Source organism: Melampsora larici-populina, assembly GCF_000204055.1.
Source record: "Melampsora larici-populina 98AG31 unplaced genomic scaffold MELLAscaffold_22, whole genome shotgun sequence".
NCBI classification, from domain to species: domain Eukaryota; kingdom Fungi; phylum Basidiomycota; class Pucciniomycetes; order Pucciniales; family Melampsoraceae; genus Melampsora; species Melampsora laricis-populina.
This window is the reverse complement of record NW_006768786.1, coordinates 148,805-219,990: the sequence shown is the minus strand read 5'-3', so window position 1 is coordinate 219,990 and position 71,186 is coordinate 148,805. Positions and strand designations below refer to the sequence as shown.

Below are 71,186 nucleotides of genomic sequence, written 5' to 3'. Positions count from 1 at the left end.
ACAAAAAGTTAAATAAGATCGTACGTATGTTTCCAAAAGAACTTTGATAAGGTCTTGCTTCAACCAAGAAATAACATACTCTCTCTCTATTTTTTTCGAACTGCCAGAACAAAAAGGAAGCATCAAACCGCCAAGAATCGTTCTACTTCCAGATGTCGACACCCGAATCATCCGACTCGGTCGAAAGCTTGCTAAAATCTCTCATGAGAGACTCTCCTCCATCTATGAGAGAGCGGATCCAGCTGCTACAATCGCTCTGGGATCTATCAACGCTAACAGTCCCAGAAGCCTTACTGTTGTTGGAGTTGCTGACAAATCAAAAGCTGCAGTCACTTCAAGCACTTTATCACAATCCATTACTGTTCAGGTGGCTATGCGATACAGAGCGTGATCCGCTTAATGTGGTGGTTGTACATGATTCTCAGCAAGATCAAATCACTCCGAACGGAGAAGACGCTCATTTCATTTGTGAATCGTCAAATCAACGCGGAAATCGATACGAGTCCGACGTTGAATCTTTACAATCCGGAGGCCCTACTACCCTATCTACTTTCCCCGCGCCTAAACGTCCGGCATCATCAGACTCGGAGGAGGTACAATTGGAAAGCCAACCAAGTAAGCAATATGATCAATATCATCAAATCGGTATAGACTCAGAAGAGGACGACCAATCTTTTCGTACATGTTCAAAGTCAGCCCAGTCTAGAAATCGACGTATCATCAAACCTCTACCAATGAGACATCGACCTGCCTTGTCTACATCATCTATGTCTAAAAATCAGTCATATGAACAATCCGGCTCAGATGAGGTCTCTGACATTCAATCAAGTTTTTCAGGGGATTCCGATCAACATTATCACCTTGCCATGGAGTTAGAGGAAGACGGCCAATCTGTCGGTACATCGTCAATAGAAACCCGAGATCATCTTGACATCAAACCTTTACCCATCAGATATCAACCTTCTTTAGGTACATCGTCATCCATATCTGAATCTTCAACATCACTAGACTCAGATGAACAATGTCTTTTAGAAATAAATCAACTTCAAGAAAGAATTGCACAACTTTCTATTAGACTCGAAAAAGCGAAGCGAATGAATGCCCAATTATCATCTAAACCTTTATCAAAAATCGATTTATCAACCAAAAAAGAAGTTATAAATTCAAGTAAAGTCATGGTCAAATTCGAAAATGAAATCCAAGAAATCCAGATACAACTTTATAAAATTATATTAAATCTAGAAAAATCTCATCCTGATTTTAACTTTGATGATTTTAAGGATATATGTGATATTGAAGATACTGAAATTGGTTCATCTTCATTGGGAGCTTCAAGTTCTTCATCTCAATCTATCAGCAATGAAATGTCACCAACACCCAAATATGTGAGACGGCACAAAGGTGTAAGTCAAGCTCAACAAAAGAGGATAAAAATGTTCGTATAGGTTCTTTGGTTATGGATCAAACATAATATGTTTTCGGATCGCTTTATATTTCCCTGAAGGTGTGTCGAAGTTGCCCCAATAAGTACTTCTACCATTTGTTATTGACTGGTTATAGCTGTGCAGGACACAGCTATGAATCTTGTACATATCTTTAGTTTCACTATCTATGTATCCTTTTTAACCCTTTATACTTGTTCATAGTAATAGATTTGTTGAGAATGGATGTCTATAATAACAAAGTGAGTTGTACGTTATTTTTTGAAGGGAGAGAGGAGCTAAATGTTGGATCTGAACCTAAAGGCAGCTGCTTCACCCCTGCACGTTTTTGGTCTACGAGGTTTGGTAGGAATAGAAGACTTCGACTAAAGAGTTCTCAGATCTCTTGAGTCTTGACCCTTGGATTATGGAGATGACGTTTTGAGAAGTGACCTGTCATCAATTTGTGACATGTGTCGACTCGAAAGGTTCTGAGTCCTGACTGCACACTGCACAGCATGTGAAGCAATCCACTTCGTTCGTACGTCTGCTTGACTACGTATGATGACCGAATAGATATATCCCTTCCTAGTCCCTGTTTATTTTACTTTCACGTTCTACCGAGTCAGAAAAGAGCCGCATAAAACCAATCATGCTCAGCAACATCTTTCCTCTTTCGCCACTCATTTTCAAATCTTAATCCAAATTTCAATCTCGAACACTTTAATACCAAGATGTCTTCACCACTAGCAAATCTTGAAGAAACTTCATCAAGTTTGAACCGAACTGAAATTGCGAGCTCAACTTCAATTCCATCAACTCAGGAAATGCAACGAACCTCAGTTAACAAAACCCAAATCCAACACAAAAAATCAGAATCAGAATCAGAACTGAACGCATGGCTAGCAGTAAACCCATCAAAACCATTTCCAATCCTAAACTTACCCATCACCATCATACTCCAAATCTTCACAAGTTTAGATATTCCAGATTTAGATTCACTTAAATCAACAGGTCATCAACTTTTAATGACTTTAGCAAATGATTCAGTTTTACATCAACACAGATTAAGATCAGTTGGAACCACATGTTTAGAACCTTATCTACTGAACCGACCTAACCGATTAGACTTAGCAAAAACCAAGAAACTCAAAGGATTGAATCTAGAATCTAAAATCAATTCTGGATCTTATTTACATTCACCTACATCCATCAAAACATATGAAACATCCGAAAAGATCAATCGATTGATCATCAAAAACAAATTAACTAAAGCCCTAGAAACTAGACCGATCTTTTATCAATTAAGTTCGTTTAATCTGATTGATGAAGAGTTGAAAAAAGATCATGTTTCGGCTAGTTTGGCTCCCATGATCAGGTTACTCAAACGAGAGAGAGTCAAAGATCAGTTGGCTCGACAAATGAGGTATAATAAACTTTTGAATGGGATTCCAATCCATCATTCAAATTCAAAATCTTGGGAAGGATCGAATTGATTTATTGTGTATGATGGATTGAAAGGTATAGGTAGACCATCGTCTTGGTGAGTTTCCAATCTAGATTACCAGATGCCTTTGAAAGATGAACTGATATTAGATCTCTTAGCTCACCTCTTAGGTCGATTGATGTACTCCCGAACCACACAAACCGGGCAACTACCTGAAAACTTGTATCAATTATTCATGTAAGACCTTGAAACACAATCTTTAAGCATATCTGTACACCTCAAAAGACATTATTTAGTCTACAAGACTTCAACTTGGTAAATATATACATTGACAAAAAAACCTGTACTACTCAGTACCTCTTTCTGTTTTTATTCTCAATTTTTTTGTTGTTTTCTAATGGTTGAGGTCATTTTGTGTTCAATCAACTTTGTACATCTTCTTGAAATTCTTATACTTCAAACTGAGTTGAATTAATCTTTATCCTTTCAAATGATTGTTATATCACTTGATTGAAAGTTAATTCTTTACAATCAGTTTAGAAGACCATTTAACCACCAACTCAAGAGCACCAAGATTTCCTAGCTGGTGATCCAGATTTCAAGAATCTGTGTGAATTCCCATCTCCATTCTACATGTAAGTACTAGGTCACAAGCTAAGAAGTATTGCCTCTGAAATCTCAGCCTTATGTTACCCTCTACTAGGTTAAAGTAAGTTGACCTTACTGTGGGGGGTGCCTTGAGCCTGGAGGTGTATTGAGCTATCACTTCAATATCTCTAGAGCCCTGAGTGCTTTGACTCCCCAGAACTCTCTGGGCTCTGAGTTTTGTAAAGTGCCTGAAACCACCCCAGAGGACATGGTCCTAGCCCACCCCACCTTGAGGTGATGAGGAGCCTCAAGCTTACTTGGACCCTTCCTCTCTGGAGGCACAAGGCTTAGGCGCTCTGTGGCTATGTACTTGCCCATGATCCCCCCCTTCTCTGTTCTTCTCACAGATTTGAATTACTGGTGACTTGGGCAGCATGCTGGTAATTCAACTTTCAAGCTTGATTTTGTAGTTCACATTCATTTTGACACCTCATGGTCCGCTCACACATGGGCAAGATGTGCTAGACTCACGTGGTTTGGGGTACCAGATCCTGTTCATTTCATGTTTGCAAACCCATTCTATATCTAACTTCTTTAGCCATCCTCTATTCAATTCAACTTCCCAAACATCAAATTTCCTCAAGTGGTACTCCCAATGCTAGACAAATCACACTAGAAAAACATTAGCACCACTGTGATTTCAGTTTTCATCCTGGCCATCATATTAGCATGACTGAGCTACGCACTTAGCCAAAGCTGTGATTGTCCAGTAACACTATTCCCTTCACTGAGTCCATCTTATGTGCAAATGCTATCTCTTACATACATCTGCTCTACCATTATTCTATCTAGTCATGCTGAGAGTCAAGCTGGTTAGTGGAGCCCTGGCTCAGGACATTGATTTCTCTTCATGGTATAGGTCCATTCATAATAGCACTGATCCAACCCCAGCTAGGTGGCAGTCAGTAGGAAGGGGATTTCAATTGAGTTTGCTTGTACATATGACTTGAGAGGTGACAGGGAATTTAAAAGGCTTGAAAACTTGGTGAGCTGTGTAAATAGTTTGAAACTGTCTTTGGGACTGAGGTTTTCAAACCTACAGTTGTTTTCAAATCCAGTTTTCCTATGTGACACAAAAGGTGAAGCTTGGTCATGGAGGAGATTAGCCCTAAGCCATGCCTTTTGCTAACACATGCAACAAACTCACAGCTGGAGGGTTGAAATATGTCTGTTAACTTATCACATGTCAACATGCACACACAAAGAGATTTGAAATAAATTTGGTAGAGTTTTGTTTGACTTCAGACTGGTGGATCACATTTGATGACTCAAGTGGGTACCTTAGGTTACTCATGAACTTCTGGTGTTATCTCAAACAGTACAGGGGTTTAGTATCCACTTTATCATTCTACGTAAAGATCAGGCCTTGTTGAAAAACATTTGATAAATCATCCTCAGCCAATCAGTGGAGAAATCAGCAAAGACTGTCAGCACAAAAATAAAACCTTTTCCCCTAAGATTGTCTTTTATAAAATCTTCTTACAGTCCAAAACCCAAGATTTGTCTATCACTTGAAGTTGTTTCTCCTCTGACATGCATAATACCAAGAAAAAAAATGTGTGAACAAATCTTTTCTCTGGTTTTGGCTTGATGCTGTACCAATGACTTTTTTCAAAAGAAGTTACCAAATTCTTCTTGAACCTACTGTGAAAGGTGCTTGATGATTTTTTCAAAGTTTTTTGACTGTCACAATTGAAGTTGGTTACCACCATGCAAGGTCACTTGCAAAGCAGTGGCTCAGAAGGGGGCACTGATGGCTGCAACCAGAGGTGTTTGTGTTGAGGGTAGCACTACATTAGCACTACGTCATCACTACGTCATCACTACATTACACCACGGGGATTAATGGGTTCAAAACCCAATTGAAGAAAGTTGCGGTGACCGGGTCCGCAACTTTCTTCAATCACCAATTACATTTGCAATACATTTGCAATACGTTTGCTGGATACCCTCAAGATACCGTTTCAACACATCAAAACTATCACATGCAACAACACCACAAGCCCTTTGATTCTTGATCCATGTTTGTCTGATGATGATTTGAAGATAACTCGACAAGAGCTTGAGAATCAGATTGCTCAAAAACAACATCAGCAAAACTTAGTGGTATGTGATTCTGTACCAACGTTGCCACTGAAGCCAAACTCAATCCATCCTTTGAGCTCTGTTGGACATCATACTCTTGGACGATACCTATTTTCTGATCATCATTCCAATTTGAATCCACCAGTTCTATTTTGGAGTGAGTGATTGGATTACAAAAATTCATCTGTGATAATTAGGAATTAAAACCAAAACCAACTTGGTTCTTGTGTTCAATCTCTGTACAATCACCTTTTTGTTTGGCTTTTGCTCTTTGATTCAATTTGTATATTGAAAGCAAAACACACCAAGTCAAGCCTCTTACAGGTTCTTTGCATCTCAACATGCTGAAGTTTCTTATCAAGAAACGACTCACAAGAAGTGTGATGTACCTTGGTATATCAAACAAAACTAACCTGAATCAGACGTTCCATTGACTACATTTTTTCAATTCTTTTATTTTGAGAATACATGTTACTTTGAAAAGTTCTTCTTTGGACCGTCACACAATACATTCATCAAACTTATGATTAGTCCTGAGTAGCTTTGTTCCCTGGCGCATAGGTGTGAGTAGTTAACTGGGCTGATGTTCAGTTCTCTATTGGCAGAGGAAAATTTTGCCTTGCTTGAGCCATGGTTGTACCTCTCATTTAATCTTGTTCCTGGACATGTGCCAAATTGTGATAAGATAAGCAAGGATAAAATGGCCTGTGGTGTTGTTGTTGCATATGACAGTTTTGATGTGTTGAAACGGTATCTCAAGGGTATCCAGCAAATGTATTGCAAACGTATTGCAAACGTAATTGGTGATTGAAGAAAGTTGTGGACCGGTCACCACAACTTTCTTCAATCGGGTTTTGAACCCATTAATTCCCGTGGTGTTAGCACTACATTATCACTACATGATCACTACATGATCACTACATTCACAGGGGCCAAAATTGATGCTCACATACATGTGAGCATTGTAGACTTTTTTGAATTCTCCAAAAAAGATTCATTTTCTTTCAGATTCATTCAATTTGCAATTTTGGTTGTGTTCAGGTGATCAGCCTGTGTTGCTTATATTTTGCTTGACATTTCTTGAGAAGGCCCATTTTCATCTTGGATGAGCAATAACTGAGTCCAGATGAGTACTTGGGATCAGCTCATGAGTCACTGCATACTCAGCAATTTGTTCAAAATGAAAATGAGCACATGAGCTATACCTTCCTCAGGCTTCATTTCTTAGTGAAGAAGCCTGAACACGGGTGTCCCTTTTGTGCTGCTCAGCAAATACTCAGTAGCATCCCTTGGCTGAATCGCTGATGGCCCAGACTTCCCTCAGACTTCTTTGCTAAAGAATGAAGCCTGATAAAAGAGCCATCCCATTTGCTCAACTAATCCTCAGTGATTTTCCCTGGATAAAGCTGTTCACACTGAGGGGCTGAGATCAACTGAGCAGCCCCTCAGCCAATACTCAGTGACATCCTTTGGATCCCTCTGATCCCAGGAATTCCCCTCAGGACTAGCTGAGCAGCCCCTCAGCCAATGAGCAGTGGAATCCTCTGGATCCTTCTGATCTCAGGAATGCCACTGAGGAATAGCTGAGCAGCTCAGTTGAACTGAGCAGATGGGCCTCAGGCTTCATTCCGGAGCCATGAAGCTTGAGGCAAGCCTGGCCCTCTGTGATCCGTCCAAGAGATGCTGCAGAGACTTAGCTAAGGGAATACTCAGTTCAGCTCAGCCCTTAATCTAATCATCAGTGGTGTCCCTTGGAACCTACTGAACCAGGGAATGCCGCTCAGGATCAGCTGAGCAGATGGATCAGCCCTTCCTCAGACTTCTTTGCTCAGGAATAACGCCTGAGGAAGGCTTAGTTTGTCTGCTCAGTTCCTGTTGATCACAAAATCAGTTGACAAGCAGAAAGAAATAGGAAAGAAATGGGAAAGAAATGGGAAGTAAAATTGAACAAACATTGAAGAAAACACAAAAATTTCAATGCTCACACCTATGTGAGCATCTGTTTTTGCCCCTGTGATTAGCAATATCCGGAGCGTAACTGGCTTGGTCGCCAGCGTTGTTATAAGAGTTGATGTTGTAAACCAAACATTCCCTTAGGCAACGCAGCAGCCGGTACTGTACCAGTATTGGTATAGTAAAGTAAAGTACCTAAAAGTACAAGTACAGTACCTGGCAGTACAGTACCTTGGCTGCCACTACTGTACTACAGGGCGTACAAACTTTTTTTTTCAGTGTAGGTACTGTACTTAGTATAGTACCGGTCACCAAGGTACCAGTACAGTACCGGCTCTGTCAGTATCGTGATACTAGGTACAGTACCGGGTATCTGGCCCGGTACTTTATGTACTTTACCGGTAAAGTACCTGCGAAGTACCTGGCAAGTACCGGGCAAGTACCTGTACTGTACCAGCCCTTCCTCCTCGCTCAGAATACATCCGATCCCGATTTTCTCCCAATACATCACCTCAAACAACCTCAAACGACAAAGGCCACCAAAGATTGTGCCATGATCTTGCCTAATTGGTAAGCCCAATGGATCAATCTACCCTTTTTGATCTAGATCCCCCTCCTTACCTTCTCTAACTGACCAATGTGGTGTTAATTTATCTTTAGCAGCGATTTAGACAAGCGACAATGGAAACACCAAGCCTTTCCATTAGGTTCCATCGGCGGGGGCTTCTTTGTCGCCAAAAGGTATGCCCATTTGTTTCTTATTTTTCTTTCACTTCCACCATTTAAATTTTTATATCTTCACTCATATTTGTTGACTCTACTCTACATCTTCTCAATACTATAGTTCTATCCATTTCTTCCGCATTGTCATCATGTCATCCCCATCTTCTTCTGCCGTAGGCAATTCCTCCAATTGACGTCGCAGTTCCCAACCATCCCCAGCTAGGAAGCAATCCCGAATGATTGAAGTTCCTGCTGACTCGCGCCGTTCCGCCCATTGCCAAGATCATGGCTCTGAATCCAACGGTTCAGTCTATCAGCCAACTAGTACCAAACGCAAGCGCGATGATCCTTCAACGGATGACGGAACCTCGGACCACTCACAATCTCGTCAGCCTCGCTTCAAGCCCAAGCCCAACAAACCAAGACAATCATCATCAAAGACACATTCAAAGCGTTGTCGAAAAACTCAATCTGATCTATCTCAGCAAGCGCCGCAAGCAAGTGACAACAATGCAAGTAGTCAGCCTGTCAGTCTCCAGATCAATTTGGTGCAAGACTCCAACAAGGAGAATGCAAAGGTTGCAAAGAAACCTAAGACCAAACACCGTTTTGATAACATTCGCGATTACTTTGACGAGATGACTACAATCATCAATGTAAGTTATCATTGAATTTCCCTTTATGTATCCTCTTCTTCAAAATTTAATTTCCCCTTTTTAATTATTTAAACTCTACTTTTCACCTCCTCGCCAATTTGTTATAGGCGAAAAAGAAGTCAGTCACGGTGTTTCCTTGCAAGTACTGTGGCTTCAAGGTAGCCTGTGCTCCGTCTTTGGCAACAAATCTGTTGGCCCATCGAGATGGTTCCACGCAGGATGGTAAGTCTGGCAAACCAGGTTGCCAGAAGAGATCTACTGCAATCGCTGCTGGCTGTAAACTGCCACTCACCGTCGCAGAACAGCGATCTGAAGACGACAACTCGACCCAAGGCCAAACCTCAATGACTTCATTTGCTCAGGTGGTACCAAAATTCGATCATCAGATTCTCAACCAACTTTTGGGTATGTGGGTTATTAGGACAGCTCAGCCATGGCAACGCATGGAAGATCCCTATTTGTTGGAGGAGTAGAAAGCCTGAGTCAGTGTAGGATCAATCTCGAGTCGGTCAATGTTTCAAAACCATAAAGGCTGAAGACTCTTAAGGAAGTACTTGACGAATCCGGATGGAATGTAGGAATGATTTTAAATGAAGCCGTAGGATTAAATTAAAGAGAAGGATAATAACGGAAGAAGTTCTTCCTCTTTGGGAAATAATTAGGGGTAGTTGTGTTTCGTGCTGAAGTTGTGCAAAATTTTGCTGTAGCTGTTTTTCTCTTATAACTCCCCCCTCTCTTACCTTTTGAATCTTTTTCCCCCATCGAGGAATCAGATTTAAAAGGTGAGTCAATATTTTTAATCACTACCGCTCAAGTTATATTTTCACTACTATTGAACTTTACTAAAGTGTTTAATCTTTACTCTCAATCTTTTTCTCTCTTATACTTTCTATACTCTGTAGTGTTTCTTTTTATCTTCCTCGTTCCAACCTCCAGGTTCGTCATCACGAGTTTAGAACTCAAAAGTTTTCTTTTATCTTGTTAGCCATGTCTCGTCAACACAAAGGCTAAACAAAAGTTGTTACCTTTTTAAAAGGTTAGTTTGTCATGTGTGTGTGTGTGTTACCATCGAGGAATCAGATTTAAAAGTGTTTCTTTTTATCTTCCTCGTTCCAACCTCCAGGTTTGTCATCACGAGTTTAGAACTCGAAAGTTTTCTTTTATCTTGTTAGCCGTGTCTTGTCAACACAAAGGCTAAACAAAAGTTGTTACCTTTTTAAAAGGTTCGTCATCACAAGTTTAGAACTCAAAAGTTTTCTTTTATCTTGTTAGCCGTGTCTCGTCAACACAAAGGCTAAACAAAAGTTGTTACCTTTTTAAAAGGTTTGTCATCACGAGTTTAGAACTCGAAAGTTTTCTTTTATCTTGTTAGCCATGTCTCGTCAACACAAAGGCTAAACAAAAGTTGTTACCTTTTTAAAAGGTTCTGTCACAGATCTTCTGTGTCGTGCTCAAGATCTCCATTTTCTTACATGGTAGCGAGAGGTCGATCGACACCTCAAAATTTCATCGTTCTCTGATATATGTCATCAAGTTCCATCGAAAACAATCCTGAAGATTCAGATCTAACTGATACCGAATCAAATACATTCAATCAAACTGCTCGACAAGAACTTAGTCTTGAAAGCATCTCGGTTGAAAATCTACGATCAACAATTCCTGAGAAGATGTCCTCAGAAGAACCTGCATCAGTGTTTGGTAACGCTCTTCAGCGGTATGGTCAACAATTGAACAATGCACTAAGCAAATTCAAAGTGACTGATGATCTTGAGGATGGCAATTACGCCAACTGGAATCGGTCCATCTTTGACAATCTGGAAACCCTAGAACTACATCATTATATCAAGATCAAAGATTATTCAGATGATGAATTGTCTAAAGATAAAGTGATTAAGACAAAGAAAGTTATTGTCAACTACATCTTAAACCGTCTTGACAAGTCAAATCATAGTCAAGCCATCAATTGTCTCACGGATCCTGATGATCCAAATTCCATTCTTCATGATCCTTTTCTTCTATGGTCGTTTCTAAAAGAAAGACATTACTTGATCAACGCTCAACGCCTAGCTTCTATCTCAAAAACTCTCAGCACGGTCACGATATCAAGAGGCGATACCTTATCAGCGTATCTTGATAAGTTCGAGAATCTGTTCATCGAATTCACTCGATACGGCGGGAAGATGGATGATACTCAGTCCGCATTAAGACTTATCAACTCTATCGATCGTCTCCCGGAGTCTAATGTGGAGTTTATTCATTCAACCGTCTCCCCACTTACTCGTCGAGATGTCGTGAAATATTTGCGTGATTATGACACTCATCATAATTTTTCTACCGAAGCTACTCGTGAAGCCAAATCCGCTGAGATGTCAGCTAACTCCGTGTCTAGAGGCCGTAAATTCAAGTGCACCGAATCAGTGTGTAAAGGACCTCATCCCGAAGACAAGTGTTGGTCTAAACCTCAAAACTTCAAGGAACGAGACGGCTTTCTTGCTTGTCGACGACTAACTAGAAACGGGCAAAACCAAAGATCGAACTTCAATCAAAGTACGAAATCAAACAACCCTCAAGTTCGAGGCATGAAGCAAGTTACTCCCTCAGCTAACGCTGTCACTCAATCTCTTGAGATGATGTCTCTTCATACAAGTTTTGAAGTTATTTCCATTGACGAAACTCCGTCAGCTCATGTTACCACTACAGACTCTTCTGGCACCATCTGGGGACTTCATGACACTGGAGCGACCCACCATATGTTCAACTCCAAGGCACTCTTCGTACTAGACAGTCTCAAGCCTGTAGATGACCCTAACAAACGGATCAAGTTAGCCGGAGGTGAAGCTACTCTAGCTGTAGAGGGTATTGGACGAGTTCATCTCAAGGCCGGAGATGGCACGGTATTTGAACTCACCAAGTGTTTACTTGTTCCCGAACTCAGCAAGAATTTAATTTCCGGGGGTGTTCTTAAGAAAAAGGGGGTCAGGGAAACCTTTGATCAAACTGATCCCACTTGCTTCGCTTTGGTTCTCAACGGTCTTGCTCTCTTCAACGGAGTGATCCTCGACAACGGACTCATGAACGTGGTAATTGACCCCGTAAGCCCTTCGGCTTCTCCTGTCGCACCAACATCAGATCAATCCGCTCATCTTTGTTCATCAATCATTCACCGACGTCTAGGCCACATAAGCAATACCTACCTTGACAGTATGATTAAGCATGGAAGCTTGGATGGTGTTTTAACTAAATCAGAGGATCTAGGAGCTTGTGATGTTTGTTCAATTTCCAAAAATACTAAACTACCTTTCAACCACACTTGTCCCCGTGCCTTAAAGTTTCTTGAAAATGTACACGTAGACATAAGTGGTATCAATCGTGTGAAAGGATTAGGCAATGAATCATATTATATTCTGTTCTGTGATGACTATTCAAGCTATAGACATATCTTTGGACTCACAGATAGATCAAAGTCAGAAGTCTTTTGTGTGTTTAAGAATTATATCGCCATGTCCGAACGCCAAACAGGGTGTAAAGTTAAACAATTCACTTTAGATAGAGGGGGTGAATTCCTCAACTCCCTTCTTGGTCCGGAACTTGAGTCACTCGGCATCAATCTTCATCTCACCGCTGGTCATACTCCTGAGCAGAACGGAGTGTCTGAGCGAGGAAACCGCACTATCATCACTAAAGCTAGCTGTATGATGCTCGAATGTGGCGCTCCACAATCTTTTTGGTATTTGGCCTGTAGTGCTGCAGTCTTTCTGACAAATCAATGCATCACTAAAGCTGTTCCTAACTTCAGAACACCATTTGAAGTATGGTATTTTCGAAAACCAAGTATAGATCATTTAAAGATCTTTGGATGTCAAGCCTTCAGACTTATCAGGAAGGAACTCAGACAAACAAAATACACTCCAGTCGCAAATCCAGGAATCGTCGTAGGTTTTGATTCCGACAATTTCAACTATCACATTTATGACGTTAAAGATAGAAAAGTTTATATCACCCCACACGTGACATTCAACGAAAACGTATTTCCATTTGTGTCAAAGGATACAAACCCCAGCCCTAGTGAAGATCGTGTTAGGTCCTTCTATTTCGATGATGATGAATTACTTCTTGAACCTGCGATTGAAACAAATCGTAATGATGGTCAAGTTAGCTCTGATGATTTAGAAGAATCGAACATTGGTCAAACTTCGACTAAAACTATTGATCCAATACCAAATGAAATTATTGAAACTCCTTCAAGTACAACACCACCAAATCAATCCAAGTGTTTAGAAACTCCAATTCCTGCACAACGCTCAACAAGAAATCAAACAAGTGTAAATTATAAAGGAATGTGTAACCTCGCTATTTTAGAATCATGTGAATTTGAATCTTACTTCTCATGTCTTCCTCAAGAGTGTTACGCCGTATCTAATGCAACACCTGACCCGAAATCCTTCAAGAGAGCCATGCTGACGGGTGACTCCCAGAGCTGGCATAAAGCTTGTGATAAAGAGATGGAATCTTTGTTGAAGAAAGGTGTATGGACCCTTGTTGATCGACCCACTAATAAATGTATTATTAGAGGAATGTGGATTTTTCGCCGGAAACTCAAAGGTGACGGATCTGTAAAATTTAAAGCTAGGTTTGTTGCTTTAGGAAATCATCAAGTAGAAGGTCTCGACTACGGTGAAACATTTGCACCTACCGGAAAGCCTACGTCATTTTGTCTTCTTGTAGCCTTCGCGTCCATCAATGGGTGGGAAATTCACCAAATGGACGCTGTGACTGCTTTTCTGAATGGAATCCTTGAAGAGGAAATTTATATCGAACAACCCGAAGGATATGTCATTGTAGGATATGAAGACAAGGTACTGAAACTGAATAAATCACTGTACGGACTCAAACAATCACCCAAAATTTGGCAGGACGATGTTCAAGATTATTTAGTTAGCATCGGGTTCATTCAGTGTAAAATCGATCATTGCATTTATATCCGCTCAGATGAAGTACTTCAAAAATTTACGGCAGTCTATGTTCATGTAGACGATATGGCTATCACCGGTAATGATGCTCTTCAATTCAAGAAAGAAATATCTTCAAAGTGGGAAATGGAGGATTTAGGATTGGCACAAGTGGTAGTTGGTATTGAAATCAATAGAATCAACTCTCATTCTTATTCACTTTCCCAAAAGAGATTTGCTGAAACAGTTTTAGAAAGGTTCAATATGACGAATGTTAAATCAGCATCCACTCCTCTTACTCCCAATTTAAAACTCTACCGCGCTACTGATGAGGAGGTTAACAGCTTTGCACTTCTCAAATTGAATTATCGCAGTGCAGTTGGCTCTTTGATGTATCTGTCTCAGTGTACAAGACCTGATTTAGCTCACGCCGTTGGAGTTCTCTCTCAACATCTTGATAGACCGCCCATCACTCACTGGAACGCCGCCCTCCAAGTTTTTAGATACTTAAAAGGAATCGTAAGCTTAGGAATCACGTACAATGGGAGGATTTCAAGTCGAGTCTCAGGTCAAAAGAGTTTCAATCTTCCAACTTCCCACTGTGATGCTGATTGGGCCGGTGACAAGTCAACTCGGAGATCAACAACGGGGTATATATTTACATTAGCTGGTGGAGCGTTGTCGTGGAAAAGCAGGCTGCAACCAACAGTTGCTCTTTCTTCTACCGAGGCCGAGTATCGAGCTGTGACTGAAGCTGGACAGGAGCTTCTCTGGCTTCGTCGTATGATGGAGGCATTTGGATGTTACGATTCCGACCCAACGATCCTTCAAAGTGACAACCTTGGCGCGATTCATCTAACTTCAAAATCAACATTTCACGGTAGAACTAAGCACATTGAAATTCATCATCATTGGATACGTGAGGTAGTCAAGAATGGCAACATCAAACTCCAGCACTGTTCAACTGGAGAAATGGTTGCTGATCTTTTGACAAAAGCGCTTGGAAAACAACAGTTCATCAAGTTAAGAAGTAAGTTAGGTTTAGTGTGATTGCGCCTTAATGGTCTTGAGGGGGTGTGTTGGAGGAGTAGAAAGCTTGAGTCAGTGTAGGATCAATCTCGAGTTGGTCAATGTTTCAAAACCATAAAGTCTGAAGACTCTTAAGGAAGTACTTGACAAATCCGGATGGAATGTAGGAATGATTTTAAATGAAGCCGTAGGATTAAATTAAAGAGAAGGATAATAACGGAAGAAGTTCTTCCTCTTTGGGAAATAATTAGGGGTAGTTGTGTTTCGTGCTGTAGCTGTTTTTCTCTTATAACTCCCCCCTCTCTTACCTTTTGAATCTTTTTCCCCCATCGAGGAATCAGATTTAAAAGGTGAGTCAATATTTTTAATCACTACCGCTCAAGTTATATTTTCACTACTATTGAACTTTACTAAAGTGTTTAATCTTTACTCTCAATCTTTTTCTCTCTTATACTTTCTATACTCTGTAGTGTTTCTTTTTATCTTCCTCGTTCCAACCTCCAGGTTCGTCATCACGAGTTTAGAACTCGAAAGTTTTCTTTTATCTTGTTAGCCGTGTCTCGTCAACACAAAGGCTAAACAAAAGTTGTTACCTTTTTAAAAGGTTAGTTTGTCATGTGTGTGTGTGTGTTACCATCGAGGAATCAGATTTAAAAGTGTTTCTTTTTATCTTCCTTGTTCCAACCTCCAGGTTCGTCATCACGAGTTTAGAACTCAAAAGTTTTCTTTTATCTTGTTAGCCGTGTCTCGTCAACACAAAGGCTAAACAAAAGTTGTTACCTTTTTAAAAGGTTCTGTCACAGATCTTCTGCGTCGTGCTCAAGATCTCCATTTTCTTACACTATTTACGCGCCGCCTTTTGATATGCCAATCCAAACGCCCATCTTTTTGGAAGGACCTGGGTAGCCAAGTTCGCACATGAGGCCTATCTCGACATGCGATCTTCTGTGATTGATGAACTCCAGGTGAGTGCCTCTTTCGCTTTCCTTTTTTCACTATTGTCATTATCTTTTCCTTAATTCTCCTCTTTTTCTGATGATCGATGATCGATGATCTGTATTAGTCTCTTAAAAGCTCATTTGGGCTCATACATGACGCTTGGACCACCCCTGGTAATCGATATGGATTCTTAGGTGCAAGTGTCACCTTTGTCACGAAGGATTGGACCTATGTCACGAGGCACTTTGCCTTGAAGCTCATCGCATGGCATCATAAGGGAGATTGGCTGGCTGAGCCATTGAACAATCTCCTGATCAAGCACAGGCTACATACAAAGATAGGTTTTTCGTTTTATGACTTTGTCTCACTGTTTTACTTCTAATCTAACTAATCATCATAGTTTCTTTTATTTTATCTACATGATCTCCCAGACTCACGACTCAGGAAGCAATCACAATACACTAGCTGAGGCCATGAACATACAACTCCAGAAACACGCCGAGGACAACAACGAAGTTTTTAAGTGGAACCACAAAACACACCAAGTACAATGCGTGTGTCATAAGTTGGCACTGATTGTCAGTGGAGGTCTTCAATTGCTCGGTATCCAGGCCCCTCCACCTCCTCTTGTGAAATCGACCATGCTTGGGGAATTTCTGATTGCAAACACGACTCTACAAGCTGTCCCTGAAGAAGACAAGACGGCCGAAGGTGCTTTAGGATGTGAAGGAGAGGAAAATGATGCTCGCGAGGTTGACGACTCCGATCTGCAGCCTGCTGTGGAGAGTCCTGATTGGTATGGTGTTATCGATGGGCCTCACGAAGAACTTACCCCTCCAATCGATCCATTGCCAAGCAATCGCAATGCTGCAAATGCAGTCGCCTTGCTGATGACAAAAGTAAGATACCTTCCTCACTTTTTTCACTTTTTTTATATATAGCGTATGTGTTTGCTAACTTTGTGTTACATTAATTAAGCTGGATGTTGTAGGACGTAAGATTGGTGGTTCGGCAGTGATGTGCTCCCTCTTTGATGCCGTCAGCCAAACAATGCTCTCGGAAAAACTCCCCAGGCCAATTCCTGGATACGGCATACGTTGGAACATCAAGCTCCAATGCTGGAAACGATTGTACAACGCCCAAGAAGTAAGTTCACAATATCAATCCCTTTAGATTATTGATGACTTACATTTGTTTTTGTAACTCAAGGTGATCGATCATATCTTGAAGGAAGACCAAATGGACGTTCCACGCAGGGCTGGACCAAGCCGAGTTGTCGAAACTCCATTAGCTCCAGACCTTCACCGACCTCGAGGAATCTTCAATAAGATTATGATATCGCCAAATGAATGGCGACAGGTGCGAGGACTGATCAAGATTCTCCAGGTAAGCCATTGTGTTTCCTTTGTTGTCTTAGTGGTTGAAAAAGTTTTGTACAATATTAATATGTGGTTACTTGTACTAGGAGTTCGAGAACTTGACCAAGTTCTTTGAGCAAAGCGGTCCCACTGGCTCATTAGTAATACGTGAATACGTGAAGCTCAAGAAAGCTGTTCAAAAGCACATCGATTCGACTCAATCACGGGCCGAGCCGCTCTTTCCAATGTACCACTCTATGCACGTGCGAGTCAAGGCCTATCTTAAAGAGGCACTTGAATTGCACGCTCTTATCCTTGCAACTATATTACATCCAAGTTTACGAATCGATTATTTCGACTTTGCCTTTGGAGAAGGCTCCGATGAAATCCTGCTTGCTAAGGAGCTCATTGAAACAGCCTATGCAAACAAAAAACTCGAAATGGAAACTGATGGGCCTTATGAACCCATAACATCTAACTCTAACCGTGCTGCTACAAATGGAAAAAGCTTAGGAGCTGTGGAAGAAGACGAGGAATTCCGCAAACACAAAGCCAAGAACCGACGCAACACGGCTAATGAACTCAGATCCTACCTGGAGATGGCAGAGGATCCCTCAGAAGAGGTTGGTGAGAACCCTCATCTGGCTTTGGAATGGTGGAAGGTAACTTTGTCTTTATTTCACTCTTTGTCATGGTCAAATTCATTACTAAGTTTGATAACATTCTTCAGTTGAACAAAGGAAAGTATCCGATATTGAGCTGCCTTGCTCGTGATTACCTGGCCATCAGCGGCACATCATGCGCTTGTGAGAGGGGTTTCTCCTGTGCTGCCGATATCTGCACCCAAGACCGGAGCTTGCTCAAGCCTCGACCAATCGAGAGACTTGTATGTGGCCGTATGTGGTCAGTGGAAGGTGTGCAAATGAAAGGCCAGTTTGTCAAAGCGGGGGAAATTATGAATCAATGCATTGCCAATGATGCATCTATCCGTGCAAGAAGGTCTTGAGGGAATGTGTTCCCTCCAATAATTTCTATTTTCCTAATTGTCTTTTCCTCTCTATTTTACTTCAACATTGAAATTTTTAATAATATTTAGCTTTAATCTTTATGTCTCTTTAATAAGATTTGTTTTACATTCTATGGTGCTCAATTTGAATACATGCTTCTCCCTAATGTGCCAGGTACTTACATAGGTACTGTACTATACCGTATCGTACCTGTACAAGGTACGATACGGTATAGTACCTAAGTATCGCCCCATGATACCAGTACAGTACAGTATTGAGGGGTGGCCAAAAATACTGTACTGCCTGAGGTTTTTTACAGTACCTAATTTCTAGGTACTGTACTCCGTACAGTATCTCCCCGTAGGTACTGTACTGAGTACCTTGATTTTGAGTATTTTTGTTATAGGTACTGTACCAGTATCTTCGATACTGTACTGGTACAGTACCTGTGGCTGCGTTGCCTTAGGGCTGTGACCCGGACCCTTTCACAGAGCTGATGGTACGCGCCCCGGGGCATCCAGATCCTGCTCGATGACAGCTGAATATGGCCCCTTGGGCGCCGGACCAGGCCGGGGTGCTGACCCTTTTTTTGCCAAAAAAACGCCTTCACACCAGTCTCTTACCGGCCCTGAGCAGTTTCCAGAGGTCATCGGGCTCAGTCAGGGCTGAATTTGGCCCTGGGTCCGGCCCTGAACTCTCAGGGTTGGGTCACAGCCCTACATTCCCTCAGAACTTGAAAGATCAGAAACAGATGTTGTAGCTAACCTAACTAAGTCCCTCTCAGACAAACGAGTAGTTGAGAGAGGGACTTATAGGCTATAGCTTATCCACGAAATTTGGCGTGTGAGCCTGTGGACCTTTGGCTGGGGCAATTTTATCATCCTACATACACCTGTGCTGGTATCAGCATGCCAAACCAAATGGATATCAATCTATTCAAGCTCAATGTTTTGGATAAATTCCATCCTCTGTGATTTGTTGCAGAGGATTCAGAGAGTCATTTACTCCTGTCTTTGAGAAACTCTCAACCACACTCAAAGTTTACAGGAAAGAGAAGTTTTTCAATCAATGTTTTGATGACCTTCCTGGGGGTAAGTCTCTATCTATAAAGACCTGTGTATGTAGAATGATTTGCAGAATAATTCATTTCTTGGCTCCAGGGGATTTTTGTAAGCAAGATAATGCAGTGCGTTAGTTTGAAAAATGCTCCAGCCAAAGGTCCACAGGCTCACACGCCAAATTTCGTGGATAAGCTATAAGTCCCTCTCTCAACTACTCGTTTGTCCAAGAGGGACTTAGTTAGGTTACATAGATGTTGTAGTCACGTGGATCTGTACACAACTGCGGCACAGACATCACGTGATGTAGTTATCAAAACTCAGCTCCGCCGCTTTCCGAGATTCCACATCAATGTGGAATCTATGTCTTTTGTTTGCTTATGGGTTATTTGTCTTTCCTGCCGTTCACTATACATACATAACAGATTGTAGATATTCCCTGTTTCCAAAAAAAATGAATTTTATATTACTTTTGCTAAAAAGGAAGCCCGGGTTGAAATAAAATAGAAACAAATGTAGCCCAGAATTTCGCCGCAGTCACTGCGGTGGGTGTGGAAGCTGAGCATCCGCAGTCCAGATGATCCTCTTGGGTGGGTTACTACTGTCCACATATTCACGAATCCATCCTACCTAATCTTTTTCAGCACTCTTGAAATATGAAATCAAAGCACCAGCACGTCAACCCAATCTTTCTTGATTATTCTTCCCCATCCAATCCATTGGTCAATGAAGGTGTCAATGTTGATTCCCCGGAATCTGATACTGCTCAGGTGATGTTTTCAAGCTATTCACCTATTGTGTATATTATCCAATATACTCACCTTTGTCTATTCCACATCTTACAGAGCCCTCAACCAAGTATCAACAATGAACAAGACAATCAAGACGACACCGAATATACCTTCAACTTTGACTGTGAATTTTGGGTTCCTTGCAAGACGGTCAAGTCAGGGTTTTCACAGATCTCTTGCTCTGACTGTGTGGTTCCTTGGAGGGCGGATCAATTTGATTTGGAGAAACTCAAAGCAAAGTGTGCTGAATTTGCCAAGGACGATAAGCAGTCACTTGAAAGATTGATCAAGCTTTCATCAAACAGCAAGAAGAATCCTGGTGTGTGGACTTGGTATATCAAATCACATCCTGATTTCCCAAAGACTTTGAAGGCTCGAAAGCAGTTAAGCGAAGCCAAGGTCCAACAATGGGTTGAAGAAGGCAATGCTGTGTTTCCCGGTCGGGAGTCTAGGATCACCTATGTTGCACCTCATCCAAACAAGGTCAAAGCTCAAGCTGAAAAAGTGAGTCCGTCCCATCTGATCAAGCCAGGTGATCACCACATGTCTCATTTGTTTTTGAATTTCTTCAGGCTGCTCGCACCGAGAAAATTGCTGCTTCAGCTGAGCGCATGCACAAGCTTCAGGTGAAAAAAGGAATTGATAGGGATTTGTTTGACACCAAAGAGGTGAGATTGTCTGTCTTCTAACCCTTGTCATCAAACTGGACTGATGTCTTTTTATATGATCTCCAACCCAAGTCCGAACGTGGATCAGACGACACACAACAAACCGCTGGCGATCGGGAGGACCAGTTTGCAAGTGACCTTCTTGACCACCACAAGATGGATGGCCGCTACCACAAAAGGTGTCCGATTGTGACAGATCCAACCGATTCGACTCGTTACTTTGTTTTGACGCTTGAAAAAGCAGAAGACTGGGCTAAGCTACGAGTGAGCCCAACACCATTGTTTATTATCTATGTAAGCTGACGTTTAGGTGTTTCATTGGCCAGCACAAAGATGAGGTTGACATAGATACTCCTCCCGCCCATTTCAAATACGACCTCAGCAAGAAAGCCAAAAACGAAACTCTCACTTCATCAAGTGAAACTCCTGATGTTAACAGCTTCACCCCTGCCGCTATAACTCAACTCGTGGTCGGACTCGCAGGGGCCATTGGGGAAGCGGTACGATCACCTCAAAAGCAACCAGCTGGCGATGTCGAACCACCAATTACCCCATGCACTCCTCGTAAACGAAAGAATACACCTGAAGATTCTACTCATGTGTCGTCATCACCTCCTTTTGCATATGATCCCTTTGCTGAAAATGGAACAGAAGGATTCCTCAAGTTCTGCACATTACCAGATGACAGAAAGCAGCACCTTCGCAAGATCTTAAAAGATGCAGAAATTACCGACCATAGAATGATCACAGAGACACACTTATCTCGAGAAGATCTAGCTCAACAGGGATTGTCTAAGGCTTCAATAACTATGCTGTATGGAGATGCTCATAAGCATATAAGTAATATGAAGCCTGAAAGAAGGGCTGCTCCAAAATCAAGGCGAACTTCAATTTTTTAACTGCTTGCTCTATTCCGCTCGGAAATCCAGGCAAAAACATTTGTTAACTGATCGCTCTATGCTGCCTTATGCGGATTTTAACCCCCCATCATTGTTATCAGTGGGTATATCAAATTTAAACTTTGAAAAGAAATACAATCATGATGTTTATTAAGAATTATGGTACTGTGCCCCTTCCATACAAAGTAAGGTCAGTTTGCATGATCGAGCTTCAAACTAAGCTCGAGATTTTTGAAGACACAGATCGCCCCCCTGGCGTAGAAATGGAGTGTCTTTTGTCTAGAGTAAGATCAAGCTAACACTTTAGCTCGATCCTGGTCGATCTGATCCCCTCCCAAAGCCCAGTAGCCTCAGATGATCGAGCGTCAGATTAAGCCGGATCTCGATGAATTGGAGACATGGAGATTCGCTCTGGGTTTGACACAATGTGTCTTTTGTTTGTCCCAGGATCGAGGGAACTTTTTAGCTCAATCTTATCTTTCTTACATCACACTCAACAAAACAAGGAAGTGTGTTTTTAGACCATTTGAATCTCCTAGGATCGATCGATTTAAGAGTGACATGGTGCTCGTGGCCCATTTGATCATCTCAAGATCCACCTAATCTTGTCTCTTATGTATATTCGGGCTCAGCCGAAACAGAGAACAGTTCATCTTAGATTTCAATCGATTGTCTCCTCCAGAAGACCATCATCCTTCTATTACAAGAATTATAAATAAAACTAAATCTACCCATTGGATCTATCTAATTCCGTTCAATAGTTTCTTGAATTAAATGATGATTGATAATGAAAAACTGATTTGATCTAGATCTATCAAATGAATCAATCTGATTTGGTTTGATATGTAGTTTCTTGTTTTGAATGATGATTTGATAATGAAGGATTGATTATTCATCCATTGAATCAATCTGATTTGGTTCTATAGTTTCTTGTATTGAATGATGATTTGAAACTGAATATCCGATTTGATTTGATTTGATAAGTTGAGGATTTGAAGACTTTGGGTGGACTCGATTTGATTGGGAGATGTAGAAGAGATGTAATCTTCAACTTGTTGGTCTGATGCTGATCGATTTGAAGTTTAGTTGCACCGAAGACGCTTGAGAACGAATCGCTCGAAGAAAAGATTGATAAGATTGATTTTGATGATTTGAAAGAAATTGAATAGATGAGCCAAGAAACTCGAAAACTACAGATAGGATAATGCAAATACCTCATTGGCCGAAATCAGTCATATGTGACCCATTCTACGATCGAGGACTTCATCGAATGTGCGATAATCACAATGGTGGTACAACTTAGGTAATAATTTGGGGCCAAATGTCTTATGAGCAGCCCTTCGTATTGGTCCAATCGGATTAGTCCTGGTAGCCAGTACTTGTGATCGTCGAAGGTCAAATTTGAAGGCGTTGAATCCAAGTTCAATCGGATTCAACTCAGGACAGTATGGTGGTAAGTAACGAAGAAGAATACCTAAAGTTGAAATTGTCCCGCTCGAATTAGCGATTTGGAAACACGACAGAGGAAAGATGATGAGATCAGACACACCTTTCTTACGACAGAGCTCAGCAATTGATCCACCACGATGAATTGAGGCATTGTCCAGTACTAAGACACTATTGTCTGCTGGAAATCGATTCATGCGAGGAAGCTGTACATTGAAATGATCTCAGTGTGGAGTAATGGGTATTGAAGTAGAGGTACAATGACAAACTAAGCTATACTTCAAAAATTTCTCGAATCGCTTCCGGTTCACCGGCCCCTCAAGAACTGAAAGAGCCAGCAAGCCATCATAAGTGATGGCTGGAAGGAGTGAATATTGACCTTGATGCATCTTAGGAACCTTGCGAGTAGTGCGGACTCCAATCTTGCTTCGCTGATGTTTTTGTAGCAGATCCCTCCCACAGACTGCGCTCTCGTCTGCAACCAGTGAGACAACAGAGGATTTCAATACAAGATTGCGAGAAAATATGAGATGAAAAGTGATATTGGACTGACCTGTAAACACCAAGAAATTGGACGGATAGCCCATCATATCGCGCATCCATTTCAACTTTGGCATCAAGGATTTCCGAGTGTTACTGACACAGGCCTTCTTCAAGCTTATCATAAGGCGGCTCTGAAGTTCGAGGTGAACAGTACTTATGGAAGGCATCTTCCCATGCGCATTGTAAAGCTTTTCTTGAATCTTGTCGAGGAAAAGGGATGGCTGGTCAAGAATCAATTCTTCCATGAATCTACGATCCGTGGCATTCAAGTGCTGGCGCCGACCACGGCGTTCGTAGGTGTCGGGATCGCGTATGACTGCACGGGTTAGGTGGTAGAGTTCAATCCATCGGCCAAAGGATCTGCGAGAAATTTGCTTGTTGAGTTGCTGTCGGATTAAAGATCTTGGAAGTCCTCGAAGACTCCAGCGAACCGCGAGCACTTTGATATCAGCTGAATATTTACAGAACCCCATCAAGAAGACAAGTATGAAAATTGATTGGTTGGTGGTAGGCTCTCTTGAAGTAGCTGAATCAAATTGGTTGAGATTGCAGGCGGGGCTGCACCTGCAAAATCTCTGACTGTGTCTGCTGCTGTACATACACTCACTGCAGTGACTGCGGCGAAATTCTGGGCTACGTTTTATTTTATTTTATTTCAACCCGGGCTTCCTTTTTAGCAAAAGTAATACTTACAATTCAACACGGAATAACACGGGATCAAAATGATCAATTGGAACTGATGAAATGTTTTGGAAAGAAAAAAGTGAAACTAGTCTACATTGAGATTTTTTTTCTCAGGTTCAGTTTGTAGAGTGTCAAAGTGTACTGATGTTTGAATGAAAGAGATATATGTGTGTGTACGAGAAACTTAAAACGAAGTTTGAATTGAATTGAATTGAATTGAATACTGAATTGACTGTAAATTGAAATTCATCGATTGAACAAGTGAGATGGTCTTAAATTTAACTACGCAGCGATGACGATAAACGAAACGGAAAAGGGTTTGTAAGAAGAGTTGAGTGATTTGAGTTTTGAGTTCAAACTTATCGATCATTTTGAATCAAAAGTTTGTAAAAGTAAAAACTTTAACTTGAAAATTTTTCGATTCAGAGACTCTTTGATTTTACAACATTTTATTTTACAATTTTAACTTTTGAATCAAGATCTTTTTTTGGGATTTGGAAATTGTGTGTAATAATTTTTGGGGTTTTTTTTTGAAAGACTTTTTCTTTTGAAAGGTTCTACTAGTAAAGTCAAATCAGAATATCAAGAGAAATAAAGTAAATTGAAATTGAGTAGGTTAAATATTTTTATCAAAGTAAACTGATTGACTAATTGTATGCACTTTGACCTTATTCTAAACTTCTTAAAGTCATCTCTGCAATCCAATTCAATCTTAGTATCTCATCTTATCTCATCTCATCTCATCAGTTCAAAGAAATTACTTAACCAATTGGAAAACAGATAGATTATAGCTTACCAAAAAATCAAAACAAATCAAAACAAATCCAAGCTATCATTGATCTCATCATTCAATCTAAAGTGGATATTTGATTGATAACTTCATTCGGCTGGTGTTTTTTTTTTTTGCTTTAGTTTTGATGCAAATCTTTGATGGTAATTGATCAATCTCTTTCCAAACTTAATCCAACTTATATCCATCTTCCTATAAATTGCTGACTTGATTTCAATTAGATCTTTAAGTTTTAGTCATCTACCATCATCATCATCATCACCATTAAAAGCACGAGATAACAAACAAAACAAAAGAAAATTGAACAAAGTTTTCAATCTGATTCTATTGCTTTTTTCTTCTTTTTTTTATGAACTTTTTAGATTCTTTAAGAATCTCAAATATTGAAATCTTGAATAACAAACATTTTGTTGACTTGATTCTGATTGAATAGAAGAAGTGGTGACCAACAAGATACAATTGACATCAATCATCTAATTTTTTATTTTAATCAATCTAAACTCTTTTGATCGATCAACTATATAGAACTATCATATCATATCAGAACTACAACCAATCAAATCAAATCAAGTTTACTTTATTGAAAGTTTGAAATCAAATACATACAACTTACTTCATACCCTACAAGTCGATTCATGAGAAAGTAGATCATCCAATCGCATTCATCCACTTGGCTGCAAAAAACCAAACAAATCCAATCTCATTCATTCAATTATCATCATCAACTTTATACTGGTTTTTCTTTTTTCCCTTTTACAACTTTCTTTTTTTTCTCTCTACTTACCTACCCAAAAAGACCGACGAATTTTATCTTCTTCTTCTTTCTTTCTCTTTCTTGTAAAACAAGAAAACCAATCCAAAACCCATCTCTATCCAATTTTTTTATTCTCACTGTTTACCAAAAAAGGAAGTATCAATACCATGCATCAGAATAATTTAATTCAACATACCTTGAACAATTCTCAATCGAATTTAAATCATCATCATCAAAATCATCAAAATCATTCTAATTCTCATTCTCATCAACCTATCATTAATCAATCACCTAATTCGTCAATCAAACGTATCAAAACAGATGAAGATGATTTAGAATTACTTGCAAAGAAGAAGAAAAATGCAGATGCTCAAGCTGCTTTTCGTTTACGTCGTCAAACTTACATAAAAGTTAGTACTTGCTTTGATTGATTCTTGACTGATTTCTATTTTTATATTTCTTCATTCATAGTTTTACTTTGTGATTTCGTTTGATTACGTGATGAGTTTCTTGATCATTGATTTACTTAAATGATTGGATTGGATTCTCTTTTTTTTTTCTTTTTACGAATTCGATTTCTTATGTAATAGAGTTTAGAAGACACTGTGACTGAACTACAAAATGCGGTAAAGGAAATGGTGAGTGTTAATTTCCTGATTCTCGTTCATCAAATAGTACTCATCAACACTAATCTCAAATCATGCACACGTTAATGATCTGAATGTTAATGAATTCTTTAGGAAGTCTTGGTAAAAACGGCTAACCTTGAAGTGAGTATGATTTGAATAGGATATGATTGATGATCGAGGATAAATCTTGAATTCTGAAATGATGATTCTTTTGAAAAGGTTAAGATCAAATGTGAACAAGTTTCATATTTAGAAAATAAAATTAAACAAAACCAAAATGGAATCTCATCAAGCAACAATCCATCAAGTTCACATTGTACTTGTTGTAGATTCTCAACCACTTACACTTCATCCACCACCACCACCCCAAAGTTTCTAAACCAACAAAACAGTTCATCAAACAACCCAACAAGCAACAACAACAACACATCTAATACTAACTCGGCTAATAATAATCCTAGTTCATCAATAGCAAATCATTCGATCTTAAACTCGGCTCCTCATACTCCAAACACTTTGGAAGCTCAATCAAATGAATGGTCAACAGCTTCAACTTCTCATAGACCTTATCCTTCGATCATCACATCTTCTTCGCATCATCAACCATCTTCATCTCCATCTCATTTACTTCAAGATTCAAGACATTCGAGTAAACTAGAACCTAATCGTCTCTATGATCAAGGAACATCAAGTTGAGTGATTGAATACTGACAATACTTTGTTCTATTTAACTAACATGAATACGACTTTTCCATTTCCCCCCCAAAAACAAACCAGATGATCACGAATCAAACCAAGGAAATCATTCCACAAATACTTATAATCCAAGATGTGATATCTCATTCTTTGATCCCTTCAACATAAACCAATCCACTCCACCATTCTATTCATCCCTAGAACCGGTACTAAACCCAAACCATCAGCCGACCAACTCACTAGACATGAACCCATCCTACAGCCGATCGAATCCGAGTACACCAAACCAATTACTCTCATCCCAATACCCTTCTTCATCTACTGGATCATTATCTCATCCTTCCAAACCTTATCCTTTAAACTATTCTTCGGTTCTTGATGATCCTCATCATCATGCTTTTGGGTATGATGAAGATCATCCTCATCCTCAAGCAGGTATTAAGAAAAGAAGAGAAGAAGAATCTAATCTAACTCAAGCTCATAAACTTAATGGGTTACCTGCCAAGGTGGCTAGGTGTGAACAAACTGTGATGGAAGTTTCGAAAGTCGTCTTACAAGCTAAAGAACAGTTGAGTTGGTTTCCATTTCGTTTTTTGATTTACAAAATTTGGATTTTTTTTTTCTTTTCATTTCACAAAGCAGTCGGGTCTGATTATCGTTTTTTCTTCTTTGGTTTGCTTTGGTAGAGCTCAATTAGTGGCTTCTGAACAACAAAAACGAATCATGAAATTAAACTCTTCTCAAGCTTTTTAAACTATCCATCCATCCAAACATATATCCCAAGTCCAGGTTTTTTCTTCAAACACGCTTTACATATTTTTTTGAAGTATTTTTTTTATATATATCAAATCACTTTTAAATTTCATGGATTTACTTTTTTTCATTTCTTGATGATCTTTTCTTTTCTTTTATGATCTTTTCTTTTCTTTTATGATTTTTTTGGTTTTATGATTTTTTTTGGTTTTTTTGGTTTTTTTGGTTTCTTTGTTGGGGTTTTTGGTTTCTTTGTAGAGGTTTTTGGTTCGGATTAAGGGTTATGTTTTTTTTATCTATCTCTATCTGTGTGTTTTTCTTTATCTTATCTTGTCTGTTTGAGTTTGTTTGTTTGATTTTTTTTTGTTTGATCTTTTTCTGGAATTAATCGTATATCATAACCTTGAATAAGTTTTTATTTAAAAAAACCCTTGATTAGGAGAGAGTGAGTAAATGAAAAGTGATAAAAACTTTAAACAGGTCAAAAGTTTTTTGATTTATTTTTTTAGATTTTCTAAGATTTGATTTTGAGATGTTCATCTTCTTGTTTAAAAGAAGAACTTTCAATCAAAATGATGTCTTGAGAATTTACCACTCATTTGATCTTCATAAATCTCTAAGGCCCTCCCCAAAGTAAGCTTGAAGTTATGAGCTTTGATATGTACTGCAGCAGAGATTCAGTGCTGGTCAAGCTTCAGAGGTGCTGGCCTTTAGGAGAGCCAGTGAGAGTTGCTAACTGAGACCTGCCACTAACAGTGTCAGCCTTTCATACACCATGGCTTGATCTCACCTGTCTTGTTGGTGTCCAACCAACCTACCCACAATACCTCTGGTGAAATTTGTCAAAGGTTATATTCCATCACTTACACAATGAATGAAGTTGTTAAGCCTTATAAAACTTCACATCCACTGGTCTCATCCACTCAACAAGCCATTGCCTCTGTCAGAATATCAATGCTACTCTTTAAATTTCCACCCTCCCTCTCTGAAGACTTTCCTGACCTATACTTGGCTTTCTCCCTTTGAGACCTATTCAGATTTGTGGCTGTGGCTACTAAAGCTTCCGATTTCACAAACACCCAAAAGGCAGCTGAATCAATTGTATCCTTTCTCTGTGCATCCTTCAATCTCATCCTCCCAATTACCCACTTGTGCACCAACCTGGCAAATGTTTTTTGCCTTTGATGGCCCAATTTGCACAGGTGATTTGCAAGAACAGCTATCTCCCCTGCCTTCTGGTTCAAATCCTGGAATACACCCTCATAGCTCCAGGCACCCCCTGTCTCCTCTCAGCATGTAAATATCCTTGTAGCATGTCAATATGCACACACAGGTCTTTCCTTAGACCCGGTATAGACCCATCAAAGAGGTGACATATGAACAGGCACATCTTGCCCTGATCAACTGCAAGATTGACAGTCAGTTGATCCCAGCTGAAGACAAAGGATTTAACAAATACTTTAAATAAATCACTCTTCACAAAGGGTGCTCAACAACAATGTCAGTCTAAATCTTACTAAAAGAGTTTTGGATTTGTTTAAAAACTCTCTGTGTGTGCTTGTTGATGTGCTACCACGTCAAGGACATTGACATGATGTCTGTATGACTGCCTCCACCAACATGCAGCACTGTTCTGGTCTTGGATGGTTACCTTTACAACTTTGATGGTGTACACACTGTTGCTGTAATCACTCTCAATTGCCCTGTATCACCTTCAACCTTGTCCCCCAAAATTCTAATACATTTGTTTCTGACTAAACTTTCTTTTTTCATCAGGATGTGCTGCATATTACTGTCCAAGCTACTAGTCAAACAACACCATTCAAACATACAAATCTGATCTGAATGAACAAACCCACAAAGCTTTCCAGTTCAGCTGCCACTGTTTCATGACACACTGTCTGGCCAAGGTTTTCACAAATGGTCAGATACTTTGACAGTAAGTCAATCTTGCCAAAACACAGCCACCAAAGAAAACAATTGCACTAATACTTGTTTCCCACCCTGTTTTCCCACAGTTGTTCCAGCTTTTACCTTGTGTATTTATTCAATGTGTCTTGTGGGGATGAGGATGATGTACCTGCACCAACCCTTCTTGCAAAATTACCAGCAGAGACAGATTAGCAATTCACTGTTTAATGGCTAAAGCCAACTCAGCTTGTAGTTGTGTAATTGTTGTATGACACCTTGTTTGCGCACAATAAACAATACAACACAATTGAATCTTTAATCAGATGGATTGCCTTGCAAAAAAGCAAGCATCATAATCAGGCTTGCTCAGTGTGCATACAACCGGTCCTGCTACAAGGCAAAGAGGATTCTGAACAGCTAGGATGGAGGTCAAAAACACACCCAAGAATCCATGCCCTGTCAAAAAGCTAATCATCAGATTGTTTGATCCATTTCAGACATCCAAGCTGTGTTGACCAATGGAATCACCATTGGTCACTGAAAATGCACTGTCACTTTGGAACAAATGTGCATACTTGCACTGGCATGAATTGAGTGTAGCATAGCAACATCTCATTATTAACATAACACGTGTGTGGTAATATGTGCATTGTAGATGATATATTTCTCTTTCTAACATCATGACATCATTTGTTAGGGCCCGTTCAGACACCGCGAGCAGATATGATGTGGCCAAATTTCACACCAAAAAAGTGACATACAGCCACATTGTATCTGGGTCCAATCTCGACCAGATATTCGAAATCAGATCAGCGTTTGGTTCGAATATTTGAGGTCAATATCTGATTGTCAATATCGAGATATTGGTCCACATCGAGATACAGCCTTTTGGCCATATCTGAAGGCTCTATCTTGATGTGCCCCTCCTCCATCTATCTTCTTCGTTCATCTCCTTCTCAACTTCTCATCACCCACACACACCCTTATGTTCTTCGATCCTCACTGCTTTGCTCATCCACCCTCACTCCATAATAGTTTTTACTATTTTGATCATTTTATAATCTCATCTCTGCCTTGTTTAGATATTCTTCTAAAGGATATTGTTCAAGGATCTTATTTGAATAGTTATACTAAACTTTGAAAAATGCTATCAATGATACTTTGATTCAAAAGGTTTGATCAATCTTACCTTTGAGCAGTAGTAGAACTAGAATCAACCGACAATTTGATAACGTAGATTTAGATGATGAAATTATTAAAAGATCAATTTAAAATGTATTTATCAAAGTATATAGATGAAGAAATTGACCAATTAGATTATTAAAGAGATAAGATCGAGTTCAAAAGAAGAATGGATACATCAAATGGAAAGATTACAGTAGGATGAGAACAATGAAGGTCAACAATGATTGTTTCAAAAGTTTGAGTTGAACAAAAAGATACATACAATCTCATGTGGTTGTTACCTAACAGAAATATGATCACCGCAAGGTCAACAGACGTCTTTTGACCTCTTTTGGATCACTGTTTGGCAATCTCAATATCTGAAAGACCAGTATCTCGATGTGCCCCTTGAGATAGGGGCAAATCAAAATTTGGTTTTCAGGTCAGATAATATCTGAAAACAACCCAAACGGGCCCTTAATGTTTGATGATTACATTTACATATAAGACCAACCTATTCTTTGGTACCGCAAACAAAGGCACAACTTGGAGGTGAGTTCCATGATGGTGGTACTAGTTGAGATGGCTAAAAGCATATGCTTCTAACCGGCGCCGCGGGAGGAAAAAACTTTCCACCTTTCCAACAGGTGAAGTTCAGAATTTCCTATTCCCACACCAACAGACTCGACTATCCTGGAACCCAGCACATCCAAATCTTGGTACACAATCCTCAGTTTGGTTCTCTTTTAGATTCAAAAATACCACCCACCCACCCAGCAAGTCAATGGAACGGCTCTTGGTTTTTGCACAGGAGGAAAAGTTTTACCAACCATGCAAAACCAGACCGGCCTGCGGCCCGCCATCCCGTAAGCTTGACTATCTAAATGTCAGAAGATTCGGGCGGGTGGTATATGTGGATCTAGCACATATAACCACTTTTCAGTTTTACTTATGGTTAAAGCCCAAAGAAAACAGTCCCACTCCAAATGGAATTTGTTGTTCTTTTTCTTCATCAAACTTAACAATTGTTTTTCTCAATCTTTCTTTTAGATTGTGATTCATTCGATCATACATCACTCTTAAGTCAAGACTGATATCTGATCCTCATTCTATCCAGATACCTGAATTTCTCTGCATATGGGCTGCCTCCTCCAAATTAAGGGCCCTGAACGGCTCCTCTTGCCCTCAACCATGACTGGGTATGTCCCACCCACAAAATACAACTTGGTTGGTGCTGCCTTGCACAAACATGTATAAGTGACACTTCAAACTTTGGAATTCACATCATATCTCTCCAACCTGACTGTTCACAGCCAACAGAGATGCCTCAGATTTTAAAATCCGAGGTATCCTCGGATGGCAATAGACTCGGACTGTGTGTCTGAGTAATTGATCTGAGGCAATCTCCGGGGCCATAGAAAGCCTCGGATTAATTCCTTGGAAACACAGTCCAAGGAAATGTAGGTCTGAGGATACCTTGGATTGCAAAATCTGAGGTATCTTTGCTGGTAGTGGTTCTAACCAGAGAAATTTGATCTGGAAACTCATTTCTTTCTCATGTACTTGCTTGATTGACGGTGATAAATCTGTCAAGATTTTTTGTTATAAAAGTACTCATTATGATGATATCATAAAATCAAATCAGCTGGCATTTGGTCATAACCAACGGAAAACTTATGTCCTTTATCAGGACACAAAGATGAGCACACAAAATCCAAGAGCGGGTTTGTGACTTGTTTGATTTCCAAAATCTCAGCCTGAAGCCAAGAACTTATGCAAAATTCCATATGTTTCACAAGGACCTCGTAGATGAGAATAAACGGGGGAAGTTGGGTCAATAACCTAGTAAACTCGTCCTCTCTGCGTGGTGGCAGTGCATAGAGCTGTAATGACGGTCTGCGCTCGGGGCTGTAGGCATCACACTTGCGGTGCGGAGTCTCACCAGGGCGGGTTTAGGGTGGTAAGATCCAAGTCTGATCGAAGGGGGATTCTCATAAATTGAAGGCATTGTTTGTGACGATTTTCTTTTCGAAAACTTGAATCCCTGAGCTTGAAGACTCGTCTCAACATCTTAAAAGTCCGTCTGCAATATTTGATTAAAACTCACTCGAACCGAACCTTTCGAGTTTTGGTTATCAAACACTTGATTACCCATCGAAATCAGTATGAAGAAAACAATTTTATTGTGGGGATGGTACTTGATAATTTCATCTAGTAGTTTTTGCAGCCTCATCCCGTCGGGCAGGCAGGTCGACGAAGGGGTCTACATACAAGCGCGACTCAATAAAATAGAATCCATCCGGCCATTTAATGAAGCGGTCCAAAATATCGAATCTAAGGCTAATTCAAGGACTTTGATGCCAAACCCATCTGACAGAACCACTAGAAATCTTGCTGCTTACAAGAGAATGCAAAAGATTCGTGATCTTTATTCCAGCATCATCATGGATCCATTATGCACCATTCCTGAAGAGTTGGAGCGCATGGTTGAGAAAGTTGAAGTCAACTCTCGCATCTTCACCGATGATCTTTACCTTCAACAGAGTATAATCACCGCATTGGATTATTTACAAGAGAGTTATATGAAATTATATGAAAGAGTGTGGACTTTGAGTGTCCTCGATACACTTCAATCTTTGTTGCCGAGAGGGAACCTCAACCCTATCAGAGAAGACCCAAACACAGGTAGCGTTAGTCGAGGCGGATTGGAGCTTTTTTTATTGAAAGGCTTAGGTATGTTAACCTTCAAATACTGTCCTAGATAGGAAAAGCAAGTATTCATTTTATGTTCAGGAATTGACTTTACACCTAGGGTCAATGGTGTCTTGAACGCGAGAACAGAAATGTTTCCAGTAGACGAAGGTGAGTATTTCACTATTCATGAATCGTGTGAATCCCTTCGAAATGTGAAAAGCTGATACGATTGAGACGATTCTAGCTGTGACTGAAGTTCTAGAGCGAGTTGAAGTGATTGAAGACCTCGGGTTCTTCCTTCGATGGACTGGAATAGACTCACCTATACTCATAAGCATACACGACCAACTGCTTCAAAATATGTCTTTGGCTAAACCGGGAATTGCGGATTCATTGATATCCCATTTATTGCGTTTCAAGATTGTTGAAGAAACTACACCTGGAGAAATCAAACGTATATACCAGATAATGCAACATCTACACTCCTTTTATCCAGTTACGAGGCAGCTTGCTATCACAGAAGCTCTGGAGCGAGTCAAGCTGATAATGGACATTAGATTCGGCCTTATCAACTATGCACTATATCCAGAAATGGAAATGAAGATTGAAGAGGTGTACAAAAAATTCATTAAAGTAGAATCTTTGGACGATGCAAATATTTTAAAGTTATTGACATTGCAATGTTTGGAACACATCAGTTTGAAAGCTATTGCCAACGTATGTATCGAACAACTGTGTCATATATTAAAATACTTGGAGAAATCGTACCCGGACTCTCAAGAGCTGGCAATCACTAAGGGTCTCAAGCGAGTCGAGTGGATTTTGAAGATCAGAACGTATCTTAAAGATGCTGAACTACACGAACAAAAAACTCAAATCACAGAATTCTACAAAAAATCACTTCCAACAAGCTCTTTAGACAAGACCAGTAATGTGGAATTAACATTGGAATGTATCCAGCACATTGCCCTCAATATTCCTGGTGACCAAGCCGTCAGATATGTCTATTCAATATTAGGATATCTGGAGGAGTTTTATGAATCTTCCAGACAGCTCATTGAATCTTCGTTATCAACCAATAAACCATTCAGAGCAATTGACCTGTGGGTCAAGTCCCAATCAGAATTACAGCCTCATCTTCAAGCATACTTCAAGAAGGAAGATAAGGACCCTTACATCATGCACCTTTTATTGCCTTTTGAAAGCCTGCACATGGTGGATGTTTCGTATGTCAAGCAATGTTTACTTAAATTGAATGTCCGAGATTCAGTACTCACTTCAGGTAAAGGAGAATTATATGGCCTAGATTTTAAAAATGTGGAGAAATATCATGAAGATCAAGACTTTTTCATTGGAATGATGTATAAATTAAGTCCTTACATTGAAGGACTTGAAGAATACCTGAAAATGCATGTGTGGAAAAATGGTAAGCACTTCTTTCCCTTTCAATAATAATAAAATCTTGGTGATCCATGATAGAAGTCATTCCATCTTGGTACCATGGCAGCTCCATGCACCAGAGCATGTATGTGCATGCTTGCAATTTGTTCAGCCACAAATAAGGTGGAGCTGACATAAATGCAAAAGGCCACTGAGATCCAGAATATATAGTTTTTTTTCATTCTGACTGGATTTCTGATCAAAGTCACCTTGATACTTTTGTAGCAGACAGTGGTCATTATGGATTTTTATCAAGTCTATTACTCTCAGATGAAGATGAAGACTTCAAAGGAAACCTCATTGGTGATAAAAATTATGAACAATGTGCCATTTGTAAAGCTGGATTCTTGAAGTGGCAATCCCTTGTAAAGTTAGAATGTGGGAAGGTACCCCACATGTTTCATGAAGATTGTTTAAATGTAAGTTGATTATCCCCTGACCTACACAATCAATAACACAAACATCATAACACTTTGCTGATATGGTCTGTTTCTCTAATGGTTTCAATTTTTCTGGGTGTGAATTTGAAATACTAACACAGAGTTGGATTGTGACATCTGGTGGCAAGAAGTTCAATTGTCCCACATGTATGAAGCGGACCAAAGCACAGCTTACCCAAGATCAGCACCTGTTCTGGAGGCCACTCAAAGCTCATCATAACATTTCATAAGCTGTGCTGTGTGTTATTTGCTCATGAATAAGCAAACACAGACTCTTATTGAGGTAGAAAAGGAAGTTGTGCACACTTGTTGACACACAAGTGCTACATACTATAGACACAGGGACTTGACTGCTTAGCTTTCATCCAACTATTTTGTTTTGACTCTCCTTGTGATTACAGATTTTCAGACCTTGATAAGCTATGATGTGCTGAAATATTACACATCACAAATACATCCACTGATAATGTTGATCCATTCTCATTCTCTTTTGATTTGTGATTTTTTGATTTCTTCTGAGATGGTTTTATTGTCATTGTCTGGAATGTTCTCGAGTCTTATCTTCAGTTGTCCTCAGTGTAGCTGCTGAAATCATGTTTTTCATTCTAGATCCTTCCATTGAGCCTTCACTCCCTGAAATCAGGTTCAAAGGGACTTAGTCCCATTCCCTCAGTCACTATTGTCCTCTTCTTGTGAGAAGAAAAGCATCCAGAGATCTCCAAAAAAATATCTTCCTGGTGCATCCCCTCAAGAGGGAAATGCAATAGTTTTGCCTTTTTCTTGCACACCTCACTGTCAGACAATATCCAACATCAAGTCTTACAATTTGGCATGCCTAGCTTTCAACCACAAACATTTTGCATCAAGATTTTTAGTAGATAAAAAGGGATCACAATTCAGATAAATCCCATTGTAGATTAAGAAAGACAAATATATTGATCAGCCCAACCAGTATCCAAGGGTATTTGGGGGTGGACCCACCTATTCTCTGGTGTTAGTTAGTTGACCATTTTCAACATGTCAGATCACTCTATTTACCATGTTAATACCATCCCTCCACTTGACTCAATAGAAAATTTGGTAAGAGTCCTTCTGTTCCAGATGGTTCAGAAGTGGTAAAAATAGTTGTTTATATGGACTGAGGATGAGGTAATAGTTGATAGAAATTAACCGTTGAAAAGATTGAATATATTCTTCAAGGTACAAATTTGCTAATAGCCAATTCTAGAAATCAACCTAGAATTGGCATCTGACAAGCATTCTGTGAATTCTATAAATTGAATGCTCTAGAATTTGCAGAATGCTTGTAATGAAGAAAAAAACACTTTACAGAATGCAATTTCTACACTGTCCAGATTTCTGATACTTTACCAAACACGCTCTCAAGTTGAGGAATTGCTTTCTGCTGTCAATGTGTCCACACCAATATGTGCTCACTACTTCACAATCTTATCAAGTTTAGTCAAAGGTTATTTGCCAGAAAGCTGATCAAGGACATGGTACTAGTAGCTTAGAAGGTGAGGTGTCATGAAAGTTCAACAATGAGTTTGTTTGAGAAAGATGAAGAATATGTAGAAGTTCAAAAAAAGGACTTGATGGATTTACCACTGCCAGGTTGAAGGTCTTTTAAACAAAGACAAGATTCAGATTTGGGAAGCCTTACATACTCCTTTGAGGATAGGCTTAGGTTTCAATTCATGATTTATTTCATTCAGTTTACCATTTTACCATTGATCTTTCATCTGATCAATCCAGCTTACCACCCAAAACCACCATGCACACAGCACACCACTGATTATTAACCATCAAACAAACTGTTAAAGGTAAATTTTGCAAATTTGTTCATTTCTGAAGGACGAGTTTCCTGATTTCATTTTTGAATACGGTGAAGATACATAAGATTTATTCTGAGTATGATGATGTTAAACAAATCAGTCAATGATATAACATCTGTGACAAAGTAAGTTTCAAATTGATTGTTTGACAGATTTGATGAAGACAGAGAAGTGTTAATTGATCAATTTATTTTTAGGATTTCAAATCACAAGAAATCATACATAATATTGGTAACAAATTAAATGGATCAAATGTGAATGGTTTCAGGAAGTCAGAAATTGAACCAGAAAGAGGATTTAACTTACTTGACTGGGTGCTTTGCCTGGTACATAAAGATTTCTTTTTTGAACCTGCAGCTGCCTTTAATAAAAGGATATCCTAATAAAATATTTACTTTCCACATATTTTCCTAACCCAATGGATCATGTATGAGCTAAGCTTGAAAGCCACGAGCAATGGTGGCGGGTTCTTCAGCAATTTATTTTTGATCATGATATTTCCGAAATATGCTCACAGCTTGTAGATGTTATCAGGTTGAGCCAAAGTTTCCTTGCCAGCAAGTTGATCAAGGACATGGCAGGTGGGAAGGTGAATATATTTTGCAGATCTTGGTTGTCAAGAGAGGTGTCAACAGGCTTAAGGGTATGAAAACTATACTCAGAATAAAGTTAAACTGTACTACAATTCCAAATCTAAAACCGTTGGTGCCTCTCAGCATATTCGAAATTAAGAACCATCAAAACAGTCATCATCATCAACCAAGACCAACTCACAAGATAATATCAATTCTTTCCACATCGTAAGATTCATTTCGTTCTTGTGATTCATCCTTTGTCATGCAAGTTTATAATCATACTCTAACTCACATTCACCTTTCTATCCTTCAGTAGTCTTACGGTTTACCTTGACGGCCAATTACCCAGATCTCTTTTCTCAATTCACTAGCGAGGACTCTCCTAACGACTCATACCTTTTACATTGTATCAGATTGGCTGCTGGATTGTCAAGAAAGAAAGAATCGCGATAAATTTCCTGCCACGTCACGATCGGACTGGCATATTATCATACGATGAGATTTCGCCGGTCAACCTTCTCGATTCAATTTCTAATCAGTTTATTGTACTTCACTACCTTTGTCAAGTCTTATCAGGTTTTGATCTCAGATACCGTTAGTAGGCTTAATTTTACCATTGATTTGTTCAGTCATTTAACCGTTATTTCAGAAATCTAATTTATGATGTCTTTTTACGTTTGGACATTTTGATAGGATGATGTCAGACAGGGTAGGTAACATTTGTCTTGTGATCGAATCATCAATCGTATCTCGAGAAGCGAAGTTCACCCGATCGCTGATGTTTTCTTATCGCTTCTTTCATCATTGTAACGGATGGTACCTTTCTCACGCTATATCCTGGATAATCACCAACAGTCTGTTCTGGAATGTGGCAGAAATTTGCCGGGTCTCGGGAACCTTATATTGAGAGTGAGTCTTCGGAACCTCGCTCAAAAGCTACTCAATTGGAACACCTTTGAAATTTGTACAGATTTTGAATTTTAGAAGTATAGTGATCCTAACCCAACTTTCACTTAGTTTTATTTGGTCCTGCATCTAAAGGTCAATTAGCATTAGTCATTTATGAATGGGCAGATGCAAAATATTTGGGAATGGATGAGTCCGATCCGAAAACACCCAATACCTGGAGCAGCAATGTCAGTTTTTTCTAGCATATAACATTTTACTTCACATCTGACATGCATTTGTCATCGATAGCGAACATATGTCTGCACACTTGATGCTGTCAGTCGTCGATTATGTACCTCCGAACACCTGGGTGAATTTATTGTTGCACCTCTACCAGCTGGGGTTACTAAAGAGTCAACTAGTATATGGACTAAAAGTGTTAAGCTTACACCTCAAAGTGCTTCTGATATGGCTTCAACAAAGAAGGAGAGTATGGCCATTGGACCCTGGCGATATAATGTGACTAAAACTGGATATTGTGAGTAATTTTGTTAACAAGAAGCGAAGGTTTACTATCAGTCCCAAAGAATTCGGCCTATAAAGTTTGATTTGGTGGTGATAGCTCCAAACTCTGTGATGGAGTAATAACGGAAAATCATTGTCGAATCGAATCCACTGACCTAGCAATTTTTGTTTGAATTTCCGTCAGATTGTGTGGGAGCTGTTCCATTGACTGCCGGTGCAACTCCAAATGACACTACTACGACCTACACGTCTTACACTGGTGTGGTAGACTTTCAAAACGTGTTCAAAGGCAACTTGCCCGCTGGCGAATATCCCAAAGTGGCTGTCAGTGTTTCAAAACCTTTTCATTGATATGGTGACATGATCTAGCTAAAGTTTTCCAGAGGTTGCCTTTTGTTATTCATCATAGTTCTATGCAGCGCTCACATTGATTTACGTTCTTGTTGGTATGCTATGGACATACAATTGTTACAGACATCGTACAGAGATTTTGCCCGTTCAGGTTCGCTCTCATTATAAATGGAAAAAAGGTCCATGAAAGAGTCTGACTTTGTTGTATTTCCAACATCATCTTCAGCATTACATCTCGGCTAGTATTGGATTTCTAGTAGTAGAGTTAGCAAGTGTTTCGGGTTACTATAAATATGTCAATGATGTTGGCGCCCCCACGGTTACACACGCTCTGTTAGTCCTCGGTACGCTATCCCCAATATTCATTATACAGACTGATGAGATTATACATCATTGCTTATTCCGCTTTTTGCTTTGTCAGTCTCAATCCTCAGCGCAGCAAGGAATGCCATGTCATTCTTTATGCTCCTCATCGTATCCTTAGGCTATAGTATTGTAAAAGACTCTCTCGGATCGATGATGATACGGATACGTCTTTTGGCGGCTGCTCATTTTGTATTTGGTGTGGTGTTAGTACTATTCTTGGTTCACAGCTTAGGAAAGGTCAACACATTGGTCTTACATTCGCTCTCTTTACTTTTCTTCTCTTAGCTACGCTATTGGAATGGCAACGTTTCCCTTTGAATCAGCTGGACTTTGGATCTTTTTCATGGTCTTCCCTTTGGCATTTACATTGACTGGATTTATGATGTGGATCATGGCAGCATTATCTCAAAGTTCGGATCCTTTCATCTACTTATTGTCTAATCACACCTTTCCTCCTTTTTGATCTGATCATGAATAACCTCTTCAAACACGCAGCTATTCAGGATCTCGAGAGCCGCAAGCAAACCTACAAGAAGCAGAGTACGCCATTAATTATCCTTTTCAGTCTTGATCCGTGGCAATCTAAGAGGTTTACTAACGTATATCGCTCCAACCCAGTGTTTGTGAGATTACATCGAATCCTTATCGCCGCCGCTGTGGTTATTATCCTCTTCTTTTTGGTTTCCTCGATCTCCTTCTCCAATCGACTTCAAGAAGATTACGCACCCGAAACATGGCGAACACGATGGTTCATCTTAGATGGATGGCTTGCACTCCTTTATATTGTCTGTTTTATTTCCGTTGCATTCTTATGGAGACCAACGGCTCGTAACAGGTATTTAGCAATGAGTGATGAATTAGCACAAGATGAACAAGGTGCAGATGATTATGATGATCGTAGAAGAAGTGGAATGGGTGGAGATGATGATGAGAATGGTAAAGAATGGGTTTCACATGAAGATGGTGGTGATGCTGTTCCTTTGCAATTAAGAAGAGTTGGAAATGAAACTGTTGTGGTTTGTCATACTTTTTTATCTTTTCATATTAAGCATCATCTAGACGTAGTTCCCAAACTAATCAACATCGGAATATTTGTGTGAATCCTTTGACAGTTTGATATCGGAGATGATGAAGATGAAGCAGATCAACGTACAAAAAGAAGATCAAGTGATGGAAGTGAAGAAGCTCAACCATTACGTAGGACAGCTTCAACTGAAAGACCACCTGATTATAGATAAACCATCACTTCTTATCCTCCTATATAATTCGGTTTGATCACTCTAATCTAAACTAATTGAAATTTGGGAGAATCCAAAAGATTACAGAAGGGATTTATGGAATGGATAAGATCAGATTGTTTGTATTTCTTTTTTTGTTTGTTTTGTCTTTATGCTTGAGTAGATTTGGTTTTGGTTTTGGTTGTTTTAAGAAAGAAAGAAAGAAAAAAGTGATTAAATGCAGATTATAAAGAGATTTTGTGTCACTTTTTATTAATTGAAAGTGATTTTTATGGAAATGCATAAAAGAAAGAAAAACTTATTATGTAGTTGAAAATGATTTAAAATCTGAACAGTTGAAAATGGAGCAAGTAAATAATAAAAGAAACAAAGATTTGATTTCTTTAATTATCATTCAACACTGACAAATTATCATAAGATCTCGTATCATAAATAGATTACAAATTGTAGTGAGAAGAGACATTTTCTATTAGCTTTTGTGGGGATATGGGTTCAGAAGTTTTTGTTAAAGAAACCTACACAAACTTTGATTAATTGTTTTATAAATTTTAACGCGATGAAGTCCTGTCTTTATACTTCTTTGTGTTCATCCCAATCACATCCAGCCATGAATTGCCCCAGCCTGTTGGACTTACTTCACATCGCGAGCATCTTGGAGAACAAGTTGAAGTCTGTAAGGATGTATGAGTGATTGGGTTGCTCGTATTTGTAATTTAGTGATCAAGTTGGGTCGCAAGGTTTAGTGCTATATATACGTGACCCGACCCTGAGACAAGCCAGCCGCTGCTTCACCCTCAACGATGTCGTTTGGTCATCATTCTTATCATCGCTCTGGTAATATTTTCTCATCCTTCTGTGGTAAATCTTATTTCTTGTCATCGTTCATTATAGATATCCTTAATCATCAGAAATTATTGTTTATAAGAAACTTCCACATAAATAATTATATACTTGAATTGATCGTATGGTCATTATTGCGATGGATTTTATTTATATCACAATAATGGTCTGGTCTGCAATAATTGATTGATGAGTTCAGAGGGAAGTCACTCGACTTATCCAATTCTATCGATTTGTTAGGATTTGATATGATTTTGATCCGATACGCACACAAAGAACTGTACATAGGACTCAACGAACGCCTCACAGCGCCTTGGTTGGAAGAAATTGGAGGGTATTTAAAGAGATTTCAAGTTTTTTACGGAGTCTCCCACTAGGTCGGATCCCTTGACTTACCGCAAAGATCAACTATTCCAATTCACCAATGGACCTTCGCGGGCTCCCACCTGCAGCCTTGAGGCAGTCCAGAGTTGCTGAATCATTTAAGTGTACGTAAAAAATCTTCAACCGCAACTTATTCCTTTTCACCTTTGCTATCTTTCAAAAAAAACTCATCAAAAGCGACATTTACATCATGTTTACCTTCTATGCCGACACCTAAAAGTTTTTTCTTTCTTTCGAGCTGGTCTGAGGCTCAATTAATAAATAGCAGTATCACTGATTTGTTTTCTTCCTTCTGGTTCACAAAGATATTTTGGAATCAGTTCCTCCAGACGTCAATCCATTCGAATTCGGGCACGAAGTCATCAACAGTCTTCGATTCCCCAAGGTCCCACTTGCGACTTGCGTCGTACTCTTCGTCTTTTCAATCATTCATTTCCTCACCTTTATTGTTTGTCTCGTCATACTGCTACGCTTCATCTTTCCCAAATCAGCTGCGCAAAAAGCCAAATATGGATGGTTGTTCAGAAGGATCTGTGTGGAAGATCGGGACGGGAATCGGGGTATGTCGACGTCTTGTTTACTTTTGCTGAAGCAAGTGATATCCAATCAAGAGTGAAGCTAATCCTCGGCATTATCCTGAAACATGGATGCATTTCCCATGATCGGATTAGTGGAGACCACAGCGCTCATCTTGCCCAACAGTGGACCTCTGATGGCAGGCTTCCAGATACTGGCGAGCAGTGCGGCGCAAGCAGAAATCTGGCTCACTTTGGCCTCCTTTAAATCTTACGACTTGGCTCCCAAGTACAGTTTGTTACTCTGGTCAGTCTGAAAGCCATTTTTTTCCTTGAGTCACCCTGTATATGATTTCTTGGAATTTGATAGCTAGGTTCACAAAACTAAAACAGATGTCACGGTCTTTTTCTCCTTAGGCTCTATATATCTTGGGCATTGACTTACTACGGCTTTTGGGTCACGGCCTGGGCCTCAGTCTACACTAGGTAAGTTGACCACTAAAAAACGTCTGGAACATGTGCGTATGACAAATACCAAAGGAGAGAGATATCTAAATTGTGACCTTCGACATTTTTCAAAAACAGGCTGTATACCCAGACCGCGTACGCAGAAGCAGTCAAATCTTCACCTTATTACATCTTCAAGCCTCTATTCCTCAATTGTTTCTTTCTAGGCGTACCGGCTTTGGTCACTCTTGTTCAAGTCGGACTTCTCGCTTGGCACATCACGGCTTTCTGTCATGAACGCGACATCTGGTCTGACCTAGTCAACTCACTGAAGCAAGCAGCAAAATCGTGGACAGCCTTAAATAAATCTACCAATGCCGCCACCGCAATTTTGAGCGACGGACTATTCAAAAATGTCACTCGGGATCGTAATGCAATCACTTTGGTTGATCAGACACGCGATGTGACACGGATGGCCGCTAATGTAGCGCACATCGACGATGAGCTGATCCGAAGATCACAAGTGATGGCCTTTGCTTGGGGTGTGTTCCTTCTGATCACTCTAATGGCGAGTCCCTCTAATTTTACAAACGGTAGCAAAGCATGTCAAATTAGCATAGCTAAGTGGCAATTACTTTCGGGACACTTTTTAGATCTACGCCGCGGCAACTTGGTCATTGATTTCTCTGATCAAGAGCGCTGATGTCGAACCAGTTCGTCGGAAACGAAAGATGCAAGTAGGTTTACTTGCGCGACGCAGAAATGTCTACACTGAAGATAATGGAACAATACCTCTTCATAAGGAAGAGGCGAGATTGCTTCGTCGAGGGTTGCGTCAGTCCCTTTTTTACTTTATCATAGTCTGCAAATGTAGATCATATTCTAACGTTGATGGGATTGTGATTGATGTCATCTAATATCGAGTTTAGGTTACCTAACTTTACATAGCTTGACAATGACTCTTGCCATCTTGTATTCGACTGTCGTCTGTTTTCTCATGGGCACTCATGCCAAAGCTATTGTGCTCACGTGAGTATCTTTTTCACTGCCTTGTATAGAGTGATTGGCAACCCACCTCAAAACTTTCTGTTCATTCTCCATGAACACTTTTAATCTGACTCTGGCGGGGTATTCTTAATCAAAGGGCACACTGGCGTGGATTAGGTTCATGGCTATCTCTGGCCAGCGGAATCTTCATTGCCATCGCAATGTCGTTTCAATTTGTAAGATTTGTTCTGTTTCTCTACGGTCAAGACTTCTTTGTGGAGAAACATTCTCATCGCGTCACTTTTGATGTTTCATCACTGGTACCGCAGTGGCGCGTATGGGTCGATCTAGACATCATCATACCAGTTCAAGACCCACGGAAGCAATATGAACATGACTCACAAGACATTCATATGCAAACAAACACAGAAGATTTCACAACGCCTTGCATTTCGAATGATTAAATCTCTAGTTATCCTCTTTGATCATCGTATTTATCTTGGTGTTTGTGTTTTTAACAATCAAGTTGAGTATTCCACATCGCTGGGATTAAAACCTTGATCAAACTTGACCGTCATTTGAAGATAAAATTTCTTGAACTGTCTCTTGTTCTCTTCATTTGCGAGGACAAAAGAGCTTTGTGGACTAGCACAAGGATATATACCAAAGTTCTGCATGGATTGTATACATATAATAGATCATAATCATAGGCCTTTATATTCATTTATTACTCGTCCGTCTTTCGTTTCTCATGTTCTCAAGGTGCACGTATAATGCATTTCATTTCCATCTTTGGCATCATCTCTATAAAGTTCAGTCCTCTCCTAGGCTCATGACACTGGTGTCTGGTACGGCTTGGTTCTTATCTTTCTTGACATTCTTTTTACTACCATTCACATTGATCTCGTTCTATGTTCACTCTCTTGAACTTCTTGAAATTTCAATTAAATCTTACAAGAATTTACTCCAGGCCTGTCACCAAACCAACTTCAGTCCAAAAAACCATCCAAAGATATTCTTGAAAGACATTCTGATGAATTGATTAAAGTAGACATTTGCAGAATAGCTGTACCTAAAGGCCATTTCAAAATTTGAATTCCATCCCAATCAGTCTTGGACAGCCCATTTTGTTATCTTTGGGGGGGACAAGATCCCTGAATGGTTTAACAAAAAATCACACATTAAATAAGGACAATTAAGAAAATTCTGGTGAGAATTTGTATTCTGCAAAATTTGAAGTGTTGGTTTGGTGAAGTATGGTTCAGTTTTGCAATTTGAATTGACAGAATTCTGATCAGAATGTGCTTCACTGAATGCGCCCTAAAACAAACTTAACAAAGTGAATAATAATGGAAGCATGGGAATGGATGGTAAAACAGACATGTAAAGAAAAACTCAAAGACCAATCTTAGGGAAAAGGTAAAAAAACTAGGAATTCAAAGACATGAATTGTGATAAAGAGCTAATGAAGTCTATGAAAAAAAATGCCACAATTAAACATAGTAAAACTTGACCCACAGGTTAATAAAATTTACATCTCCCCAGTTCAACTTGCAAGGTATCAGTCAATTTTACTGTTTGACAGTTCAATTTTCAACTCATAATTGCTCCTGCAAGTGAAGCTGTTTGTAAAACTATCAGATCCTGGTCATACCTAGCTACTGTCTGTTTGCACAATTGAGCTCCACAAAGAATTACTTCAACAAGATAGAGTGCACTTTGTTTTATAGACATGGCCTAAGCAGGGCTTGCCTTTTAGGTCACATCTGCTACTCCTAACAAGGAAACTCCCACCAGATCTATCAATGAGCGCGGCTTTCGAGTTATCCATAATTTCCAGTTTGAAAACATGACAGACTAGGTACGAAGCAACAGGCACAATGTCATGAAAGAGATATCATTCCATAACCATTTCAAATCTCATAAGAACAATTTTTTTGATCACCTTGATTTAGTATGAAGAGATCATACACACACACACTCAAGCACACATGTTAACTATTTTTTTACAGCACAAAAAATCAATCAACCATCCAACCGCTCCTCCAATCCCGACTACATTTTCCCATCACATTTTTTTTCTATGACAAACTAGAGGAAGAAAGAAAAAAGAAACACTCTCGAAATGAATGAAATGCTTCGATCTTTTTTTGACAAATCATCAACATAAAAAAAGACGTTTACAATTGATCATCTCGCATCGAAATCAATTTAACCTAGTAATCAACATCTTAATAGCAGGCATATAAGTCGTAAGTTCTTCTGATTTTACTCCTGAAGTCAAAAGTGAAATATGTAATTGTAAAGCGTGTTGAAGATTTCGAGATTCGATAGCTGTGATGGTAAGGACAAGGTTTCCAGAAGAAAAAGAAAATCAGACCAAACGCTCTTTTGCATAGATACTAAAGTTGATTCGATTCTTACCTTTAACGATATCTAATAACTCATCCACAACCGCTTGTGGTACAGTTTCACAATTAAGTCCATCAAATAATACATTTAACCTGCGTTCTGTATCATCTACCATTTTCTTTTGGTTAGGCTTTATGACGTTTTGTAAAAAGTATGAGAAAGGATATGACAATCGCATCAGAGATTATTCAGCTAAGATTGCAGAAAACAGATAGCTCACCGGTAAGCTTTGTCTCATCTGTCCAATCAGTCTATTTAAAGCTACATAGATTGGCTTGCTATGTTCAGGTATGTGGGTTCGGTCACCCGCAGCTAACATTCAGTCGAAGAGTCGTCAACATCTTGATCTTTCAGGAAGAAACAGAGGATTAGACATACGGTATTTAGATTTCGGTGGCTCAGGCTTTGGTGGAGCAGCACTTGCAGGTGGTGGATTAGCCCTTTGTTGTTGACCAGGAGGCGGTACAAATCCACCAGGTCTGGGAGCATTCATGATCCCATTGTTCGGTCCAGGTGCGCCATAGGCCATTGGTGGTTGACCAGGAGGGCCTGACATCGAGCCTCGGCCTTGTTGTTGAGGATACCCGGTAGGTGGAGCATACGGTCCTTGTTGTTGAGCTGTATTCGGCATGTAACCACCTTGAGCAGCTGTTGGCGAGTATGACTGCGGACCAGGCTGGATTCCGGCTGGAACTTGAACTCTTGGAGGTACATACGAACCAGGAGTTTGATTAACAGAGGCAGGTGGATTACCAGGCCCTTGAGGTCCCATAGATTGAGGATATCCTTGAGGAGCTGGGGGGCCGGTTTGTTGACCATAGGGACCAACGGATCCTGGACGTTGACCGTACGGGCCTGGCTGACCATATTGTTGTGGTGTTTGTGGGACACCAGCAGGATAACCGGCTCTGGGAGGTGGTGGAACGTTTGTAGCATGCCCTGGTGTGCGAGTCCCTGCACGTGGAGGTAGGTTAGAGACACCGGGCGATCCTTGCGGTGGTTGATTGTAGCCTTGCATCTGGTTATTGTATTGGTTGGGACCGGGAGACATGGTCCGAGAGGCATTCGGGAACGGAGAGGAGATCACTTGTTTCGCAGCGGGGGGCGGAATTGCAGCCTTTCTCGCTTGGTTAACAACTGGGGCATCGTTCCATCCTCCTGCTTCACCAATTCGTTGACGAGAAGCAGGCGGAGGAGGTGCGGTGCTCGACGCTCGACTAGGAATGGGAGATGTGCCCATTGGAGCTGGGGGTGCCGGAAAAAACGAACTACCTTGCGTCGGTGCTGTCGGCGCATAGGTATTAGTCGTGTTTGGTTGACCGTAAGGGGCGTATACATTCGGATTCGCGTATCCGCCACCCATATTCGTTCCTGTGTTGAAAGCAGGTTGCTGATTGTAAGCCGCATTGGGATAATTGTTCTGAGCGATGGGACGGTCGTAGGAACCGTAGGCTGATTGAGCGTTGGTAGGTACCTCACTAAATGGTTTGTCTAGTGGTACAGTAGCTGCAGTGTTGGTTGGGGTCTTCTGTTCGGGCTGTAAGATTGGGTTTGCAATAATTGAAGTCAAACCAATCGATTTGGCGAGGCGCTCGCGGGCCTGAGATGGAGCAGAGTTGTTGGTTCCTTTGTAATCTAATGGAGTTTGTGCAACAAATCTCAATGCTGTGTTTACCAAGCCCTGTGAGGCTAACAACTCAGCGTATTCGCAGTAGCGATCGTACAATGCTGCCAATTTGTAAGTTCGAGCTCCAGAGTTTGCCACCTCAGCAGATTCGGTTGGTTGAGCCAAGTCGATATCGATGTAATTGATGGCGCTCTGGAATACAGTGACCTTTTCAATGAAGGTTTGAAGAACTTCCACATGAATACTTGATTTAGACTTTTGATCATCTGCGCCTAGATTCTTTACTTGAGCTTCTTCTTCCTCTTCCATCTGTTCGATCCATATCTCAACAATCTTTTCTAATTTTCCTGCAGCCAAGTAACACAGAATAGCGTTTTTGCGATATTCCTCGACGGTGTTTGAAACAGAACTAGAATTGTTGTCGGATGAAGATGCAAATTGATAAGCGAGCCTTTGTCCTAATTGTTCAACTAAGCTAGAAAACTCTTCCTTCTTCGCAAACGTGCACAAGACCACAAAGATTTCTTGCCACTCAGCCAGGTCAGCATTCTGAACCACATCGATCAAATCGTCCATCACAATTGACTGGTATAGTCGTAAGTATGGTAAATTGGGTGTCTGTTTTTCAAAATACGCCTTTTGAGCTTTTTGGAGCAATTCGGGACCACCTCGAACAGCCAGTAAAATCGCATCGGCATATCGTTCCGTCGACAAACATAATGACACAGCACTTTCAAAGTCGCCCACAACTAGCGCTCGGGTGATAAGACGTTCACCTTTTGATTCCTCGTTGGGGTAGATTTGGAAAGTGTTGGCGCGGATGTTCTCGGAGATGACTGAGGAAGCACGCGACCCAATCGTAGCACCCACGGAGGATGCACCACCAACTCTTGTGAGAATATGGTCAGGCAGTGCGGCAGGTCGTCCAGATCGCATTGAGCTGTAGAAGTCGACCGAGGCAGCAGTTTGACCCGCTGCATTTGCGTTATCATCACCAAATAGGCTAGGCTCGGTAATTTCGGATTCTGCTTCGGCAACCTTCGTTAAATCTGAGATGGCGCTTACGCTAGCTTCAGAAGGAGCAGCATCTGCTCCACTGGTGGTGGTCTCATCACCTTCATAAGGCGCAGATAATCCTTCTGTAGGTGTGTCTGCGAACGTCACCAGAGGCTCGCGGGGGATCGAGCCAGCGTCGGAACCGAAATTATCCGTGATAGGTGCAGGATGGCCTATCTCACTAGCCGAGCGGGAAATCGCATCGGGACGTTTTGACGACTTGTAGACTTCGATCTGACGCTCGACTAAATCCTTGATTTGCTTTTTTGAGAAGCCAAGAAGGCTGACAAGTTCTTCCTTCGAATTGGTCTTGAACAAGGTCGAGAGTAATTTCCAGCTTTGTACTTCTGTCGCAGACGCAGTAGATGGGAGCTGATTGGTTCGTTCTTGACACAGGTTTTGTAAGTTTCGTTCTTGACTAGCGTTCTCCAACTTGAGAGCGCGTTCGACAAGAATGGGCTCGGTGACAACCTGTTTGATCTTGACCGATGACACGACTGTGGACGGTTGCGCCGGGTCGACCATGGCACCTTGTACTGGGGCTGGTGCCACCACTTCGTTGGACAGCGTGACAAGTTTACCTCCGAATGCAAACGTCGCAGAGACAGGCCGTTTGTGCCATTTGGGCGCTCGCTTCAAGCTCACAGCAGCTTTTGCGCTGTTTAAGGCCAAGATACCCTGGTCTCCAAAGATATCACTACCATCTGCCGGGGGTACATTAAGCTGCGGCTGTGAGATATCGGATTCGTCGCCGGTCGATTGGAGAGAGTGGATCGCTATGCGGCCGTCAAAGGAAGCGGTTGCTACTAGATCAGGGTTTTTGGGGCACCACTCTGTCTGGAAGGACCAGTTGCTGCTGGGTGCAAGCTTCAAAGCGGATAACTATGAGTGAACTCATTCTTCATGGCATGGACGGACTATTGAAAAGAATTAAACGTACCTCTGCCACAAGATCTCCGCTCGTTGGATTCCAACATATCGTCCTGCAATCCTTTCCACAACTCACTAGCAAGTCGGAGTCTTGCTTGCACCAAGCAAGGCTCAAAATCCCCTTTTCGTGACCTGCCAGTACACGTTCGGGTGCACGTGCATTCCTGAGGTCCCAAACAAGCACAATTGGCGTGCCATCATCCTCAGAGGCGGTGGCTAATTTTGTGGGCTAACAAATATGTCACAAAGTAGTGAGCTTTTTACTTATCAAGTATGAGCGTAGTGATCGGATTGATTCTTCGGTGACACTCACGTTTTCAGGATGCCAAACAACGGAGCTGACGCTACCCGGTCTTCCACCCTGGGGGCCCATCCATTGAGCTCCGTATTGAGGTCCGCCCATCATCCCGGGTTGATTTTGAGCGAAGGCGGGCATTTGGTTTACTGAACCACTATAGCTAAGAGTAGCGACTTCTCGTCCTTTCTGTCCATTGGCCTCTCGAATATCCCAAACTACGGTATAACCGTTGTTGGATGATGCTGCAAGTACAGATTGTACTACGTGATTCCAGCTCACCGAAGTCACATCGTCCAAGGAGCGGGAAGGGGGAGGAGCAAATGGTTTCACCGGGTTATTGAGATCCCATATGAAAACCTGGGTATCAAAATAAGGTGGTAGTGGAGTGAATCAGTAAGTCTGAGAGGGTGTAACCGTATGGTAGAGAACGTCATTAACCTCTCCTTTAGTAGCACCTGAGGCCAAGATGTTATTTTTGATCGGATTGAAATCGAGACCTTTGACGGGACCAGTATGATTGGTCATCTTGTTCACCAAGGATGCTTCAGGGCTGAAACAATACCGATCATCGAAAAGAAGATCAGTCTTGACAACATTGTAAGGTAATCAGATTGACATGTTCTTTACCCTTCACCATCCAAGATTTTCAGAGGGTCCCAGATATCCAAGTCCGCATTCTCCATTCCAGCAGCAATGACACCCTTTGGTTTCAAGCCAGCTGCATTGCTCCAAGCCAATCGATTGAACCTGTTTTGTATGGAAAATGATCGAGATTATACTTAGTCAGCAATCGTCCAAAGTAGTACCACCTTATTACAATTTCTGAGATCAGTAAAAAGTGATTTGTCATACCGTGAGCTGACTACCACTTCGCCTAGCGAAATGGCAGACTGTGATGAGAAAGGAGACCAGATTTCGAGTTTAGAGTCGGAACTGAAGGTCGAATCGAGTGCACCACTAGCAGTACCGGTGACCAAGAGAGGTACGTTGAATTCGACCCCATTCTTGCCATCTTGATTGTTATTGGTAGAACTGATAGTAGGAGATGATGAAGAGGAAGGGGAGTTTGAGACGGGAGATGAAACAAAAGAAGCAGGAGACCAAGCAAAGGTAGCGGTACGAGGTAAAGAAGTATAACGCATGATTTGATTTGATGTTGATAAGTTGATTTGATGTTGATTTAGTTAAAAATGATAAATTGATGATGATTGATGGTCATGAAGCTGAGTTGAGTAGTAAAGTGATGATGACGCTGTTTACCTACTCTGAGTCTCGATCAAGTTCAATCGAAGCGTGGAACTGGCTGGCCGCTGATCAGAATTCAACTACAATTCACACTACAGTCATATTTACATACAAACACATTACACATCACGCAAATTATCTCTCTATCCTCACGCGGATGTCCTATTATAAACATCACCAGGGTGAGGGCTCTTTCATGATGGGCATCTCTCAATAAACTCAACAAAGTTGAAAATAATTGTGCTTTCAGAGCTGATTTGGTTTGCTTTTGTGAAGTTGGATTGCTTATGTACAGTCAAACCGGAAAAGCTTGACCAATTTTGCCCGCAAAACTCGAGCAAATTGGCGGGGAATTGGTGGCAAGCTTTTCCGGTTTGACTGTATGTCATATCAGACTTTATCACAGACCAGAAAGATAATATTCCTTCACGAAACCAAAGAGGTATCATATTCAGCATTCATAAGTAGAGAATGAGATCCGCACTGTGGGATTCATATCACCACAATCTTGTTCGCAGGAAGGAGAAGTACATTCAAGATCCATAGAGTACTTCCAGGAGTGTATTATGGGCCGGCTACTTTGTTTGTGGCACTCACCACCACATGTATGAAGTTGGACACCATCAACACTGCAAAAATGTCTTTCCTTATAGTTTTTTCCAAGTTGCATCTAGTGGTGTCTAGGCTTGCAAGACCATTCCAATAAAACCAGTAAAGTATGCTTACATACCAGGGATCTAAATGTGTTGGGACTGATTGCACTAGATGTGAGTCAATTGAGGTATCAGGAGATACAAAAGATCCTAAAATGATGCAGAATGATGTTCACATCAGTTGAATGATTCATTGATCAACAATCATCAAATATTCTGAAATGACCAGATTCTACACCTCTGATCTTTTCTTTTCCTCTCAGAAAGTTTGATCTTCTGTGCTAATTGTGTTATGAGCACTTGTCTGTGTATGATCAATCGTGACAATGGCAAAAGAGAAAGCCATCAATGAATGAACTACACCAGTGCTCACAAATGCAAAGAGTAAGAACATTAGTACAATGTACTCTCCATCATTAATACATCATTCAACAAAATAATGCAATACCAACTTGCAGCTTCCCTCTCAGACAATCAGTAAATCATTCCATAGACAAAGCATTCATTTGAATGTCCGATCTGTTGAATAAAAAAACAGATATAAAAAACCGAAGTTCCTCTAATATATTATAGTATCCATTCTCTAAACAACCAAAAATGAAAAAACTCCTCCCCCATAATTTATACACACATAACAAACACACGCAAAACAAACAAAACAGAGAAAAGAAAAAGAAGATTATTGAGACATATCATAAACAACCGATGAAGATTTGCGAGATGAACAGAGACAATAGTGTGAATCTGATTGACTAAATTCACTTTTGAAATTTTGTACATTTTTTTTTCGATGAGAAGTAATCCGGTCCGCGATCCATCTCACGAGACTTTGAAGAACATAGGAAAGATGATCAAACTACATCGACACAGAAACAAGAAGCTCAAGAAAGAAAGAGAGAAGTGATCTAAATGGGATGATCGAAAGATATCAGTTAAATACTTTATGATCTGATTCGAAAACTTTTCATTTAGAAACTCACCTTTTATTAGAATTTAAATCACAAACAAGTCACCATCACAATGACCACACCATACCATATCATCCCCAAGATTTGCTCTTGTAATAGGTCGGTTCATATCCATGGATAGATGATGAGGATGGGGCTTTGGGTCAGAACTAGCACTGATCGTACTCCGAGAGGAACTTCCAGGAAAGTCGTTGAAGCCAAGTTCTTCCTCCATACGAGTTTTAAGTAAATTCAAACTTTGTTTCCTCTGATGTCGAGTTTTAACCGAAAGAGACCTTTCATCGATCGTATCAGCAAAACTAGATGAAGCTGATAATCCACTTGGTCCGGCTGACTGACTGGCGCTGGCAGATGGGGAAGTCGGAGTAATTGAAACACTAGGAGGTACACGTTGATCAGGACGCCCTAATTCATCGGTGAGTCTTAGAGGAAGGGATGATGCTTTGGATTTGAGAGCTTCTTCGGCGCCTCTCAATTGGTCTTGAAGATCGCCAATGCGTGTCAGCATTTCATGAGACTTAGACTCTTCTTCGAACACCTTAGTCTCTAAATTCCGGATTTGACTGCGTGCATTGGAAAGGTCCATTGAATGTTGTTGTAAGATCGAATCAAGGTAATCTTGGTCTACGTGTCCTGATTGATTGACCAATTCGCCCTGTGTTCGAGTAAGTTCAGCTCTGACAGATGTGACTTGATCTTCCAGCTCTTGGATAGTATTGATATATTTGGCCGATTGGGTTTGGACTTCCGCATGTGTGCGAGCATGAATTCGAGCCTGTTCTTCAAGCTGTGAACTTACATTGAGGAGTTCTTCGTCCTTGATCTGCAGTTCTGTTTGAATGCGATGAAGTTCCTGCTTTTTCTCTTCATTGGTTGATTGCATTTGACGTTCGTTGGTTGTTGTCAAGGTTGCGATCCGTTCTTTGAGAGAGTCGATTTCAGCTTTGGTTTGAGTTTCGGAAGTCTGGAAGGTTTGGGATTGTTCTTCAGATCGCTGCGCAGAGATTTCTAGTTCCTTTTGATGATCTTTCAGTGCACCATTGACCGCCTGTAGCTCGGTTGTCAGGCGACTGATTTCTTCAGTTTTTGTCTTCGTGTCTTGTTCGGCAGCTTGATTTGATTGAAGCAAGTTGGTCTTCGTTGATTCTAGTTCTTGTTGACTTTGTTTCAGTCGAGATGAAAGTTTATCGATGAGAGTAGTTTGATCTTCAAGCTTCCTTTCCAACTTCCCCTTATCGGCTTCAGAGGTTTGCAGAAGCTGCTCTTTGGTCTTTTGAATTTTATTCTTTTCATCTTTCATACCATTCAACGCCTTCACCGTTTTTGCCTTCTCATCAGTCATCTTCTTTAACGCATCCTTCGAGTCGGCTTGGGCCTTTTTCATTGCTTTCAATTCATCATTCAACCGATGAATTTCACTCTCTTTCACTTGATCATTCTGCTCGAATTCTAGTTTAGTTTGACTCAAATCACGTTTGGCTGACTCTTCTTCATCCTTCAAGTTTTGCAACTTTTGTTTCAAATCTAAAATCTCTGTTCTTGATAACTCTAATACTCGATTCTCACCTGCCTTGCCAGCCTCCATTTCTTTGATCAAGACACTCTTTTCTTGCTCTAGCTTCGCGATCTCTTCCTGAAATTCTTTTACATTTGCTTGGACCTGGCTCAGTTGATCGTCCTTCAAGTCCATTTGTTTCTGTTTCGAACTAACTTCGTTTTGTAGAGCAGCTAGACTTTGATTTGTTTTCTCTCGGAAGTTCTGGAGGTCTGAGGCGGCCTGTTCTTTGGAAAGCGTCAAATCTTTGAGGGTCTCATTTGCCGTGGAAAGTTCAGACTCAAGTTCTGTGACATGGTTCTTGGTGGCGCTTAGATCTTGTGTAATTGAAGACGACTTTTGCTTTTCTTCACTGAGACCGGAACGCGAATCTGCCAGCTCAGCTGACAATTGACTGGCTTCTGATCGGAGTTTTTCAACCAAGAGATCAGTTGATTCCAAGCGAGCCTGTAGACTCTCAGTCAAGGTTTTCAACTCATGATTAGATGCTTCTTGGGTAGCTATTGATCCTTTCAATGACTTGATCTCTTCGTTGGATTTAGCTTGAACAGTCTGAAGCTCGGAATTCAACATCTGGATGGCGTCCTCTTTGGCTCGGATAGTTTCCGTTGTTCGAGCCGACTCTTTGTTTGCAAGATCTTCTTTTTCAACCAGTTGGGCGCGTAATTGCGCGACTTGCTCGTCCAGAGTTTGGCAGCGTTCTTCGGATTGAGACAAAGAAGCCTTTACAGATGTACACTCTTCAGAAAGTTGTTGAAATCGAGTTGACCAGGTGTCAACTTCGTTTTTGGCGTCAGCGCGGGCTTGTCGTAACAGCTCGGCGTTTTCAGTAAGCTCTTGATCAAACTTAACCTTGGTCTCAGCTAAGTCGGCGGACAGCTTCTTGGATTGTTGTTGGGACTCTTGCAGAAGGGTATCTTTTTCGGCAATTTCAGCTCTCTGTGTTTCAGATGAGGCTGCCAAGTCACTTGCTTCGGATATCTTCAGTTCGAGGTTGCGCTGAATGTCTTCAATTCGATTGTTTGCTGCCGAAAGTTTTAACTCGAACTGGGCAGAATCATTCTTGGATTGCTCGAGGTCAGCGAGTGTTTTCTCGCGCTCAAGACGAAGTTGTTCAGTCTGTTGAATATGCTCATTCTTCCATGTCTCAAGGTCACGTAATTGCTGGTCAGTGTCCTTCAATTGGATTTCAAGGGTTTCATGTTGAGTTTGCAAAGTCGCCAAGCGTTCAACCGTATTGTCCTTCTCTCGTCGAAGGTGATCTTTCGCCTGATGCTCAGCGTTCAGCTCTGCTGAAAGCGTATCCAGCTTGCTCCGAAGGTTCTCTGAATCCTGTACAGTTTTCTCTAATTTTTGGGAAGCTTCGGTCGTATCCGATTCCAATTTAGCGCAGCTCGTCTGTGAGACGTTCAGTTCAGTCTCGAGACGGTCTTTCTCTTTTTCAGTGGCTGAGAGTTGTTCAACTAGCAAGTTAGAGCTTGATTCTTTGTCCTGAAGTTGTTTGGAGAGTGAATCGGTCGATTCACGGAGGCGTGCAATCTCATCCTCCTGTCGAGCGATCGATTGTTCCAAGGTTGACTTCTCACTTTCAATAGTCGAAAGTTGAGTCTCTAAAGCCTGCTTCACCTCGTCGGCAGCTCGGCTTTCAGCTTGCTTCGATTCGAGCTTCGAGCGTTCGTCTTTGAGTTCGTCTTTCGTGGTCTTCAACTCCTTTTCGCGCTCCCGAATCATCCTTTGAGCCTCTTCTAGTTTTTCGCCGCTCTCCAGTTTCTCGTTCGTCAGCTCAACTGTCTTGACTCTGAGCTCTTCGAGGCTTTGTAAAAGTGATTGATTGTCTTTTTGTAGTGAGTCTTTGCGTTCATTGAATTCAAGTGTCTTTTGATCAAAAGCTGCAATCTGTGATGATAAATCTTGGTTGCTTTTTTGAAGTGACAAGAGTTTAGATTCAAGAGATGAAGCGTGGGATTTTGAGGCATCGAGCATGGATTGAGAGCTTTGCAATTCATTTTGAAGAGAAGAATTAGTAGCTTGAAGTTGAGCATTGGAAGTTTGTAAGGCATCATGAGAAGTTTGGATAGTCTCTGCTTTGGAAGTCGACGCGGTGAGTTCGGATTGAAGTGCGTTGATGGTAGTGGTCAGTTTTTCGGCGTTCGCTTCTTTTTGCTTATTCTGTTCTTCAACAGATTTCATTTGATTCCGTAAACGGGATAGCTCGCTCTCCAGAGCATCGGAGTGGGTTTGCTTCATGCGCATTTTGGTCTCGTACTCTTTAGCAATCTCATCTTTGCCGTTCTCGTGAGCCTCGCGGAGCTCGGCTACCTCGGCACAACTTCGCTCGAGCTCGGACTGAAGATGGGTGACGGTCTGTTGGGCGTCTTTGAACTGTTCTTCGACGGATTCCAGGCGGGTAACGGAAGCAGTGGCTTGTTGGAAGTCTTTTTCTAAAGCCTCAGCTCTTTCGGTTGCCAGTTTCTCAGAATCGCCCATCTCTCCTCGTAGCTTCAGCATTTCCCTTTTCAAATCTTCGATTTCACTATTGAGCAGACTTTTCTCATTTACAAGCAGTGTGATTGTCTGCTGCTGGTCGTCGTTTGTACGGAGAGAAGCGGCTTCTGATGGAGAGGGCTTTGAGATGGCATTTGTCCCGTTTAGGTGGGTTTCTAGGCTGAAAAGATATCAACAATGAGTTCGTGAAACTACAAGGATTTTCTTTGAGAGAAGGGACTAACTGGTCCACTGTAGGAATGGGAATTGGAAGCTGATTATGCGGAGGCGCCTGCGCAGAAAGTGTGTCATTCACAGGTGAAACGGCATGCTCGGATTGTGGTGGTAATGTGTCATTCACGGGCGAGATGGCATGCTCGGGTTGTGCTGGTAACGTGTCTAGAACAGGTGAGGTGACATGCTCTGATTGAGCCGGTAATGGTGATGCGAGTGCTCCTTCTTCAGTGACAGGCACGTGGGTACCAGTGGCAGATTCGGCAGCGTTGGCACCGGCCTTCTTCTTCGCTTGAAACTTCTTCAACTATAGATGAACATTCCAAACCATGGATGAGACCAATATAAGAAACATCAGGTTGCGAAATCCGGCGACATACACGGTCCTTTGCTCGAGCTGCTTTTTCAGCACGATCAACATCGGTGTTGGCCATGAGAGGTATAGGTGAAGCTGATTTCCAAGACGAGAATGCAGTTCGATGTGCCTATTGACAGTTATTGTATTGCTAGATCTTTGAAGGGCGAATTTGCATGAGTGAAGTTGTTGAAGAAATGATAGTGGTGGATAGAATTGGTGGGAGTCGGGAGTTGTGAACAAAGTTGGCAACGTAACATTTGATATGTAACGACGACCATTGTCATTCTGTTCAATTCGACTACCGCGGTCCCGGGAACTATCCGGGCTCTCGCATGATGCACCCATCGGCCTCAAGGCTGTGCCAGCCATATCGGAGCAACAAATGTTGCGGAGACTCAGAGGTCGCAGCAGGAATTCAGACTGGTCCCACACAGTCAGAGACCAAAGGAAAAGATCAGAGCACTCAAGAAAGTGATAAAAGTGAGTTCAAGAATCAAGTCTTATTGCTTCTATTTGGAGCAAAGGACATGCGAGCACCAGAGGATTTGAGTCTCTTGTGAAGGTGATCTCAAGGGCATTGGAGTCGTGTTTTGATAACACACATGGCTTGTATTTTTCTGGAAACGAATTCCAAGTGGTCAGAGCCTCGCTCAAAATGGATAGCCATCATAGCAGCCTACACATTGAAAGAATTCTACTGTGGTCCGCCCAGTAAACCCAAGAGATGCACCTTATTCCTCAGGTATTATGAGAAGGAACATCAACATTTGTTGACTCCAAAAGGCTCCAAAATGATTTCCCACCTCACCATAATAACAACCTCTTCATACCAGATCACCAAAACTCGTGTTACTCTGAAGAACTGGTGGTTTCAACACTGGAGCCGGACGTTTCAAATTGAATGATATAACTACACATGTCTCCTGACTCCAACGCACCAAAAATCATGGATTTTTTATGCAGCTTTTTCTTCACACCAACATTATTCACTTCATAAATCAATTCAAAGATGTTTTCAGATACATTCAAGGTTTTCATGTTTGGTAGCTAGCAATAAACACACGAAATTCAGTCCTGAGCACACGGCCGAGCCAAAATGTGTGTAATCCAACCTCCTTGTTACTCATTATTTAATTCAGTACTACTGGATTGAGGGTTTTACTTGAGATATATTTCAGATCACATTGTCATAAAATCGTAGCTAGAAAAACTCCAAGCCAATATCTTGTAATTTGATTGATTATATAAAAATTAATGTGAAAGTGGATCTCAATACTCAACAGAAAACTGATCAAGACCCATTATACAGTTGAGTAATTAAGAATCCTAGTGCCCAGCTTAAGCTAAGACCATCATCCAATGGAATCTCTTGTCCAGATGTAACCCTTTTTAGGAAGGTTTCTAAGACAAATTTAGGATTAACTAGACCATACTGAAGAAATAACAATGTACGATAACCTATTCATCATTTTCAATCCACAAGATTAAATGTTGGTGGATGGAACAGAGTTAGATTGATGCATCACTCAATCAGAGCATGTCAGAAACATACCGTTTGCAAAGCTTTGAGCGATCTCACTCATCGGAGTTCCACCACCACCAGTACTCCTCCATTCTTCTTCAATGAAGTCTTTGCTTCTGAAAAATGGTGTCGCGAGTGTAATGGGGATTACCTATTTGAAAGGAGACGTATTACATCATATCAAATTAGGTTCATCATGATCTTGAGCATTTCACTCTTCCACTGATGAGTTTCCAGTGCCCTTCAGCTGAGATGATAACTTACCTGAATCATATGTATCGCATCTCTCGAATCCTACAAGACGACATCAACAAAGTAAGTTACTGCGTTTTAACGACGCGAAACTTGTCTCAGTGCGAGGTTCAAACTTACTGAGAAGAAGGTTGTATAGTCAGCTTTGTTCTCAAAGAGAATGCCAGGTACTTTATTTGCTTTGAATGACGTTGGAATAAGTGAGTTGTCATCTTTCATCAAGTAATAATTATTGATACTACGCCGCAATATCATCAATTGTAGCTCCACAAGGTCCTGAAGAGTATCATTATGAGTGGCCTCTGCCCAAGCCTTCAAACTGTAAAGAAAACTATCCAGCGTAACGGCGTGAGTTCTAAAATGTGAAAGCCGTGATGATCAGGCACACGATATGTTATCCAATGTATACTCACTTGATATCTTCACTACAGCTTTCTTGATTCTTGCCATCGAAGGAAGGTGTAAGCCCAGTGGCCAGACTGTGTCCCAAGAACCAATCAAAGCAACGAAACAGTGGGAAAAAGCGATCGTGCGCGGTTGGGTTATTGATATCTCGAATGAGGTTATTGATGTAGAGACCAACTTCAGGAAATAAAGTAGGATCAAGATGAACAAGGATGGCAGCCGCATGAATTAAGTATGAGAAATGGAAGTGATGATCTAACAAAGAATTTCAAGTATATATGTCAGCTATCTCTTGTTGGATATCCAAAGAATTGAACGAGGGCGAAAGGAGAGATTTGTGAGATAATACCATTGTAGACTCCATTTCCAAAGTCATCGTACTCATTTCCTGTCTTGAATATACTGGAGCTGATTAGTCCTTTCCAGGTCTGGTCATACACGAGTCTGCTGGCCCGATGTGGTCCGCGAACGAACCGAAGGAAGCTTCGCTTGGCTTTCTCAAGACAAATGGATGTCAGATCATCATCTTTTAGTATCCGTGCAGCAGTGAGACACTGCAGAGCCTGTTTGGCAAACTTCTTTCCTGCAAAATCTGAGAATACGATTTTATGTTGTTCCGGAGACAATTCATCAGCAGGAGAAGATTATTCTCACAGGGCTTGACTGAGAAGTTGGAATTACAATAACTGTCTAAATTTGCTTCAGCCTCAAAATCCACGTCCAATTCCTTTATGAAGATGTCGGTGAGTGTTGTTTTGCAACTCTGTGCCAAAGGACTGGAAGAATCATTTTCATAGATGGGTGTAATACCAAGGTTTTTCGCAAGTCGGAGATTCTCTCGGAATGTCCACTGAGAAGATTGATAGAGTCGCATATGGCCATTTACACGTGATGCAATCGAAATCGGAGGTTTTGTCTCGACGGGTCTCAACATCGCCTCGGAATGATGTGGCAACGCGAAAATCAAAGGTGCTTGAGCATGCGCTCGAGGACCTTGAGAAACTGGGAACACATGAAACCCATTTTTATAAATAATTTCTTTGACTTCAGATCGATAAAGCTCACGTACACCAGTCGAATGAGTATGATCCGGATCCTCTTGGTCCGGAGCTTATGCTTGCCTTATGGACCCAAACGCCTACTCCACGATCATAAACAGACTCTTCTTGGAGACACTGATCTGATGATGAAGATGGACTACTGTAAGATTCGCTCATCTTTACCACTTGAATAATCCCTGACCATATACCCATTGAATGAGCCATTTCTGTCTGATTAACTTGTTGTAGATTCAGATGTGGAAAACCATTGACCGGTTGGGCGTACAAGAGCCAAGTGGACTGGTCATTGTATTGTATACGATATTTGATGAAACCATGGATGTTGGTTTGATCTTGGGTAAGACGAACGATGGCAAGGGTGGATCTAATGATTGGTGTCAAACCAGTGTAGATCATCGTCATGAATGCCGCCCCACGGCAGATGGGAATGCTGATCATGGAATTGTTGGCACAAGAGATAGTAAAGTGTGCCACCAGCTCAGACCAATCGGTCAAAGTTGGTGTCAGGTTTCGAGTATCGAGTTCTCTGGCACCAAAGCACATTGTGATAACCAGTGGATTGAGATAATACTTGACTGGCTGACTTGCACCTGTTGACACTGGTGGACCGAAAACTATATCCTTAGTAGCTGAATGTGAGATTCCAAAGCCCACATAGGGGATCGCATTTTGAGTTGAGAGAAGTGATTGGCCATCCAAGAGAGCCAATGCGTATGGAAGAGGATATATAGGATCAGTTCCCCTTGGGGGTAATATGAGCTGAGTATACCACTTGTTGGTACCAGGCGGGTTGTTTGTCGAAACCCCAGATGGAAGGTTGATAGGCTGTTTGGGATGAAGCCGGCCTCCACCAAATATGTTAGGATTGGGTGGCGAGTTTACTAACTCAGAATCCACTGGGACGAAGAGTGGACCTTGAAATTCATTGGATGGGTGGGGTGACCACATCGTGATATTGCTAAAGAACGTTGGGCGATGATGAGATTGCCTTCCTCAAAAGAACGCACAAGTTATAATTGCCGAGTGGAGTGAACTTCCTTGTCAAATCTCCAAGACAGGAAGAATGAGATAGGTAAGATAGTTTTGTCCAAACTGCTGTTATAAATTATCTAAAATTTCATCCAAGTATAAAAACTCTTCCGTCCACAGCAATCGAAGGCAATAGACAGCATACATTACGCAAATCAAACGGTCACAATGATTACTCTCAACGCTCGGCTCCCTACCCCACCTCCACCTCCAGAAGGAATTCAAGTGATCGAAGCAGTGCGTAACAGCTGTGAGGAGGTTCGCCGCAGGTACAATGTTCAAGTTCGCCTTCCCAATAGCATGGCTTTTGACTTGAGGTAAATACTTACAATGGGTATTAGTTGAACGAAGCAGACTGCGATCAATTCCTTCGATCAATCGATCCTGTCAATTATCAACGACTCTGTAATGATCGAGCCAACGGTCGCCGATTTCCTCTTCAATTCTCAAGTCCACTCGATGAGCTCAATGTCGTTTGTATGCTAGGCCTTTTGAATTGCTTGCACGCTCATCGGGACTTCTTAAGAGAAAAGACTGGCCGTGGCGCATGGGAGGTTGCGTCTATCTTTGATATTCACTTTGTTGGGGATTTTAAAGTCAAGCCGGTCAGAACTGATGCTCATTCTCGGGTGGTGATCATCTTGACGGAGTAGACAGTGAGATATCTGGTGCTAGGAGCTTATCTCGGTTCTTCATCTATACTCACGACAGCTGGAATGTTACAAGCCACAACCTCATCACTTGCAAGCTTAATCTCCCTACCACTTCACGTTGAACGTCCCATGGAGCCTGGATCGCCTATTACAGTTGGTGAACCAGACAAACATGCAGTGGAGCTGGTCGAACAACTAGTACAACTTCTTCATTCGACGGCTCAAGTTCTTCAGCGAGAATCTTGCCCCGATCTTGGAAGCTTTGTGGCAAGTCATGGTCTGAGTGGTGGGGATGGCGATAAGCTTTTACGCTTGCTATTGAAGGCTTTTGAAGGCTTCAGGGACATGTATATTCTCGATGGCCAACGTCAGTCTTCTCTATTTAACATTGATCAGCAGATTGGCTTGTCTGCTCAGATTCATGAATGATTGCCCCCCAGCGGTGTACATCTTGAAGAAAGCATTGTTTTTGGTCGAGTCCATCTCGGCTACCTTTCGTGATCAAACTGGCTCGAAAACCATTCCGATACCAAAGATATCATCTCCCTTACCGATCCTGGCAGACAACGTAGTACCTAGTCAGTAATCTTACACTCTCTGGGTGACATGAATCAAAGGCGATTGTCTGATGTGACCTTTTTGATTTCAGCGATGTTGTTACATTTCAAGCTTTTGAATCTAAAGGATAGCCCCGATCCCGAGATTTCAGCAATTGACTTGGAGTCACCTTCTAGTCTAAAACTTTCTCCGAGAGCCGCAACAATTCTGCGGGCCTCAAGCGTGGCATGCTGTCAACAATTGATTCAACGTGCTCGGGCGATGGCTGTTGATCACGAATGGCTTGGTAGTATGACTGAGGATAGTCTGGATAGTTACTTATGGGCAATTGCTAAAGATGATGCTCAATTGCGTAAACTTGAACGAGTGACAGAGTTAGGAACAGTCATGTATTGACTTGGTAATGCAAATGTATCTCAGTCAACCTCAGTCATTCAAACATTAGATACCCCAACAAAAGCTATATCCACATACTCACCTTCCTATTAGACTGGATTCAATTGAACCAATCCAAGGTAGGTTAGGTCCATCTATATCTCTCTTAGTTCAGATCTTATTGCATCATTGGCTCTATGCCTGCACAGTGTTTATTATGCTTCTGAAAACTCCATCAAGGGTTGTTTTTCTTAATTGTGATTGTTAGTCCGCTAAGGACCTACCATTATCCACACTATATATAAGATAAACATTAAAAGGATTGGCTCGAGTTGAAATTGAAGGCGAATACAAACAGCATGAAAGCTGGGTAAAAGTGTCAATCAAAGCTATGAACATAGGCTGTGATATTGACTGAGTTAATCTAAAAGGATTTGTACAATTAAGGTTGAAATTTGACGACAGTCCGATAATTTTGCACTGATGCAAACACCCTTCCTCATGAATTATACACATTATGTTTTTGTCCCATCGAGTTTCTAGCTGGTTTCGAGTCGCAAGGCCACCTGGTGCATTGGTCGAAAGATTTTCGTGGCCATGTGGGGTTGCTTCATCATTTTGGCGCAGTTTGGGAGGTTAATCCAGTTTTCCCTCCGACTGCTGCTGCCACTAGACTGTCGCTTGCTGTGAAGCATCAGAAGCACACGGTGAGCAAATTCGAGTTCAAACTCCCTAACATTCTTGTTTCAGAGTTGAGACTTACCGGAAAAAAGGGTGGTAAATGCCTCACCCAGTGCCTCAAAGTTTTTCTTGATGACGCTGTGAAAAATGGGATCAAGGTGTATGATTATTATATGCAAACATAGACATAGTATTGTCAGATTTATGGTTGCTTGCAAAATCAACTAAACCAAGTTCATGATATTCCATTGACTCACTTCGCATCATCCGGGGTTTTTTTAATCAGATTGAGAAGTGAGCTAGATGAAGAATGATGATCAGCTTGAAATATATTTGATTCTGTGAATGTGAATTGCTATGACTGCTTCTCACGTTAGCTTTTCGCTACCCTCAGTGGCCTGGGTGACGAATTGTTGAACTTCGGGGGTGGGGTTCACAATGGCCGCCACGATGGCCTTTCGTACTTTCTCTCCTTCAGGAAACGCTTTCAAAACCACTTCAATATGGTTGGTGACCTCAGAAGAATCGGTACCCATGTTAGTCACAATATCTAATTCTTGACCCAGTCCGATTAAGAACTCGAATAAGTCACGAGCCGCCGTTTCAGCAGGAGAAGCAGATGGACCAGTGGCTGTGGTTTTGGAGGCATTTTCAGGTGTAGGTTTGCTAGTATCTGAAGTTACTCCAAACGAGTTTTGGTTGGTTTGTCTGGCTTCAAGTCGATAAGAATGTTGCTCTAGTTGAATCTTTGATCTATTGATTTTAACCGAGTTTGAGAAGACAGGGAAGTCGAAGAGAAAAACCGCACTGCATAGTACGAGAAATGCTTTGGAGGATAACATCAGGAGAATGAAAGTATTGAGCTACAAGGTTGTGTGAGACGTATTTCTTTCGTCAGAAAGACAGCTGTACAAAGGCAAGATTTTTATAGGTGAAGACTGCAAAATAAAATGGCGTAATGACTATGGTGAACATCTATACGGGAAAGTGGAAGAATCTCAAGGGGGCATCATGATCTTAAGTACCAGGCAGCGTTTTTTTCCTTGGGGTCACGAGACTCGATGACTGAGCATTTTTTCCATAGGCACGTTCTCTAGGGGGGAAAGCCCTTACAACCAGTCCGCTGAGTCTGTTTCCGCGTGAAAACTCCGTAACGCAGTCCACTCCTGTGGACACCGGAGGCGTAGAGTGCTCAAGTGTGACCACGAGGGAGGGCTGACTATAGTTTCATAATATGAGGGGTTGTTGATCAGTTTGATCGATTGGGAACCGAGCCTCTGATGAAAAAAGGCCGCAAGATGTCTGGTGGTGGGGATGCGCGATTGTTATGGCCATCATCCAAAGACAAACCTGTCGCTTATGAGACCAAGCCCATGTTTGGTGGGTGGCCGAAGGGGACAACCGCAGCGTTTCATGATCAAGTCTCTGCATATCCCTCAGGAATCCGAAAAACCCCTCTGGATCACTTCCATGTAGCTCTGAAGTTGGTCATACGGACCACATATGTTTTATTGTGCATACCAACAAGTTCATCATTCAACTTTCTTGACGAATGTACTCCGCTTTCACATATATCTTCAAACGATAATCTACGTATTGCAGGGTCTTCGGCGGATGAATTAGCAGAAACAATCGACGGAGGTCGCACGTCGCACCCCATTTTATTTCTCACCTCAAGTAGGAAACGCGGCTCGTCTTTGACTTTCTCTGGGAGCCACGCAGATTGGAGAGAGAGGCATTCTTGATAAAAAAGGGAGGCAATCACACTAACCACGGCGCTTGATTGTGATTGATCAATCAGACCACTCATCAGCACCATCATCTCATCTGCACCCCTGTCCTTCCAGTTAGATTTGATCTTTTATTGTCCATCATCTCAGCCATATGACTTTACTATGAGTTTCAAAGCCAAAGTCTAGGCTTTGAACTAAATCTCTTTGCTCTGATCCAGACCTCTCAGCTTTGATCCAGACCTATCAGCTTTGATCCAGACCTCTCAGCTTTGATTCAAACCTCTTTGCTTTGCTTCAAACATTTTGACTTTGATTTGAGTGATGCAAGGTCTTCAAACCTCTTTTGTCCACCAACTGAATATATCCTTTAGATCAAAGCTGTAAGCTTAGCTTTGAATCCAACATTGAAGACATGGATGTTTACTGACTGACTTGATTGGTCCATTTTCATTCATCTTCTTCAGGTCTGGAACCTCATGATTATATCAATTGTCTCAATTGTCTCAATTTTCATTCTGCTCTTATTCTGTCTATTCCTCATACTGTTGTAATAGAATCTTTTGAACACAACCTATCCCATTGGTGCTTTAATCATGTTACAAATGCCTCAATACCATGTCTCAAAGCAAGCAGAACATGTGCCATATGATGGTTGATAAATGGCCAGAGGGCAAACAGTTTTGAGATTGAGTCACAAATGGAACACACTCTATACCAAAGTTTCTGAGCACACCAGCAACTACAAGGTGCATGAGCTCAGGTCAGGCTGCAAACAGGATATCAAACTGTGAAGGAAAGAGTTCATATACTAAATTAATGAAAAGACTTGAGCCTAAGGTCAAATCATTATGAAGACACATAGGATGATTATGTTATTGATAATGATCATTTGGATGTCATTTATATGTATACAAATCAGTTGAAGTACTTGTTTCTTTCTGGGGTACAAGCCCAACAAAACATAAAACTGCATAGTGCAAAGAAAAAATAAATACACCAAGATCCACAAATGTAGGCAGCTGAGTGTGGAGCTACTGGAGTTCTGTACAAACTGATCCAAGCCACAAGAAAAAGTAGCCTAAATGATTAATGTGATAAACAGCATATACTTGGGTATCAATAGGATGAATGCAAGATAGCTTCCACATGATCAATCCCTGCCACTGAATGGAATTTGGTGAATCAATTTATATCCAAAGTACTCTGGGCAATGTTTGAACATAACACTATGTAGATCACTTGAGTAGACAAGGACAAAGGTATTCAAAACACAGGAACTGTTCCAATAAGCAGATGTTTAACTAGTCAGTGAACAGGAGTCGAGTTATGAAACATACCATGATTTGATGACTGCGTATGGAGTCCAGTCAGCAAACTTGAAAGTATCCAATGAACAGAGCTAGAAAATAAACTGAATGGAGAGATGAGGCAACATTCAGAGATCAGATAATTGACTCCAATATGAGAAAGATATTCAAGAAGCTTACTTCAATCATTACCAAGATGTTGGCATCAAGACCAAAAGTGTTGGATCAAGACCAAGACATCTGAATGAAAGCCTAAAGGATGTTACCAAAGCTCTAGGGATAATGACAACACTGGGAGGAGTGATTGGATCAAACTGGAAGGACAGGAGTGAGGATGAGACAATGGTGCTAAGAATTGATTCAATTGATCAATTGCAATCAAGTGCTGCGTACGGTGTTGGTCTGACTCAGATAAGTGTAGAACTCATCTGGTTATGCTTATAAAATCACCTGTATCACTGTGAAAATAAAATAAAATAAAACCAAATGGACAAGCAAATCTGGATTGACTGTAATCAATCATCAATCATCATAAATAGCTCATTTGCACCACATAGATTTATTAGAATCAGGAGATCTTTAAGATGGGCTTTAGTAGTAAAGAATTGGATCACTTTGGAAAAAATTGTAATCTTTCAAAAGGTATTCAGCTCACTTTTCATCAAACAAAAAGCTGCACTTATCATATGAATATATTGAAAATATTCATAGTGGCCTATCTGAAGTTTTATTCAATTATTCATAAGATTGGAAGTGAATTAAAGAGATTATGATCAAGATGTGTATTGTGGTTTTTGGATGTTTTTGTCATGAATAATTGGTTTCTGAGGCTGCTGACCATTATTCAAAGTTTGTAATTGATCTTATATACTGCCAGGTGATGAAATTTTGTTGTTGTTCCTCTGTTTTCTTCACCATTTACAGCATTGTCATTTTCAATGTCATTTATGGGATACAAAGTTGAATCTGGGAGTTTTTTCCCAGTTTCCCAGTTTCCCAACCCAAAATACAGCCAAAAACAAAGACTGGGAAACTGGGAAAAACTCCCAGATTTGACTTTGTATCTCATAATTATAAACTTATCTTCATTGTACCTGGTCACTTGAATACACCCTTTATTACAATTATAAAGAGATATTCACTTTAGTAGTGAAGTTTTGTGACTTATAAAGTCTTCTGGGAATAATATCAAAAAAATATTGCACTATTTTCTTTTTGTTATCTGACTGGAATAACAATAAAAAGTTCTGAGAGATAATTAAAGAGGTGCTTTTCATGTTAAAACTTGTGCTTTTATGGTCCTTCAAAACCATCAAGATATATTTGATTTTGTTACTTATCAGTACTCAATCAAACAGATCTCTTTCTGATTGTCTTGTTTTAGGAGGCAGTCCATAGGCAACTTATACTAGCTATTTTATTATTAGATTATCCCCTCTCAGCTATGCATAACCCTTGTTTGGTTTAAAGTTCTACAATCTCACATCTGCAGAGGATGGGTATTCCTAGAATGATGGCTGGCGCTAAAAATCTATGTGTGTGCATGATAATAGCCTAGACTAAGAGCCTTACAATAGATCTAGGATGTAGATGGTATGAAACTTATAACCCAACAAGGGTTATACAAAATTTAAAGGAGATAATATACCAATAAATGACTAGTAGAAGATGTCTATGGACTGCACTCCTACCAACGATGGGCCGTTGCGGGCAACGCAGCGGTTGAATATTAATACTATAGTCCCACACGCCCGTTGCGCTGTGCGCAACGCAAACCGTTGCTCGGTTGCTTAGCGTTGTGTGTTGTGCGTGTGAGGGATCTAGCAAAGTTTGATGGAAATTGCTTGTAGAAGCAGGGAGGGTCCAGGGGTATCTGAGATATCCCTGCGCCCGTGACAGGGCCATGCCTGTTTGCCCGTTGCGGGGTTGTGTTGCTCACAACGGGTCGAGAACCGCAACACAACCACCTGTAATCACGGACCTGTACCAGCAACGCACCGAGCAACAGCCTGAATCGTTGCGTTCCGTTGCATTGCTGGTGTCTTGCCGTTGCTCGTCGTTGCTGTGCGTTGCTCAGTCAAAGCAACACACCGGCCCAACGTTTCTCCTACAACAAGACAATCAGAAAGGCGAAATCAGTTGGATTGAGTACTGATAAGGCACCAGAGAAAAGTATCTTTAAATGACCAAAAGCACACAGATTTTAACTCAAAAAGCACAATGTTATTTCTCTCAACACTGCTTTAGTGTTATCCCAATATGATAACTAAGAAAATAAAGCAATATCTTTTTGACATTATTCCCAATAAGTATTTTTGACTATAACACTAAAGTAAATTTCTCTCTAAAGCTATAATAAAGGGCGTATTTAAGTGACCAGGTACTGCTAAACAAGGTTATAATGATAAACAAAATGATAACTGTGTAGGCGATAAAGAACAAAGGGGAACAACAATTCCAAAATCATCCTAGAGTATATATATAAATGTGTTACAACTTTTACAATGGTCAACAGCCTCAAACACCAACCAATTTTGACTCAAAAACTACTAAAAACCATATGATGACACAATATGATGACCTTGTTACTAGTGGATGATGTAATTTACACAGCAAAAGTGATCAATGATGTAATTGAATGTCACACAGCACTTCTTATGATTCATACAGGTGATTTTTTCCTTCTAAACTGGCTGAAAATTTATTTTTGAAGTTATGGTGTGGAAAGCAGATTTTCTCACCTCACCTCATCTTTTTATACACATCATTTTGCTCAAAGAGATCATTTTTCTTGCTCACAATCACTTGCAATCACCTTGTGATCTTGTTCTGAATCAGATCAGAGGAGTTTTTTTAGTTAGTTTTAATTCAGTTAATTCATTTTTATTATTAGTATTCATTCTAAATCTATAAAGAAAACTATCATATATCAATCAGAACATCAGAACAAACAATTCAAGATAGATAAGGTAAACAAAACAAAAAAAGGAGAGAAAAACAAATAAGAAGATAAGTTAAAGGAAGAAAATCAAGAACAAGGCAAAGCAAGATTGGTCAGGTGAACATTGTGGTGATCAATTTATGGGATCAATCAAAAAATTCATTATTAGCAATTTACCAGTTTACTTGAGAAGTTTAGCAGGGAAGGAAATTCAAAATCGAGGTTTTTAGATCAATTGAAGCTCTTATGGGCTTATGTATTGGTCATTGGGTCAAGATTACATCATTTGATTTCATATTAATTATTAAGATCATCAAAGTTCA

General features: G+C 40.7%; 11 protein-coding genes across 11 annotated transcripts; 7 read left to right on the top strand and 4 right to left on the bottom strand.

Annotated features, from left to right (window-relative positions):
- Positions 1-152: 152 nt before the first annotated feature.
- On the top strand, positions 153-1,445 carry MELLADRAFT_63766 (uncharacterized protein; the record flags this gene model as incomplete). Its single annotated transcript, XM_007410919.1, has 1 exon — positions 153-1,445. One exon carries the CDS (start codon positions 153-155, stop codon positions 1,443-1,445), a length of 1,293 nt encoding a protein of 430 aa, XP_007410981.1.
- A 520-nt stretch (positions 1,446-1,965) lies between these two features.
- Positions 1,966-3,406, top strand: MELLADRAFT_72040 (uncharacterized protein; the record flags this gene model as incomplete). The annotated part of the gene is made up of 2 exons (XM_007410920.1): positions 1,966-2,964; positions 3,027-3,406. One exon carries the CDS (start codon positions 2,156-2,158, stop codon positions 2,915-2,917), a length of 762 nt encoding a protein of 253 aa, XP_007410982.1.
- A 22,609-nt stretch (positions 3,407-26,015) lies between these two features.
- On the top strand, positions 26,016-27,173 carry MELLADRAFT_63764 (uncharacterized protein; the record flags this gene model as incomplete). Its single annotated transcript, XM_007410921.1, has 4 exons — positions 26,016-26,258; positions 26,439-26,486; positions 26,589-26,618; positions 26,697-27,173. 4 exons carry the CDS (start codon positions 26,016-26,018, stop codon positions 27,171-27,173), a joined length of 798 nt encoding a protein of 265 aa, XP_007410983.1.
- Positions 27,174-33,358: 6,185 nt separating this feature from the next.
- On the top strand, positions 33,359-35,795 carry MELLADRAFT_87613 (uncharacterized protein; the record flags this gene model as incomplete). The annotated part of the gene is made up of 7 exons (XM_007410922.1): positions 33,359-33,734; positions 33,795-33,863; positions 33,940-34,412; positions 34,455-35,121; positions 35,175-35,220; positions 35,341-35,554; positions 35,679-35,795. The coding sequence occupies 7 exons, from the start codon at positions 33,359-33,361 to the stop codon at positions 35,793-35,795; spliced, it is 1,962 nt and encodes a 653-aa protein (XP_007410984.1).
- A 2,685-nt stretch (positions 35,796-38,480) lies between these two features.
- Positions 38,481-41,353, top strand: MELLADRAFT_87612 (uncharacterized protein; the record flags this gene model as incomplete). The annotated part of the gene is made up of 13 exons (XM_007410923.1): positions 38,481-38,579; positions 38,679-38,694; positions 38,841-38,894; positions 39,003-39,121; positions 39,183-39,411; positions 39,583-39,722; positions 39,808-39,900; positions 39,976-40,093; positions 40,171-40,318; positions 40,401-40,525; positions 40,611-40,655; positions 40,734-41,131; positions 41,228-41,353. 13 exons carry the CDS (start codon positions 38,481-38,483, stop codon positions 41,351-41,353), a joined length of 1,710 nt encoding a protein of 569 aa, XP_007410985.1.
- A 2,089-nt stretch (positions 41,354-43,442) lies between these two features.
- Positions 43,443-45,481, top strand: MELLADRAFT_74930 (uncharacterized protein; the record flags this gene model as incomplete). The annotated part of the gene is made up of 6 exons (XM_007410924.1): positions 43,443-43,578; positions 43,678-44,107; positions 44,193-44,373; positions 44,469-44,568; positions 44,684-44,762; positions 44,856-45,481. 5 exons carry the CDS (start codon positions 44,012-44,014, stop codon positions 44,988-44,990), a joined length of 591 nt encoding a protein of 196 aa, XP_007410986.1.
- A 1,251-nt stretch (positions 45,482-46,732) lies between these two features.
- MELLADRAFT_87610 (Hypothetical protein) lies at positions 46,733-51,991 on the bottom strand (the record flags this gene model as incomplete). Its single annotated transcript, XM_007410740.1, has 9 exons — positions 46,733-46,860; positions 46,951-47,068; positions 47,159-47,250; positions 47,317-50,503; positions 50,562-50,780; positions 50,865-51,206; positions 51,288-51,399; positions 51,477-51,596; positions 51,702-51,991. 9 exons carry the CDS (start codon positions 51,989-51,991, stop codon positions 46,733-46,735), a joined length of 4,608 nt encoding a protein of 1,535 aa, XP_007410802.1.
- A 1,178-nt stretch (positions 51,992-53,169) lies between these two features.
- MELLADRAFT_77966 (Hypothetical protein) lies at positions 53,170-58,474 on the bottom strand (the record flags this gene model as incomplete). The annotated part of the gene is made up of 4 exons (XM_007410739.1): positions 53,170-53,652; positions 53,728-57,935; positions 58,000-58,295; positions 58,369-58,474. 3 exons carry the CDS (start codon positions 58,420-58,422, stop codon positions 53,741-53,743), a joined length of 4,545 nt encoding a protein of 1,514 aa, XP_007410801.1.
- A 1,163-nt stretch (positions 58,475-59,637) lies between these two features.
- Positions 59,638-62,534, bottom strand: MELLADRAFT_87608 (family 81 glycoside hydrolase; the record flags this gene model as incomplete). Its single annotated transcript, XM_007410738.1, has 8 exons — positions 59,638-59,804; positions 59,899-60,019; positions 60,133-60,162; positions 60,241-60,475; positions 60,534-60,780; positions 60,875-61,117; positions 61,207-61,527; positions 61,595-62,534. 8 exons carry the CDS (start codon positions 62,532-62,534, stop codon positions 59,638-59,640), a joined length of 2,304 nt encoding a protein of 767 aa, XP_007410800.1.
- A 230-nt stretch (positions 62,535-62,764) lies between these two features.
- MELLADRAFT_116678 (uncharacterized protein) lies at positions 62,765-64,453 on the top strand (the record flags this gene model as incomplete). Its single annotated transcript, XM_007410925.1, has 5 exons — positions 62,765-62,897; positions 62,957-63,220; positions 63,269-63,635; positions 63,709-63,846; positions 63,918-64,453. The coding sequence occupies 5 exons, from the start codon at positions 62,784-62,786 to the stop codon at positions 64,220-64,222; spliced, it is 1,188 nt and encodes a 395-aa protein (XP_007410987.1).
- A 797-nt stretch (positions 64,454-65,250) lies between these two features.
- Positions 65,251-65,724, bottom strand: MELLADRAFT_63755 (uncharacterized protein; the record flags this gene model as incomplete). The annotated part of the gene is made up of 1 exon (XM_007410737.1): positions 65,251-65,724. The coding sequence occupies one exon, from the start codon at positions 65,722-65,724 to the stop codon at positions 65,251-65,253; it is 474 nt and encodes a 157-aa protein (XP_007410799.1).
- Between the last annotated feature and the right edge of the window lie 5,462 nt (positions 65,725-71,186).